A 72089-nucleotide genomic window follows, 5' to 3' on the forward strand; every position below is an offset into this window, starting at 1 on the left:
ATGGAAAGGTCATCCCTAAAGGTTTTCCATAAGGTTAATAAAGCAGACTTCAGCTTTTTACAACCTTCATCCAACCTCTTTTCTATTTCTTGGAAAGCAGATTTCCATGAACCTGAAACAGCCTCTGATTTTAGCGGCTCTGGCTTTGCCTATGCCTTTGAAAAGGAATTTAAAAGTTTATAAAATATGATATCCTTTAAAGAAACTCTGTGCACTTAAATACATTTGTAAAATACCCGAAAATATCTAAAATGATACACATTGAACTTTATAGTGGAAAGTCGGAGGTGAGTTAGAATTGCAAGGGAATGATCAAGAGGAATTACATTCATGTAATGTTTTATTTTAAAGGATGAGTTAGTCATGTAATCTTTGTAGAATTATTTTATAATGTATGCTTAAATAAATCAATATGTATGGATATGTGTGTAGACAGAGAAAGTTTGAATGACATTATTCCAGGATTAGGATTTGGAAGAGACACCTGGGATGTCCCTATACAGAGAAAATGTCACGTAAAGACACAGCGAGCAGGTGGTCACCTGCAAGCCAAAGAGAGAAGCTTCAGGAGAAACCAAACCTGCCAATACTGTGATCTTGGACTTCTATCTTCCAGAACCATGAGAAAATAAATTTGCATTTTTTTTTTTTGGCTTTAAACTTTTCTGGTCATATGTATTTAATGCATTTTTGCATTAAATTTATAAGTGTATTCCTTTTGGAATTCATAAATTTAATGCAATGTATTTAAGGCATTTTTCTTTCTATTACTTAGCAGAAACATTATTTATATCGAATCAGAACACACACTTATAAACAATGAAAATCATCAAAATTACACATATCTTGTGGCACAGTTTTTAAAGTATGCTGTCAAAACCACATCTTCAGATTTTTTTTCAGATGTTATAGTTTGGTTTACAAAGGTCCATATTTTCATTTGTTGTAAATAATTTTTTTAAACTTGGATGGTTTAAGCAATCTAGTCTGAAGTATTTTGTTATGGCAGTCTGGCAGAGTTATATATGGCAGTCTATACAAATTTCTATTTCCATGTTCAAATGTAAGGGGCCTGGAGGGGTCACAGAAACCATTGCAGGAGTTCTGTGGTGGGAGAATCATAGTGATACTAAAACATTATTCATTTTTTCTCTCCCTTCTATTGATCTTTGTCAAAATGGTAAAAAAGCAAGAATGTGTAAAGGTGCCTTAGCACTAATCAAGGTCGTGGTACCAATTACATTAGTAGTCATTCAACTCCACATTCTCGCAGGGAAAATAAAGAAAAAGAAAAAGAACGCATTATGAAGCCATAACAACAAATACTTTCATTAAATCTTGATGTTTGAGTAAATATCTTTGCAATTTGATGTGACAAAGTAGCAAATATGTATCAAGCTCTTCTGTTGCATAACCAAAGTGTGATGATTGTTCCCAGAAAAAACACTGGGAATTATTTGAATTGCAAGCTGAAGGAGGTTGCTTTTTTTCCATGAAATTCCATTTGTACTTGAATGAATGATTTATTGACAAATTATGTTTACTTACAACTGGATATTTGACAAGAATTCTTTTCAAAATTAAATGATGTGAGCCTGTCACTTCATGGAAAACAAATGACAGTGGTTTTTGCCAATGTTAAAATTTGAATGCTCAAAGTGAAAATTAGCCTTCTGGAAAACTTGAATACATTCCCATGAGCTCCTCAATATTTAAGAACATTTCTGCTGAGACTGGAAATAGTTATAAAATGTGATTTTTTGATATTATAAAATAAAATGTATAAACATTTGTAGTGTTTTAATAGATCAAAGAACCAATGCCTTTCACATGACCAATGCATGATGTCATAAAATCATTCAAGGGCAAAGCATACTTTCACAGTGTATGATGGCTCCATGGCATTTTAATGAATCAGAGCATGAAAAATCAACTTAGTTTCAGATTCTACTTTGCAACTGACTTTAAAGTAGCTATCATTTCACAAGTTTTGGTGAAGTATAAAAGAAGAATATCAATAATTTTCTAAAAGTCAGTCAAACACCTCTTTCCTTTTCAACTACTTACTTGTATGAGCCTGAATTTTCTGCACAGACTTCAGACAAAACAACATGTTGCAACTGATCAAGTGCAGATGCAAATATGAAAACTCAGCTGCTTTCGATTAAGTCAGATCTCAAAGAGATTTGCAGAATTGTAAAACAATGTTATTCTTTTTTGCTAATTTATTATTTACTTTAAAAATATGGTTATTTTTCATAAAATATATTATTTATGTTTTATGTAATAGGTTTATTATTGTTATTTTAGCATAATACATAAAATTTTTCAATGGTAAGTTCTAATACAGCAAGTCAATACTGATAGATATAATCTACATAAACTAAAGTCTTTTTTCAGTTTTTAGTAATTTTTATGAGTGTAAAGGAGTTTTGAGACCAAAAAGTTTGATATCTACAGAAGGTAATGTTTCCATGGGGAGATATTTTATGAAACCCTGATAACCTTTTATAGTTGGATATCTCAATACTTCTACTAGCTCTAAGTGTATTCCTTTTGGAATTCATTCTTATTGTAGACAGTTATATTCCCTAATTCATTTCTTCATTCAGTCAACAATTACTGACACCGGTCTAGATGAAGATATAGCAGAGGAAATAAAAAAAACCAAGCAAGAAATTACCTTTCATTTGGACTATGTACTAGTAGAAAAGACAGAAGTTTATAAATAAACAAATATACAAAATATAATGCTTCTATATTATAAATATACTTCTAAGTCAGTCATAAAGACCTAGAATTTAAAAGTAATTATTTCACACACCATATGAATTTTAAGCCACAAAGAAAGAGAGATTTCATGAACTCTTTTGGTTAGTTTCTAATTTGAATCAATCATCTTGGCCCATCTTTACATGAATATTTGGATGCAAATCAGAACATTCGTTGGCCACAATGGTGCAAAAAGAAAGTCATTTAGACTCTGTAAAATCTACTCCATATGGCCCACTTGGCTATTGAGTTAGCAGATTTTATTTCATAAGCATTCTAGACTTGGCCACGTTATCACATACCCTGCCTCTTCTAGGTTAAGGTATTGCATAATCTATTTGGACCACAATCTAACTGTGATACCTTTCAGGATGATGGAAGGAAGTAAACTTTGTTTAAGTTTATGAACTAAATAAGACCAGTTTTCCTCCATTTTATTTTCTCCTTCGTGCTTTCCCCACTAATCTCCTGAGCTGCAATTATCTCTTTTGTTTTGGCACCACTAGTCTATCTCTAATTTCCATATCAAAGATTCAAATCTGACATCGCAACATTCAGTCTTTGTGAAGTTGGGAATATTTTTATATCCTCCCACAAAAATCCCAGTGTATAGAATTGTCAAGTCAATTACTTCTGCAAATTTGAACACAGAATCAGTGTATCTTAAAATCCATTTATAGGGGATCAATTTTCACCAATCACAACATTTGGCTGAATCAGAAAAAATAAAATACTTATGGGTATGTTAAAGAGAAGGGCTTATAAAGGGATTTTGAAGCTTTAAAGGAATGGCAAACAAACACATACACATTGAAAAGCTTGGAGGCACAAAGATCAGGGCTACTGATTCTAATATTTAGGAAATCAAGAAATGCAAGAAATATCAAAAACCACTGTGGTTAATCTTGGTTGTCTGCAGCACCAAGTGAGCGATTATTCAGATAAGACAGGAGCTGCAGGACAACGTGTGTCTAAGATCTGCTGAAGATCATGAGAAGCTTATAGGCTGTTATAGGAACAATATTAACCTTTGCTACTCTTTTGCCTTATAAATCACATGTAAGTTCTTTTCATTACTGGAATTTAATTCATAATCCTGAGTGTAAGTGATTCTGGGAAATGTAGTTCACAGGCTTCCACACTGGGTGGAGAGCATGGAAGAATTTGAAAATCAGGTTGGTTATTGGAAAATCAAAAGTAATATCCATCATATCAAGACAGTAAATATGCCAAGGTAAATGTGCCACAGTGAAAATCTGAAAAAAAATTTTCTTATGAGGCATCCGGCAATCAAATGACTAGACACATTATTAAAATCTTTGTGTGGTAATTTAATAAGTCAAAAGTCTTAGAGAAAATATAAGATTTTAGTAAGGGAGACAGACTGTTAAGTCACAGAAGGGTAGCACCTGTTGACAGATTGAAATCATAGTTCAGGCATACAAAGTGGGGTTGGATGGCCATTGAGGATTTGGTCTTAGACATATCTCCGCAGTCCTGAGAACTTGAACTTTCTGTGAACTGTACCAAACTCAAGGACACCACCAGCCATTTAAAAAACAACATCTGCTAGCTGCAGACTTGTGGACTTAAGGTTGTTCCCCTTTGTAACTATGCAATCATTTTGGACCCCAACTAATCCTGGCTTAAGGAGAACCCTCACTTCTTGCCAGCTCCAATTATAGTTCTTGATAAAAACTCATGCAATGAACTGTGGCCTTGAGGTTTTGCCTTTATAAACTTCCTTCCTCCATTTTGTAGTTGAGTGGAACACAATTCAAGTGGTACTTGAATCTGTGTCTCCAGGGCTGCGATCCTCATAAACCCCAGTAAACACTTGTTTATTTCAATCAGGTCTCTGTTTCTGAAATTGTGATTAACTTAGCTGGTGTCGTAGGCAGGATCCAGGTCAGTGCCTCTCAACAGTCTGGAGCGCCTTTAGACTCGGTGTGTGATACCTACCTGGACCCACCGCAGGAAGCTGTGTCTTCAGTCGCTTGGAGGCTGTGAAGTTAGGACTTTTGTTCCAAACCTCCCATTTGGTGGAGGTTTGGGTCTTTATTAGGGTGTTTCTCAATGTCAACACTAATCTCCCTCTCTTTTGGGAGTGGGAGTGTCCATCTAGAGATCTGTGTTTCAAGGTTTGTAAAAAATTTTGGTGAGTACTCAAAATAATGTGAAGTTCTCACAGCAAAAATGTGAAGAAAATGAATCCCTGCCCCCTCCCCCAGGAATACCGCCAGCTTTATGTTTAACACCTGTGGACTCTCAGCCTGTAACTACCTATCTAAATGGACCCATTTAACCTGGGATAATTTTAAATTGCACTGGCCAAAATGAGAAGCTTTCCAAATGCCCAAATTAGTCTATCTTCGTGCATGACTAAAAAAAGTATCAGAACCAGACAAAATAAGTAGGAAGCATATTTTAATTGGTATGAAGAGGTCTCTAAAGGTAACACTGAGAAAATTGCTTCCTTCTAAGCTATAAATGAAAAGTTGACTCAGACTGTCAACTTGAAAAATCAGCTGAGTTTTCTTACCCTTCTGTCACGCCCTTCCCAAATTCTTCAACTTCTCCTCCATCCCTTTACTTGCCTTTTCCTGAGCTTCACTTTTATCTGACTGACTCCTTTCCTCTACCTCCTCCTCCCACACTAATTCACATCCTTGAGCCCAGAGCACTCACTGATACTCTGTTGTGGTAGCCCCCTTTTAAAACTAAGCCCATTGGATGAGGAGAAAAACTGCCCCACTTCCTCAGCAATCCCTCACTCCTTCTTACAAATAACCAGAAAATAAATCAGCTAGATGCCAATATTTAAGGGCTAATAGATACAACAGTCCTTGTCCTGTAAATCCCTACAAAATCAGAAGTACAACTCTAGAAACAAGTCAAGGGCCCCTATCTTTACCAGTCCCAAGGTCTTTCTTAGTCCTTTCAAAATGATTATAGGCATTATGAAAGACCAGGATAATAGAGCAAAATCGCTGTACTTAAGAAAACAAATTAATAATGATTACCCTAAGACTTATGATAATGGACAAATATACTTCAAAATTCCTAGCAGAAAAATTACGTTTTCTTTCTCTGTCCCTTAAAGTTATAAATCTTATCATGTCATTGAAGTGTAAACACAGCTCACATTACCTGAGACTGAGCCCAGAGTACCTCAGTCAGTGAAGCCTGAATCATGTTTAAAAAATAATAATAAGGCAAGAGGGCTTTTAGAAGCGCATTCTGCTAAAAGGACTCTCTCTTGCACAAACAGGCTGCTTAAAGTTGCTTGTCAAGGGCAAATACAGATCCTAAGAATCTTCTCCACAAATAATAAAACATTTTTAGCCACCTGAGTAATCTAACTTATTCAAATGTTATTTATAAGCTAGTGAGCTTTGTATTGTACCTGATTCATGACTAAAGTTTTAAAATGAAAACTCTAAGACCTCCGGCTGTGTCTGTTTTTATGTCTATGTGTCTATGTCATAGATACTGTGTTTTTCTACCTCCAGTGGTATGGCCAAAATTCATTTATGAAAGAGCTCTATTTAATTGCCTTAAACAAATAAGCACTTAAATAAAAATTGTCAAAAATATAATAGAAACTAACTCAATTGTTTTTCAAATTCACTTGATCTAGGACGATTTTTAGTAAATAAAAACTAATTTTAATCTTGTTGATTTAAGTGATACAGGTATGCCTTTAGGATTTACACTAAATATAATGGAGATAAACAATTTTTGTTCTACCTGGGTTTACTAGTCAAATGGACTAATGTATCTGTTGCAGAGTTTGTCAGCAAAGAAAAAAATTAAGATAATGACTAACTGCTTTAATGGTACATGAAATTTCCATGAATGATTCAAGTATAATTATTAAGAATAAATGAATTAAATAGATGTAGATGATAAGAGTTTTCAGGTGAACATTTTAACAATTGTTTCATGATATATCTACTTAAATCGTTTCCTAAACTTCTTTGGTGATTTACACCATGAGAGTTTTGCTAAGTTAAATGATAGTAATTCATTGTATATCTAGATCATTTCCAAATAAGATAAAATACTAAAATATTAATTGCTAAACAAATTTACCTATTTTGATCTCTTATTATAGAAAGATTAAGTATACTTGGGTCTATTCATAAATATATTTTCTGGTTCACTGAAAATTATACCATGTAATAGGATATGTTTCTAGAAATTATAAAATGATTTTATAAATTTGCCAAGCCACAAAATGTTAACACAGTTCACATTTGTTTGCTTCTTTATTTTCACTAAAAGATTAAAGTTTCAAAGGATTAAGAGTTCTCATAAATATATGGTGTTAAAGCTACCGGATATAATAATGGAAATGGAATGTGTTTTGTGGTAAGAAAAGGTACAAGGTGTGGAGATGTTTTTTAATAAAAATAAAGTGATTTTGTTCTAAAGCTGGTTATTTCTAAATGAGAAAGAAAACAAATGACAAACTAAAATGCACATGTAAATTTGTAAAATGTTTGTAAAAACAGGGATCTTTTTATATTTTTTTACAAAATTTTTACAATTTTTTTTATTGAGTAATAGTCAGTTTGCCATGTTTAGTCAATTACTGGTGTACAGCACAATTTTTCAGTCATACATGAATATATATGTATTCATTTTCCATTTTCATATTCTTTTTCACCATGAGAAAAGGGGGATCTTTAGAAAGGAATTTTATGTGTGGTCAGAACTGGAAAATATTGGAATAAATTTAGTTAAGTAAGTGAGTTTTAATATTAAAAATAGACTGGTGCAAAATTAAAATTTGGTTTTCTGTCTGTTAAAAGGAAAATTCTTTTTCTATTGATCTACTCTTGATAATAAGAGATTATGAAAGGTTCTTCTTTCCATTTATTCTGCCTAAAAACAAAACAAAGGTCTTATGTCTTGTCAAAATAATTACTCACGGTCTATATTTTTTTTTATTGTTTTTAACAGGTCTTTGATTACTTAAGTAAGTCTCATCCTCTCAATATTAAAAGAGCTAAGTTTTGCTCAAAACTTTATACCCTTCTAAATTTGCCTATGAAGCTTTTGTTATTTTGGTTAAATGGATAACTAAGCATTGTATCAGCGAAACCGCTCTGATATTTTTGACAAACTTCCCCCAAATTAAATTCTCAATGAAGTCTTTTTAATCTTAGAACTAACTTTGAGATGTTTTCTCTCTTTATAAAAGAAGAAATATTAAACTAATTAGTCATATTTGATATGCTAAGTTACATGGGAAGCATTATCAAATAAGAACGGGTGTTCAGCCTTCTTTATGTTGCATCTGCATGGATATGTGTTATAAGTGTTCTAGAAATTGTGTGAAACTCCTGACGTCTTATAACTCCTGACATAAAATGTTATCTGTCATCAAAACTGAAGCTCAGACTAAAACTACTGAACCCATGTATCAGGGAAGTGCCCTACTGACATTCATGCAAAGGCAGAAACAACACAAGAATCTATAATATAGCACATGTGGATGAAGTTCATTCTGCTTCAGCAGAAAAAAATATTGACTCTTCTTTGCTAGACATTTGCCGTTCTGATATCCTTATAACATGTAACAACTTGTTCCTAAATCAGGTAAATTAAGATGTGTAAACAATAGCTGTAAATTAAATAGTCAAGACTATGGGAAACCCAGGATGGCTGCTTGGTTCTTTCCAGCTCCCTGACGTAACCCATTTTCTATCTGATGGGGAGAAACTTTCCCTCGCTGCAAGGCTGATGCCCTCACATTGGCAAAGAAACTTAGAAAATGTGTTTTCCACTTGGGGTATACCTTCAGCAGTCTCCAGTGATCAAAGCACCCACTTCACTGGGCAAATCATACAAACCTTAACAAAGACCTTACAGGCTTCTTGAAATTATCACTGTCACTATCACCTCCAATCAGGCAAGGACAATAGAACAAATGGAAAACCTGGACTCAAGCAGACAAGAATTACACAGGATTGAATGAACTGATGCATATGATTATAATTTTTATGACTTTTGTTTAAAATATTATTAGTATTTAATATAATATTACTATTATTTAATATAATATTACTGTTATTTAATATAATACTAAAAAACTTTTTTCCCCAAATATAAGGAATTTTTTTCTAAGAATTAGAGAAATTTGGTGAATTATATTTTTATAAGCACAACTGAAATATTTTCTTTTTCTCCTTAACTGATTACTTCAGAATTCAGAAATTCTCAAACTAAAACTACCCTTTCCTTGAAGTGCTACAAACTGAAGTTAGACACGTTGATATAAACTTCAGAGAAATTGCCACAACAGCTCGTATATAAACAGTCCTCATACCTGTTGCTATATGAGCCACTCAAAAAGTCTACCCTATACCCGATGGCATCATCAGAGACATTTCAAACTACAAAATATGCTTCAACCCTGACACCTAGAAAGCTTCTTGATTGATTGCCTCTGGGCTAAAAAACTATATTTGCTCTAATTATTAACCTTCTCTTTTCTTTTGTTCCCATAGAAGTGCCTCTAATTAAATACCTGATTACTTGCACCATTGACCTAGCTTTGAGAGCCCACATGCATCACCACTCCCTGAAATGAGATACAACGTTTAACTGAACTGACCTGTTCTCAGAACTAAGAAAATATAAATTACTGGAAAAGATAGCAACCGATTCATTAGTTTGTTTAAGAAATAATTATTGTGCTGGCACTGCTCTAGGCTCTGAGAATGTAACAACCATAATCACAACATACTCCCTGCTGTCCAGAAACTTACTTCTTTGGAGAAGATGGGTAACAAAACAAGTAACAAATGAGCAGACAGATCAGTCTTACTTATGAGGAAATAATCAGTTAAATGATAGAGAGTGACAGGAAATGTGAGTTAGGCAGAGTGGTCAAGAACAGGAGCTCTTGAGTATGCGACATGTGAGCTGAGACTGGGGGTTGAGAAGAAACCGTTCATCTGATGGGAAGGGGGCAAAGATGGTTTCAGGCAGAGAGAATAATAAACCTCAGGCCCTGAGAGGTGAGAAGAGTCTTCATATGGCCAAGAAACAGAATGGAAGTCAGAGTGGCTGGAATATACTGAGCAAGGTGGAGAACAGAATGAAATTCCGCTGGAGAGGTACACCAGGATCAGATCACGAAAGGTCTTGGCATATGCAGTGGCGCTGAATAAAGGTCCCTGTAATTAGTGAAGCTGATGAGTGAGGAGAATGACGGGTTAACCATGGGCAAGGTGAGCTCCTAAAAGCACCTGAAGTTTTCACACAGAGCTGGATACCTTTTTAACACATATGAGAGACCTCTGAAGGATCTGAGGTTTTGGTGTAGAGACAGAAATTACTGGATTGAAGATCCACTTAAGGTTGGGAAGGGGTAATTTCTAAACTGAAAAGAAAACAAGAACTTTTAGATTTCATGGACAAAAATGTTAGAGAAAAAAAGCAAACCTTTATGAGAAGATAAAAACAAGAAAGAAATGGAAAGTTTACTATTTTTCAAGAATTTAACTAGCCTTTCAGTGAAATAAGCAGGCAAACTTTAAATTCTCACTTGCCTTGTACTTAATTTAAGGTGTCACTTTTGATGAATTATTTACCATTTATATTTCTCTTTTTTTTTTGGTTTTTGACATTATATTATGCTTTTTTTTTAATAATTGGCTGTATTCCTTTATGCAATCCGTTTTTTAATTCAATTTTAGCTATACTACATAATTTAATGGCTCTTTTTGTTGTCAACTTTGTATAATTACTATTGCCTTTGTATAATTACTATTGTTTAGGTGAATCTTTTTTGCCATGTAGCATCTAAAAGAAAATAATAATTTAAAAATGTCAGAAATAAAAACTGTAAAGTAGTCTGCACAAATCCTCTGAGAAAGGAACAAAGGGATCATATTGGCGATAGACAAAAGATTTAGGTCAAAATTTTAAAGAGAAAAACCCTAGCATATGCTTAAGGAACATATGGTGTGTCAGAACCATGAAATGGTTATTTTATAAGACTGTATTCCACAGTAAATTTCCTGTATTATTCAGTCTTGTTAGTAGCCATCATCATCACTTTTTGTTTGTTTGTTTGTTTGTTTGTTTTGTGGAGGAGGGAGGTGATTAGATTGATTTGTTTGTTAATGTATTTGCATGTATACTGGGGATTAGAACCCAGAACCTCCTGCATGCTAAGCACACACTCTACCACTGAGCTTTATCCTCCCTGCAATTATCACTTTAAAATAATTTATGACCTACTTTGTGTTGGTCAGTATACCGGGCGCTGGAAAGAAAAGTGGTATTTTGTCTGAAATCAGGCTTAGAAGACAGCCTTCCTCTGGTGCCGTAAACTCCATTTCCTTTGCAGGATTTTACTGTCAAGATTTTCAATCCAAAACATGAAAAGACCAATCTAAATTAAATCTGGATTGAGGATACATACAAACAGATGTTAGGGGAGGCTCAGAGTAGAGATACATTTTGAGAATATATTAAATGTTTAAAAATTTGTATTTGTTTATACCACAGATGGAGAGGTTGAGAAATTCTTATTTAAAAAGTAGTACTAGCTTGTGTTTACATAGCACTTCATAGTTTCAAAGTCTTTATACTTCCAATATTTCATATGAGTCTCAGAATAATTCTTGAGGTAAACAAAGCAGCCACTTTCCCAAGTGTGTGAATGAAGTAGGAGCCAAGTGGACGGGAGACCTGCATAGATCTTGCATAGGACAGGTGTGAGCTCAAACCCTCACTTTCTGTTCTGCTTTTCAAAGACCTTTCTACTGTGCAGGGCAGCTTTGTTATCTTCTGTCTAGAAAAAATAAGGCCAAAGTAAGTTGAACTATTTGGATTATAAAGAGAAATTAATTGTAAGCCTTACACTGAAATTTAAAATAAAATAAAACTCACCAGTGTTGTGTGGTGCTGTATGAGTTATCGAGAAAAGACACAGAATTTGTTTTGTGAAAATATTTAGAGAGCATCATACGACAGAAGCTATCGTTTATGAAGTGCTAACTATGAGCCAGATAGTTTCTCCAGGGATATTATTATGTCCATTTTAGAAATGAGAAGATATACTCAGTGTTCGTACTCTATCAATCAGGACTGTTAATTTTCATTCATAGAAGCCGCTCTGGCTCATTTAAGGATTTTATTTAAGGATGGTAGTAATTCTCCAGCTCTCCGTGAGGGCAGGGGAATCTGGCTTAGAGGCTGGGCAGCCAGGACCTGTGCCTGCCCTGGGGCACCCTTCAGAGATCCCGCAGTTTGTGACACAGACAGGGACCATGCAGATCACGTGGGAGGCCACCAAGGGGAGCCCTGCCATCTGTCCCTCTGCTGTGCTCTACCAGCCTTCATCCGAGAATGAATTATTCATAGTCTCTTCTCTGAGTGAATAAAACCTCACGGAGGTGCATCTGATTCATTAAGTCTTCGCCACATCACAGAATCACATCAGTCACATGAGTGAGTTGAAGGGAAGCTGGGAAAACAAGTTCTCAAGTTCTGGCTTTTTTTTTTTTTTTTCCCCATGAAAGTAGTACTGATAAAGCGGTAAATTCCCCGAACAAAGGACTTCTGATTAAAAATGATCGCCAAAATCAGGACACATGTCTACCCTGCCACTGTGGTAGATTTTAGAAGTGGCCATAAATTCATTCTTTACATAGACTCAGGCTTTTACTGTGTGAGGATTGAAGCTCCTTCTATCAAAAGGTAGAGCCTCTTCCCCCAAACCTTGAGTCTGGGCAGGACATGAGACCTGCCTGCACAGTGCAGTGAGGTACAAAGGGCACTGCGCCCCTTCCAAAGCCTGCACCTCCAGACGCTTTCTGCACATCCGCTGTCCCTCTAAGAACTCTGCTGTCCCGGGGGAGCACCGGCAAGCTCACGTCCTGAAGGACGGAGACTGCACGAAGTAGACGGTGACACCACAGCCTGGGCCCAGACATACGCGAGGGTCGCACAAGGGACCCCAGGCCACCCACAGTTGACTGCGGATGCCTGCATGAGCTCCACTGGACAGCCAACCTGGGCTACATCAGAAGACCCCCCTCAACCCACCTGCAGACCATGAGCCCCTTTATGCTTGACCTTATGAGCTACTAAAACTTAAGGTGGTTTGTATGCAGCAAAAGCCATGTGATAGACTTACAGAAACGTTATTTCCATTTCCATAAGGCACTCCTGTGCAGAATGCTCTTCACACACTGAAGTTCTTTCGGAAGGCAGGTGTGGGCAAGATGATGGTTTTAGATCCTACGACAGACACTTTGCATGGCTCTTCAAGCACACTCGTACTTGGCATTGTGCACAGGTTTCACTGTGCACTTGATTGCCTTAAGGGACAGCCAAACAGGGATTTCCTTCATATGTTCTGAAATGACTCTAATGCCAATGGAGCTTTTTATCACAGCCTTCTAATGTAAGTTGATATATTTATTTTCTCACTCTGTTTAACTGTATATTGCAATGTTCTTTTCTTATCCGAATAGCCCCTCAATAGCTGTTTACTGTAGTATTTGCAACTTGGTCTCCTCCCTGACAGCAGGGTAATACAGCTTAATGAAATATTTGTAAAGCCCAATGAACTGCACAGAAGAAATGTGCTTTTAAGTTCTAAATGATGTTTCTTACTAACACCATTAATAACATATTTTTTCTGCATCTCTGTAGCTTGCAGTTTCACTCAACCAACTCTGCACCTTGGAGTCACCCCAAATGAAATGTCAGGTGTATGAATGTCTCACAGAGAAAAACTGTCAAAGTCAAACGCACTGTAGAAGCTGTCCTAAACCAGTTTGGGTCTTCAACTGGTTTGGAAATTACCTGAGAAAATGGCAAATTGCTAAAATACTTTCCAGTAATGTTTCTTGTTTTCATGATGATCATGATGCTTTAAAACCTCTTTTCGCCTGGCATTATTTAGATAATATTATTTAATTGCATCACATTATTAATGGTATACGATAATGTATCTCTAAGTTCTCCTCTGTTAGGATCTGTCATATCTGAGATCATGCTGAGACCAATGGATCACATGTTGTTGAAGCTGAAAGAAACTTTTAAGTTAATACATATTAAGAGTTTAATATGATGCCTGGAAAGGAGTAATTAGGCAATAAACATTAGTTTCTAGTATTATTATTACTGTTATTATTAAACTTTCTCATTTTAAAGATGAGAAAATTGAAGCTTCTACATAAATATTGCCAGTAATGTATTACATAATATGGAAATAATTTTTCCACTGAGTAATACATTGCTAAAACCCATTCATATTCCTGGATGTAGCTACCGATCATTTATTTTGACTGCTATATAATATTCCATGAAGAATACACTGCACTTAATAACTCATACTTGCTCACTGTCTCTAAGTCTACTTTTAGTTCTCCAATCAAACTACATGTTTTGTTTGCATATACATCAACTCTTTCTTAAAATTAACTCACACTTTCCTTGACTGCAGCTTAATCTTCATTTCTCAGGGAATCATTCATTGCTTTCTCTGACAGCATTAATTCTCCTCATTGAAAATGTGTGTACTTCTCCACTGAAGTAATGTTTTATTTATGGGTTTTATTTCCTGATTATTCTATCAGTCTTTCTCCTCCACTGTATTATAATCATCAGGGGAAAGCCTGTACCTTTTATTATTATTATTATTATTTATTCCTTAGCACCTAACACAGCACTTGGTACTTAGTACATATTTTTTAACAGAATGGATGCAGTGAATGTTTCTCATTAATATTTTTGTTTGTGTAAGTTCTCCTAAGACAACTCAAAGAATTGTTGCACTCTATCTAGGCAGAAGTGGTTACAAACACAGATGCAACAGATGAAGGAGAGTAAAGATGTGAAAACAACTGGCATCTGGGTTATTTCCAAAACCAACTGCAACAAAACACTGGCAAGAACCATATAGAGATGAATAGGGACATAGACAGAACAGTAATGAATTGATATTTGGTTTGCCAAGTCTCATACCTTTGATCTGGGTCAAATTGTTGAGAATTGAAAAAGGTATGTAGTCTAGCTCTTTTGTTGTTGTTGTTGTTTTTAATTTGAAAACCGAGAGAGCTAGATTAAATAATTTTAATGTGTTTTCCAGAGCTTCCGTTTTAGGTATTTGTGTTTTGCATACATATTAATTAATTCATTTATAATAATGCTGTTTTCCATCTTAATAAGTTTTTTTTTGTAGGTAACAGAGTTCTATCAATGAACTTATACTCAGTATTACTGTGCATATGAAACCTTAATACCTGCTGTCTTGACTCTGTTTTGCCAGAAGAGAGATACTAACATAAGATCATCCTGTTCCTGCAGTGTTTCTTGAAGGACTTTATCATCATCTACTTCTCCAGGTGAATATTAAAGCTTTTAGTCTCAAAAAAAAAAAAAAATCTGCCGTATCTCTCTCTTATAACTATGTTCATTCTTAAATTAAAAAAAATTCTTCTAAAATTAATAGTATCCATGGCCATGTAAGTTATAGGACACCCTCTGGCATCCTGCTTGATTATGTTCACTAAAAATTCCTCTTAAAAACTACAGAACAATGTTGGCTTCGTTCCTATTAGCAAAAGTCACTGATTTTTGATAAACTTTTGCAATCCGGTTCTAAACTCCAGCTTTGCCATTGGTTTGTTCTGCTTCTTATGTTCCGTCTCCTCACAATCTGACCACAAATGGAGTGAGATTACTCTCCATCTCCTTCTAGAGAAAGACACCTCCTGTGGTTCAGACCAAGCAAACATAAAGCAGTTTTAAAGGTATTCTTATTTCAAAAGGCATTGGAAGATATAAATGATCAATATTTTAAAAATTAAAAACTGTCCTAAAACTTTTATTTTAAACCTCTCCCTTATAAGATATTATGTCTGCCTTTACAGTGTACTAAGATCTTACATCAGTTATTTTGTCACAAAGTGGAAACCGAATGCATCCCTTCACCTGCCACTTTCTATTCAGAGTTTACTTGCAATCACCTGGCCTTACCACTAGATGGTGGTAAAACTAGTAAGGCATTCAACATGCCTGGGGCAGGAAACCAGAGAATGAGCACAAAGAAGTGAAGTTTAGGGGTTTATTGGGCATAACATAATAAATAAATTAGTGAAATATGAGAACAGGAGGTTCCTGAACTCAGAATGATGAGGTGTTTTTTCATTCTCATTTCTGTTCCTTAATTCCCAACTGAGCTGAATACTTTTAAATATTTTCCTTTTCAAACTTAATTGTGAATTGAACTTTCAAAAAAATACTAAAATGTTACTTAAATTTTCTCTTCTCTTTGATTTGAATTGTATCATTATTTTTGAAAACGGTTTGTAGAAGATGGGTTTTGTGGGTTATGTTCTTTAACTGCTCACTCTGTGTATGTTAATAAGTATGTAATATTTCTATCTATCTAGCTATCTATCCATCTATCTATCTAGCTAGCTAGCTAATCTTATATCCCCAACTTAAAGATTCAGAAATTAAATTATTTACCCTTTTTTAAATTCCCCACAGCAACTACTACTGACATATAAACGTAGCCAGTTGTATCAGTCAGGATTCTCCAAAGAAACAGACCAATAAGTCATATACAGATATAACAGAAACACATTTATTATGAGGGGCTGGCTTACATGAGTGTGGAGGCTGAGGAGTCCCATGTCCGGCTGTCTGCAAGCTGGAGGCCTAGGAAAGCCAGGGGTGTAATTCCGGTCCAAACCCAAAGGCTGGAGAATCAGGAGTGCTGATGTCCGTGGGCAAGAGAAGAAGGATATTCCAGTTCAAGTAAAAAAAAGAGCAAATTCATTTTTTTGGTTCTATCAGGCCCTCAACAAATTGTAATTTGCTCACTAACATTGGTAAGGCAGTCTTTTTTACTCGGTCTTCTTACTCAAATGCTGATCTTTTCCAGAAAACCTTCCTTCACAGACACATCCATAAATGATGTTTTACTAGCTACCTAGGCACCCCTTAGCCCAGCCATGCTGACACACAGAATTAACCATCTCAACAGTGCTCCACAGATTCTTGTTGAAAGATATGCTGCTCTGACTCCTGTTCAGATCTTCAGCCAATTATGTACTCTATTCTGGACAGGTCATCTGACCCCAGCATTTTTGGACCATTGACCCTATGAAATCCACAGGCAATGGTCTCTAAGGAAATTAGCAAGGCCAAGTCTTGGAAGAGATGACCTCAGTATCTCCCCAGTTTAGACACTTGAGGTAGGACATGCTGTAATCTCTCCAGTCTTCCCCTGGAGTGTGTCCGCTGCTCTCCCTTCTTACTGTTGTCCCACTTCGAGGCCTCATTGTTGCTTGTTCTATTTTGCAGCTTTGTTGCTTTTCAGTAGGGGGTTTTGCCTTTCTGTGGTGGGTGTCCTCAGCTGAGGGTAATTACGGACTCTCCCACATGGCCTTCCATCACGTCTTCCAAAGTATCTCCACCATAAGTTGTTAAAGAAAGCAGGAGGAGAGTGGGTGAGTTCTTAATGAATATCACCTGCAGTTCCATCCGTTCCAGAATAATATGCAAAGAAAAGGACAGATTTTCTTTTGAGCAGCCAAATATTTAAGAAAATAGCAACCTTCACTATGATAAGCCATTCTTCATCCAGGAAGCATGAGAAAAATATCTTGGTTGGCATTTTCTCCCTTTGGTCAACTCTTCCTCTTTTACTGTTCCATAACACAGCAGTTCAAAGAATGAAATACAACATATACTTTCTTCATGAGACTCTAAAATCCTAAAGGCAGGAACTTGAAAATTTGTATCCCTGTCGTTTGAACCAGGAGTCTAAACTAAAGCCCCTTGGGCCTAATTTGTCCTGCCACCTGTTTTTGTAAATAAAGTTTTATTGGCATAAGCCACAGCCATTCATTTATGTTTGCCTGTGATTGCTTCTTGCACTACAAGGCAGAAGGAAGTAGCCGTGACAGAGGACTTGTAGCCTGTAAGGGCTTAACATACTTACTTTTTTGCCCTTTACAGAAAAAGTCTGCCAACACAGATTTTGTAATTAAAAAAAAAAATTTGTTAAATAAATGAATTGATGGAGATTATTATCATATTGATGCAAATCTTGACTATACATAAAAATGCTATTGGTTAAAATTGTATTTTTGCTTAAAATATGAGTCAAGAGATAATTAGTAAGTTATCTACAGAGAGTACAAGGCCAAATACGTCACTTGATTTAATCAGCTTACCAAAATGGCCATAGTAGCCTTTGTTTTTTTGTGGGTTGTTTTGGAACCTGAAATTTCTGAGTGCTTTAATTATCTTTCCAAATTGTGATTCATTTTTGTATCATATGGACTAAGTGTTACTGAAATGTGTTATTAAGGTTATTAGTTCCATGAAGAAGCAGTAATAATTTCTTGGCATATAAATCATATAATCAAGTGAGATCAGTTTTTTTTTAATAGATTTTATTTTTTACAGCAGCTTTAGGTTCAGAGTGAAATTGAGCAGAAGATACAGAGATTTCTCATGTACCTCCTACCCGTACACAGTACCACCTCCTCCACTCAATATCTTCCCCCTCCCCCAGAGTGGGACATTTGTTACAGCTGATGAACCTACATTGACATATTACCCAAAGTCCATAAATAACATTAGGGTTCACTCTTGGTGTTGTATATTCTGTAGGTTTAAACAAATGTATAATGACATGTGTCCACAATTATAGTACCATACAGAGTAGTTTCCCTGCCCTAAAAAGTCCTCTGTGCTCTATCTGTTTATCCCTTCCTCCCTCCTAACTCCTGGTAACCACTAATTTAATTACTGTCTTCATAGTTTGTCTTTTATAGAATGTCATACAGTTGGAATCATACAGTATGTAGGCTTTTCAGATCGGCTTCTTCCACTTAGTGATATGTGTTTGAGTTTCCTCTATATCTTTTTATACCTTGATAGCTCATTTCTTTTTAGCCCTCTGAATAATATTTTATTGTCTGGATGTACCATGGTATATTTATCCATTCATCTACTAGAGGATATCTTGGTTGCTTCCAAGCTTTGGCAATAATGAATAAAGCTGCTATAAACATGTATGCGCAGGTTTTTGTGTGGACATAAGTTTCAACTCATTTGGGTAAATACCAAGGAGTGCAATTGCTGGATTGTATGGTAAGACTATGTTTAGTTTTGTAAGAAACTGCCAAACGGTCTTCTAAAATGGCTCTACCACTTTGCATTTCCACCGGTAATGAATGAGAGTCTAGCATTCGGTGCTGTCAATGTTTTAGAGTTTCACCATTCTAATAGGTGTGGTTTTGTTTTCAAAGATAAGATTTTGCAATGCTTTCAAAAATTTAAAAATAGACTCTGAGTATCTGGGGATGTGGTAGAATATACATTTCTCAAAATACATTGATCATTGGAATGCATTACTCTAGGATTGTTTATAGAATGAATGTTCCCAGACAGCTGCTGAGAGCCTTATTGTGTCTCTGTGCCTAGCATCATGCCTGGCTCATAGCAACTGTCTGTGGATATTTGTTGAATCAATCAATTCTTGAGGTTGGAACTCAGAGAGAAATCTGGGTTCGCTGAAGTTTGAATGAATCCAGATATAGCGAAATAACCTTGAGCCTGCTTACTAAAAAGAAAGTCAGCACTCAAATGCAGAAAATCCCAAGGCTTAAGCTGAACCTATTATATAAATGTTCTATTTTAATAAAATAGGTTAGTTAAATGGTTAATTTTAGCATTAAAAAATAAATAGACATCTGAGACCAATTAATAGCTTTTTTTTGAGAGCCCGTACATTTGGCCAATACTTCATAACAATGCAGTTTTCTTTGGCAGCCTGTAGTTTGCTGATGGCCATTTTCTTTGTCAGAACTGTTATCAAACTGTGCTATTAAAAGAGATTTATTTGGTAAGATCTGGGTGGATCTGTAACAAATAAGCAGACGGTCCAAGCTGTTGTCTAAAATACAAGAGTTTGGAGAGACTTTTCTTTATCCTCTTGGCGTAAGCCACATTTTATCATATTTTGAATACAATCTGAGCAAGGCTTCCCAAATGCATCTCATACAATTATACATTTAAGTTAGCATTTTATTTTGAAAAGAATGTTTTTGTAACTTTGTATTTGGCTTCATATATTCATCTAATACATGATTTTTGTGGGCTTAAACACTTTTCCCCAGCACTTATTCTAAATAGCAAATTAAGGTTGTTCCATTGTACAAATGGGGAAGCTAAATTCTGGAGCAGGTTTCAACGCTATTTTAACACTGAGAGTATAAAACAGAGTGGTGTTTATGAATTTAAATATTGATCTACCTTTCAAGCTAAACTTTTTTGTGAAAATTCAATTGTATGGCTTTGATCTGTATATGTTTTTTATTCTTTATAGTAATAAACATATAATGATTAGTGTCCCTATCACTCTTCAAAAATTCTGAAATGATTTAGCTTTTTTTTTTTCCCCTTGGTCAAGCTGTTAAGAGGATTGTGGAAGTATTTACAGTTGTCCCTCGGTATCTGTAGAGAATTGGTTCCAGGACACCCACGAGTATTGAAATTCTTGGCTGCTCAAGTCCATTATATAAAATGGTGTACTATTTGCATATAACCTACGCACATCCTCTGTATACTTTAAATCACCTCTAGATTACTTATAATACCTAAGGCAATGTAAATTCTGTGTAAATAGTTGTAAATACAATGCAAATGCTATGTAAATAGTTGCTGGTGTGTGGCAAATTCAAGTTTTACTTCTTGGAACTTTCTGGAATTTTTTTTTTTCCTATCCTTTGTCAGCTGAATCCTCAGTAGTAGAATCCTAGATATGGAGAGCTGACTATGTTTCTATTTCTACTTTGAAAAACTTTATAGATACACCAAACATGATAAAGAGAATTTTTTTTTTTTAATTTCACGACTGCTGCTCATATACAAATTTCCATAGGATGCAATTTTAATTCTCATAATTCTTGCCATATTAACACATAATATTAAGAAATTTTCAAAATAGGTTTTTTTTTTCAAAATAGGTTTTTTGATCAAGGAAAATTCTGATTATGTACATGGAGGCTGTAAAATGTCTTAGAATTATTTAAACATACAATATGCAATGGACATACAGTTTGAAAAATACTCCTACAAATAACGTTTAGTAAAAGTGATTTGTAAATCACTTTTTTAGAACACTTGATCTATTTTCTCAAGGGGCCAATACTATGAATAATTGTTTTGGATTGAACCAGTCTCACAGGCTTATGCAATCCATAATAAATAACAAATTGCCAGGAGGAAATGACCCGGGGATAAAGCCAAAGAGATAGAGGTAAGACTGTTGGTGGGAGGCTTTGAGTGTCATGATAACATTTGAGAAATGGACTGTAGAAAATGGGAATCATTAAAAGTTGTCTGGAGAACTGAACTAGTTTGACTTGAGTTTTGAAAAATACGTCTGTAAGGAGAGTGCTGCCTGTAGGTAAGGCTGAAGTTAGGGATGACAATTTAGGACTCTATTACAGGGTTCCAGAAATTTCATGAGAACCTTAACTCTATCATAATTCAAGGCACAGACAATGCTGAGGGGGTTTCTAGATATTTAGTGAGAAAGAAAACAATTGAGGAGGAAGAGTAGTTTCAAATGAAGAAACCAGTAGAGGAATGTGAGAAGGGTACATAGTCAAAGAAGCTGGACTGTGGGTAGCCAAGACTGGAGGATGAATGTGGGAAGGAAAACTGAGGCAGCGCACCTCTTAAAGGGACACTAAAGAAGAAGGTTATGGGGAAGAGATACTGAATCACGCAGCTCTCCCTTTAAAGGACCACATCGGATTGATTCTTACACAAATGGACAGTTATCTGCAAATTCTGATATACAGTTGCTCTCTCTATGATTGAAAGCCAGATATTTGGGTTTCAAGGAGTGGCTGTCAGATGCTATACCGCTGAGGAGAATTTAAAGTGATTCAGACATCAGTTGATTTAATACCCATCACCTCACATAAGCATAATTACAGAAAAAAAAAATTTACTTCTCCATAGTTCTTTTAGTTCTTGATATATGACCTTGCAAAAAGATTTAATTGCGTGGTTTTCATTTATGAAAACCTTATCTGTGAAAGTAGTGAATTCAGCAAAATGACTTTAGAGTCTCTCAGAAATACGGATCCATGCCTAATTTAGGACCTACTGCTGAAACATGGCTCCATTAATAAGATACCACATGGTGGGTTTTGGATTGTCTTACATTTAGTTAAATTTACGTATAAATATATACATATATATGTATCCATATATATATTTGATCATCACTGGGCTGAAGATAATTATACATTATTTTCTTATTAAATAAGAATGAAAGGAAGATTTGAGTTTCTGTCTTTTGATATTCTCATTTTTGGATCTTGTCCAGTTAACTTTTATTTATCTGGGCTAATTTGTTGGAGAAATTTGGGAAAATAATCAAAGATGACTTATACAATGATTCACATACCAAGTTGCTTATCTGACCTAGCCACGAGTCCATTTGAAACATCTGATACAAGAACTTAGTTGAACAACAAAAGAGACAAAACCCATGATAATAGTCAGAGATGAATTAATTGTGTGCTTTTATTGGCAACTGTTCACACACTGGCTCAGCTAATGTTAGTTTTACCTGCTCAAATATCAGGCTAACTGGGGCTCTAAGTCTACTGCATCTACAGCACATCTAAGTATAGTTTATGTAGAGCATGATATGGTTTTGATGCCTAGCAACAGGATAAAACCAAACAGTAATGATTACAGGAGTAACATGGACAATATACATCTCATGGAGTACCATGAAATCTTTTTTATCCTATTTCAAATTTTTCTTCTGGGCTTTCCTAAATTAGTCTCATATTTAAGTATTGTTTCCTCACTTTGTTTTGCAGTTTTAATGATCTTTATAACACTGTATACATATTATTTTGGATAGGAAAGTAGGATTTATTGGTGGTTGCGAGTAAGGAGGGGACGGTACCAAGGCTCTTATGAATGGAGGGCCCACCACTTGTCCCGGGGCCATTATTAGGGATGTATTTGACCCCACAGCCATCCGGGAAGAGCCTTAGCACTGTATTATTGATTACTCTGAAAGGCAGATATTTACTAATATGTAAGAAATTTTGACAAATGAAGTCAAAGTAGATTCGAGTTCCTACTTAAAAAAATGTTTTGCAGATGTTAAGTACATATCTTAGGGTAGAACTAAGAACTGAAAATCATCAGGGTGAAAGAAGGCCATTTTATTCTGGCATATGGGTATATGTGGATATATATTTTTTAAATGAAGATATTAATTATAAACATTATGTGATAGATGCAAAATTAAATATATTTGAATTAAAGATAAGCCTTTAAGAGAAGATATTTCTATTCACACTGATGGATTAAGTAGGGAAGAAATAAATACAGATAGAAATTATTTGAGTATATACTTAATGGAAGAATGTGTGTGTCTTTGTGTATGCTGCAAGGGCATTGGTAGGGTATGGGTGTTTAGCCCCACATTCTTCCATTTTCTAGATAAGATCAATTTTTTCCTTGCATCCAAGTTTCCTTAGCAAAAAAGATGGCTCTGGGAGGCAGGTGGTAGTTCCAGAACCCCACGAGCTCTGAGAGTGAAAAGGGCAACTCTGAGATTCCTCTGGTCTATGTGAATCCAGTCCTCCATCGTCCTCCAAGCCTCCTACACAGAAGTCAGGAAGTGGGGGGTGGCGAAGTTCTGTGGCGTGTGAATTAGAAGCATCATCAACAGGAGAGGAGCAGGGGATTGTGGGATTTTCATATTTCTGCCCAGACTAAGAGACCAACTCCCTCAGACTCACAGCCTCTCACTATAATCTGATTTTGAATCCACCAGGATTAACCCAATCATACCATTTATCCCAATGTATTTCAGTAACACCACAAGCCCAAGATCTGAGATTATCTCTCATGACCTGGACAGTAACTTTCTTAATCCCACAACACTCCCTGATTTACAAAATTTCCCACATGTCTTCATGTTTTTATTGTCTGTCACCTGCAAAATCCCCTATAGCTTCAAACTCCTCTCTAAACATTTCTTTTATTATGTTCTGACCCTGCTCTTAATGAACAGATGAAAGAACGACTAAGCAGCATTGGAATTCAGACAAGTTATTGTTGGACAAAGTTTTCTTCTTTATTTTTTTCCCTGTAAATTCTTTGTTTAAATAAGATGAGACTTTTATGGCATAGCCTTATATATATGCACAGGTGTAAAGTATTGGTTGAAGCAGTGCAGAAAATCTTATTTGAACACCTTAGGTGCATTTAACATGTTTTGAAATCCAATAATTTAAACAAATTGGCCTTATTAAAAAAAAAAAAAGCTTGAGGAAGTTTCTAGCCTACAAATGTTAACCTTCAGGGAATGACTTAACAATGATATTCAACTCTTTGAAGCAGTATTTGCTTTGAGAGTGCTAAATTATGTCTCCTTGTTTTCACTACGGAGACAGGGACCAGGTTTAAATTAGAGAACAATAAATTTAGGCTCGTTATTGAGGAATCCAAAAGCAGCATAGATAGCAAATGGACCCTGCTGAATATTAAAAATACAATTTGATCAATTAAATATATGAAACCAAAACAAAACCATTCTACATAACTGATAAAGTGTAAACCGTTAAATCCTACCATTGGAGTACGTGGAGCCCAGTGTTTAGAGAACTGATTTGTAAGCATGTTAAGGAATTTGTAAGACTTCTTTTTCAGGGAAAAAGAAAACAAAATCCTTCCTGGAGCATTCTCCAAGCAGGCAATAATTCAGAAATCTGAAATAATATCTACCTGAGAGCAGAAAGTCAGGATGTGTAATTGGGCCAGCCACTGGAATCAAGAGAATCATTAAGCAAAGCATTCCCTGAAGCAACGTGGACTGTACAGTTCATAATATGATGGACTGAACACAGCAAGAGTCCACTTTTGTTCTGTCAAAGAGCCTGCCAAGGTGCTCAACACAAACAAAAGGGCTATTTTACCAGTGACATTATCTTACAAAAATCATCAGTGTGCTCTCTCACCAGCTGGAAGCCCCTGTATGCCTTCCCGGGGAACGCAGAGTTGAGCCAGTTAAGAGGCTGACAGTCACTCCAGCAGCATGGCGTCGATGGTGGGTGGATGAGTCAGACCAGTGCCTTCAGCAAAATCCAGCTAACTATTCAGCTATAATTAGTATTTTGGAACCACCGTCCGTGTTTGACTCTGACAAGGAGACGTGTCAATGTTTTTTCCTTTAAAAAAAGTCTCTCTCTCTTTTTCTTGGCCATGGAAGCAAAATGTGTGTGCAAAAATCCTGTCACTCATGAAATCTCCAGATCTGACTGTCAGAGGAACTTCAGGTATTTTCAGGCTGTTAATGAATAGGCACCCATATCCCTGTCTTGCACCAGAAGTCAGATGTCACAGTTAATGTGCACCAAGGATTACAGTCTGTTCCAACAGAGGATACAAGACACTCCAATAGCAGCACCCCTGGTCCCTTCAGAACCAATAAGTATTAAGGACCCAAGGTGGTTTCCTAAGTGATTCCAACTTAACTGACTGAGAAGAATAAAAAGAGGGATGTGGTGTTGAGCAGTGTCACCCAGCTGTTGTCATTTGTAATCAATATTCTGTCATTTATGCATCTGTAATATATACGTGTGTGTATATATATGTGTGTGTATATATGCACACACACACACACACACACACACACACACACACTTTTCTCAGGCTTAATGTTCTAATGCCAGAATTCAAACAAAATAAAATTTGTTTCTGTTTTTGAGCTAAGGATCTGTTACATATAAAGGCAGTCTGACAAATTTATCTTCATGGTCAGTAACAGCTGTTATGGAAAGGGGACCCTTACCCAGGACACTACTTTGTTTGTAGACAAAATGTCCCTGTGATGGTCCATTTTATATGTTAACTTGGCTGGGCCACGGTGCCCAGATATTTGGTTAAACATCATTCTGGATGTTTCTATGAAGGTGTTTTTGAACGAGATGAACTTCAAAATAAGTAGACTATGAGTAAAGCAGATTACTGTCCATAATGTGGGTAGGTCTTATTGAAGGCCTTAATGAGAATAAACACACACACACACACAAACACACACACACACACACACACCCTTCTTGGTTCTGTTTCTCTGGAGAACATCAATTAGAATATATGGTTCTTGAGCATTTGAAAATATGGCTGTGTTTATGAATTTTTATAAAATACAACCAGTGCTCACCCAGCTATAGACTTAAGCTAACGATAAACTTGCATCTATAGACAATGGATCTAGAGTTTGGAATGAGTGGGTGGAGCAGAAGCAGAAATTGAAATAATTATAAGATAATAAGATAGAAAGTTATAAGGAACACAGGTGAAGAGCAAGTGACCTGAGTGTTCAGTGGAAGGGAGAAAAAAAAGAGTAAGAGAAACGGGAAATAAAAAGATGATTTGAACTTATCTTAGTTGTTGAGGACAAGTTTAGAACCATGTCTCAGAATCCGTGTAAGTTTTCTCAAGGCACAGTTCTATCTGAATTGGAGTCTCAAGAAAAAGTACATGTTTTTCCTGGTATTTTTAACTGAACCCAGAAGCAATTTTTAATAAAACAGAATAACATGATTCTCACATAGCTCACCAGGGAATACTCTGGTCTGGAAATAGAAAACACTGGGAAATCCAGTGGTGGTCATATTCCACGTTAGCAGTGTGGACCTTATATAAGCTTTCTGTATTGATAAATGAGTGCTTACATATTGATCAGCATTTGAATAAACTACGAAAAATAAGTTTCTCCCCTCTTATTGATATGGGTACATATATCAGCACTAAAAAGGAAATTCTCCTTAAGCAAAAACTTGCAAAAGAAGCACTAAAATTTGCAGAAATCAGCAAGGGCCAAATGAGCCACTTGTCCATAATAATTGCCTTTTTTGAAAACAGCAGCAGTTATTCAAATCTGTAAATAATTAAATCAACTTGTACTTTTTAAAAGAGAAATTCAGCTCTGTTGAGGTATAATTAACATAAAATTATAAGATATTTACATCATGATGATTTGACATGCCGTATACATTGTAAAAGGATTGTACTCTCCTACCTCTGCTGAATTGACACTTTCATCACTTCACCTATTTATCTTTTTTTGTAAGAACATTTAAGTTCTATTAACAAATTTCAGTTATATAATACAGTGTTATGAATGATAGTTACCATCTTATACATTAGATCCTCAGACCTTATTCATTTTATAGCTGAAATTTTGTACCCTTTTTATCAACCTACTCCCCAGCCTCTAGCAACCTCTTTTGTACTATTTCTATGAGTTTGACTTTTTTTTAAGATTCCATGTAGAAGATATACCATATAGTATTTGTCTTTCTCTATCTGGCTTATTTCACTTAGTATAATGCCCTCAAATTCCATCCGTGATGTCATAAAAGGCAGGATTTCCTTGTCATCATTGAATAATATTCTATTATACACACACACCATATCTTCTTTATCCATTCATTGACTGAGAGACTTGTTACATGACATTTACTAGTTTATTATGTTTCCATAATGTAATCAGTTTTAAAACTGGAATGTGATTGGTTTATGTAATTCATTCCTGTTCTGATGATGCCCCAAAGTGTATCCATAACTTATGGTACTGTTTATGTACTTATTGTTATGGATAATGATTGCTGATGTATATCCAACTTTTCCTAAAATATGAAAAACACCTCTATTTTTGGCCTGACATTTTTAAGAAAAATAAAACCAAAATCAAAGGGAAACAAAGGAAAAGAAAAAAATACCTATGCAATATAAGAGATGAATGAACAAGTAAATGGGATGAATGTGAGAAGACTTTTGTGCTGGCTGGTGTTTTTGTAAGATACAACACACACATAGATTAAAGAAGGATACAAATAAACAGTTAGAAAGCTATTAAGAGATGAAATATTACATGGGCATTTGTACTATTGCCAAATATAGTCCCTTCAATGTCTCTAAATTTTGTGACTTGCCAAGTTATCTCTTCTATATACGTACTTAATGCAACCATAAAAATAAAACTTTGCCTATGGCTTGTGGAAAATGAGAACATTGGCCTAAAGAAAAATGGGACAAAGATTCTAAAAGGAATGTGTTGTAACTCTCCATTGAGTACCTAGTATAGGGCCTTGTATGTAGTCACTCAAAATAAGTCTATTCAATTGAATTAAACTGAACTGTATTGAAGAAAACCACTTCTATTTCACTACTTTTCAGTTGGATTCTATTGAAGTAACTCATGCTGGGCCTAACATCTTCTTTTAACTGTTTCCCATTTCCCATTTCATTTTCTCTTTCTATGTTTTAGCTTAAAAAGTTTTTTTTGAATTAACAGATTGTTAGCAAATTTCATCTATCCATTTATTTCTTCTCTTATATCATGACTTTTTTTTTTTTAAAAAAAAGCACAATGATTCCTTGAAGAGCTTTTGTTTGTGAAAGGTTCTTAGCTGTTAATAGCATGTAGTTTTGGGAGGCTTTATCTTAAAACATTTTTTTTTGACTATTGTGATTTGTGTCTGTAATGATTAATTGTACAGTCCTAAACTACTCTTGCTAAGGCTGAATAATCAGGCTTAAGACATAATTTTATAGATCAGGTCTAGTTCCCCCCAAAGAACTCAGAATCACTTTTGTTTTTATCACTAATTTTAGTTGAAGTATAGACACATGAATAAAATTACACAAAATATGAGTTCCAACTCTATGAATTATCACTTAAAAACCCCATATTTCATTTTGTAACATAGATATTGATTTCACTGTGCACCATATCTTGAAAAGACAGACTATGCTCTGCAGTTTATACGTGGACTATTTTCATCTCTTTTCTGCTTAATTTGGTCTGTTTGTCTATCCTTGCGCCAATGTCACTGCCTGACTTTTTAACAAGTTCCTTTTACTCTTTTTCAAGTGCCTTGATATTCTTGGCCATTTGTAATTCCATGTAGTATACCAGCTTATCAGTTTCTAAATATCGTTGTATAATGACTTTGCTTGGGGCTGACTGAACCTAAAGTTTGAGGGAAAACTGACATCTTTTCAATATCCACTCTTCCAATCCTTGAACAACTGTCTTTTCTTCTTTTATGTGGGTCTTTAATCTCTCTTGGTAAAATTTTATTGTAAATTTTTACAGTTTTATATATTTTTGTTACCTGTATTTCTAAATATTAGTCTTATGCTTTTAGAAATATTATATTTTTACTTATTTTTTAACAATTGTTGGCTGGTATATGGAAACATTTTAATATTTCATATTGATATTGTAACTAACCAAAGCTTGCTAAACTCAGTTTTTAATTCTATAGTATCAGTAGTTCCATTTGAATTTTCTACATAAACAAATATTTCACCTGCTAATAATGAGATTATTATTTCCTCCTTTCCCAATCTTATAATGTTTGTTTCTTTTCCTTGTCTGATTGTACTGACTAGAGTCTCCTATAGAAGTTTTGCTGGAACTCTCAGAAAGAGAATTTTCAACATCTAACCATCAAGATACTGGCAATAGTATTTTTTCTTTTGTTTGTAGCCACCCATTATCAGAATGAGGATATTACCCTTTCTCCTACATTGTTACTAAATCAATCAGACATTATTACTAATATTATTGTTAACAGGTAAAGAATTTTCATCCAAATAACTGGCTTTCTGCAAAACTACATGGAAACCAGCTGTGGCCCAGTGCTTAATGCAACCAATCCAGGTCATTCTCAAGGTGAAGATCCTCACTTTCTGATTACAGGCAGGTACTTCTCAATCATGGATGCTGTTTTGAAGAATCGTGAGACTATTCTGCAGCTGCAACTCAAGGCTCTGACTTACCATGCCAAAGGAGGGTTTGGTGCTTCCGTCAACCACGCACACCCTGTGAGAGGATAGGGCAGGGGTTAGGTTCTCCCATGTCTTAATTCTACAGTCTCTATGTGGTTGTATCAGGTGAGCTACACCAGGCGCTGTCACTCCTCTCACCACGAATCTCCCCTCACTAGTGCTGCTCCAGTGGGCCGGGGTGTGTGCCGCTAGCCCGGCGTGCTCTTGTTTAAAAGACATCCTTTTAAAGATTTTTGGGTTCAGTGTGCTATCATTTCTTTAGTATAATTATATTCACGGGTGAGATGTGCATAATTTATCGTTCTAATTTTTGTCTGGTTTTTTTGTATCAAGATTATACTAGCTTAAACCAAAACAAAATTTTCTAGATGCATAGGAGTTAATTCATCACACATAACAGATGTCCGATGGATTGGGACTCCGTGTTCTCGTGGTCTCTGGTTTGGAAGGGCTGCCTCAAATTTTAATTTGCTTGATATTAGTATATATATACCAGATTTTGTTTCATTTCAGTGTGATACATTTTTTCTTATACTTTTACTTTTAGTCTTTCTTTGTCTTTCTGTTTAAGTGTCTCTGGAGACAAAATTTCTTTTTTATTTCTTTTAAAATGCATTTATTCTATATTCATTTTTGAAGGATATTTTATGTACAGAATTCTATGCTGCCAATTATTTTTTTCGGAAAGTGAAAACCCTTAGTTTTCACTGTTTCTATTGAAGAGTCCATTGCTCCTTTAATTTTTGTTCCTTTGAAAATAATGTCTTTTTATCTGGCTATTTTAAATATTTTTTCCTTTGGGTTTTTAAAAAAAACAGTTTTAAATTATATGTTTAGTTGTGTTTTTCTGTTGTTGTTTTCTTATGTATTTGTTTTATTCTGATTGATATTGTTTCCTCAGTAAGCAGCTTGATATCTTTGTCAATTTTGGAATATTCACTCTCTCTTTAAATGTTTCTTTTGCCTGATACTTCCTCTCCTTTCATTCTAAAATTTCAATTATATGCTAGAACTTCTCATTCTGTTCTTTAGATTTCTTATTCTCTTTTTTGTTTCTCTGTACATTTTTTTCATCCCATGCTACATTGTAGGTATTCTCTTCTGACCTTTGTTTCAATTTGATAATTCTCTCTTCAGATGTGTGTAATCTGTTTTGAAATCTAATCACTAAGTAACTAGTTCTACAATTTCCATTCTTTTAATATTCCATTTTCTGTTGAAAAGTTCAAACATGCATTTTATGTTCTTAAAAATATTAAGCATGTTTAAAGATCAGTGTCTGATAACTCCAATTTCTGACACTTTTATGAATCTGTTAAGGTTGTCTTTCATGTCTGGGTTTTCAGTAATAGATCTTGTCTTATTGCATGCCTGGTTCTTTTTTTTTATTGGAGGCTGGATATCATATCTGAAGAAAAATGTAAGGATAGTGTGATAGCTCAGATAATTTTATATTCTTCAGAGAGGATTTACAATTTGATCTTCTAGGTGGGTAGATGCCCCTGGAAAATTCAATTGATTTTCAACCACTGGAAGGATCTGAAGATGGGCTGCTTCTTCTAGGAGAGTTGGGCTATTGCTTGTTTACCCTTATTGCTGTGGTAATACCTTTATAAACCTTTTCCAAACTGTGGGCGGTTTATCAGCCCTTCCTCTCCTTGGCAGATGTTAGGTTTAAAGTCTTATTCTCCTAAACCTGCAAGAATTGCAACAACTCTGCTTACCTTCTCTTCTTCTACTTCTAGATTGGCAGAGGCCCTTAGGGAGGAAAATTAAGTTGCTTCAAATGTGAAGCTCAAAATTTTGATATTTCTTCTCATCTTGGCTCCACAATTCTTTACTGAGTTCTCTTATACCTCAAAACTCTCAGTCTCCCTGCCCTCCCCCCAAACCCTGCTCTTAATTTTTGTTTTCCTGGTTTTAAAATTGTGGTCAGTTTTAGGATTAATTTGAATTTCCTTTTCTGCAATTACTGACACTGATAATCCAATATTTACATAAAAATGATGTTCACCTTTTGGGCATAGATTTATATAACATCTTAGTATTTTCAGGTTTATATTAATAAACAAAATTGCTTAAACTTAACAATTAAATAAAATTTCTAGGTAACTAAGTGGATTCACAAGTAATGATGATAATAATACCTAATAGTTCTTTCTCACTTACTTATGCCAAGCCCTGTATTAAGATCTTCAGAAATAATTTTTTTTAATATTCTTACCTAACTTGTTAGTTATATTTTGTTATTATGCTCATTTTACTGATGAAACTGTAGCCCAGAGAAGTAGATCTAGCATTTGAACCCAGCATTTTAATTCCCAAGCTGTCGTATATTGGGGTATACTTACAATTTCTGAAAATTATTGATATAAACATGGATGCACAGATGCATACATCACACACACACACAGCACACAAACTGCTGTAGTTAAACTCTACTAGGGAGGCAGACTCTCTAGCTAATCACACAAGTCTCCTTCACTAAGACCAAAGTCAGCTCCTCTAAATTCTTCACTGATGGGAATGGTTAGCTGAACTAATAATAGTCACTAACAGCTAGCTCTCTCCCCTTAAGTGACACCTCACTGAAGTTCATTTACATGCAGTACTTCTATCACCATGCTCTCTTGGCCCCTGGGTATATGACTCTCCCTTAAAAATATCAGAATATGAGTCTGCTTATTAAAAAAAACTGTTATTTTCCTTTTCCCCCCATAACACATCAGAGGCAAACTTACATTTTTCAAAAGGAATTTTACTAAATACACAGGAAGAACAAAAAGGAATAAACAACGTACAAGATGCATTCAAAACTACACAGGCTTAGGAAAAACCAGGTTTCTGTTCCTGTAAGATCGAAGTCGATTTCCAGGCTGAAAGCCCCTGGTCTATTCCCGGGGAATGTTACTCTCCAGCCTCAAATGGCTGGAGCCACTTTGCAGGCAATTTGCTTGGCTACAGGCTCTCCTGCCTCCCTGGTTTTCCCCATAGGGTGAAAGCTGTCTTTTCTGCAGGGAGCTGGTCAATCACCCAACTTATTCTCTACATAAGAACTGCAAAAATAAAGCATTCCAAACATGCTGCTGACCTGGAATGCTCCCACTCAAGTCTGCCTTCCTTGTGATTGGCAAGCCTACAGCCTTCATGGAGGGGACAACACATAGACAGCAGTAAGAGGCTTATCCTCTCACCGGTTTCCAAGGGGGTGGTGGGGGATGGGGGGGTAAGAGCTAGATTGTTGACTCTGAATCTGAATCTCTGCTCTCAGCTACAGGAGAGCAAAAACCAATTCACTAGCAATCACTAGGTCCTGAGGAACTGATGTAAGCAAATTCATTTTACGACAGACTAATTTATAAGCCTTAATGGCGATTGTATAATTTTCACTGAGAAACACATGTGATCAAAGTCACCATGCTGTCACGCTAGTCTCATCAATGAAACACTCAAAAATCATCATAAAATAAATGACCCCTCTTCATCATGTCCTCGGATTTTCAGAATATACACAGTTTGAAATTTCTGACCTCTACGGACGAACAAAATCAATGGAGTCTTACGCAGTCCAGGACACACATTATATCATTATGTACAATTAACAGTTATAATGCCTGATCATATTTAAACTATTTCTGTTTCCTTTCTGGGTAATCAAAAACATTCTGAGGTCTCTATTTTTTTTAGGAACCTGTATATACCTTTTTTTTTTCAGTTATCACTATCGTAGAAAGGAATAGCTATGATTCAACTATTACAAATCTACTCTAGATGGCTGGCTGGTATAAAAGAATGGAGACATTTGTCAATTATCCAACTAATTATCTCAGTGTACGACAGCCAAACCAAATAATCCCAGTCCCTGAGTGAACATTCTGAACTGAATTGGCCAGATAACTATTCAATTGCATAGATAACTGTATTCAATAAAAATCTGAGGATATAAACATTTCTGTATTTGTTTCATTAATTCATTGACACATAAACCTCCAATGTGTTCATCCTGGGCTTCCAAAATAATGATCATAATAAAAAATTATAGGAGCTAGCATTTACTGACTGCTTAAGAAGAACCAGGCACTGTGAGTGCTTTCTCTGCATTCTCATTTAATTTTACAACAATCCTGTGAGGTAGGTGCTAGCTTACCTGGCATAAAATGGAGCCTGCATTCCCAAATAACTCTGTGTAAACAGCTTCACACATGTATCACACAAATAAAATTTCCTGTGTGTAATACGTAGGTGGGTTCTTTTGGAATCAGTGTTTTTCCTTTTTTCTCAAAGGCAAATGAGTTTTCCTTTAGTCATCTTTCTGGTATTTTTGATTCTCGCATCCTTTCCCTCCCTCTGATTGCTATCTTGAGTACAATGCCTGTCCCTGATGAGTGATGCTGAGAATCATGAATTTATATGTGATACTCAGAATGTTATATAAAATTGTATTCCTCTCTATTTCGTGGAAATTGCCATTTCTGCTAACATTTAAGAAAGGAAACACCAAGTTATGTATAAGAATGTCTGGATGGGATGGGTTCTGCACACCTGGATACAGATATGGGACATATGGAACGTGTGGCATGCAATGGTCACTTGTTTAATTGGTATCGGCTGATGGCTAGGAATGAACCACTGAAGAGTACAGTTTCCCTACACATTAAAAGACACCTAGGTGCAGAGAATCCCAATTTATTAACATTAATGAGTAACAGATGGTTGTTAAATGCCCAAACACTGTTAACTGGACACTTTAAAAAATGATGCAGTGGAAGTCTCATGCCTTCTTCAGCCTCCTGAAAACTTGTTAGATTTCAGGTGCTTCTTAGCTTAATGGAATGTGATTGACTATTAAAAAAAATAACCAGAGTTTGAAGCAAGACAGCCCTGAATTCAAATCCTGCTTTTAATGATTATTGGTTTGGGGAAAAGTATTTAATCTTTTTAATTGTCAAAGTGAGATGATAATGCAGCTATCCTCTGCTTAACGTCTTTAATCTGTTTCAGAGAAACAGGGTTTGCTGCTAGTATCTTCATGGGGAGCATTTTTTTAGTTCTTCCTTAAGTGCTGTATTGCTTGACCTCTCTATCAAAGTTTATCCAAAAAGTAAATTGTTTTTGCAGAAGCAAGGAATAAAGCAAATTGTAGAATAGAAGTAAGATGTGTCAGATTTTCACCTTGGTTGGGGAAGGAAGGGAAGAGTGGGCTGGAGGAAGTCCAATAGTAGTGCTGTTCACTACCAGGGTGTCAGTTCTAGGTACTCTTAAATTGTTTCTGTTTGGTGTTACCATTATTCAGGTGAACAGGCACATACCTTGGTCTAAATGCTGGTTCTATGAATTCCTAGCTAAATCTGCAAGTAGGAGAACAAATCAAGGGATGAAGGACTTAAGAATCGGGAAACTTCAAGTTGTCAAAGCTATCAAGAAAAGGTACTGCCAAGAGAATTGTTATGGAACACCAAACAAGTGAGTTAGGTAACTAGAACCCTGAAAACATGCTCAAATGCACAAACTCACTTCCTATTCAGCGAAAGCTCAGTCAGTGTAAGTCCAATTTATCAGCTAGACCATTTTTAATGCCCTCAGCATCACTTGATTACCAGAGACTGTTGATCTTACTACCATATCGTATCTCAGTATTTACAGCTTATTCTCATGTTAAATGGGCTAGACAGTATCTCTAAGTTTTTGGCTTGAGGTGAGAAGGAATGGAGGGGATTAAGGCATTTTTTAATCTCAGGAAATGTAGTTCAACATGGGGGTAAAAAGTATGGTAAGTATGAGGTAATGCAAATGTGACAGGTGGCTTTTGACTCCTTGTGAATAGGGATGGCTCACAGATACATAAGCGGGGGACGATGCTGTGATTTACAGTTAATGATTTAAATCTTTAAATTGTGGCCATTTAAACATGTTAGTAGAAATGCCCTTATATAATATATCTCCATATTTCTGTGGTTTTTGGAACTTATTTCTTTCACGTGTAGAAGAGCCCCAGGGTACCATGAAAGCTTATCGTTCTCTGCATTGTTGGCAAAGCCGTGGAATCCAAATCTTGCTTAATTGACAATGGAAAGAGGCCATTTAATAGGTACAAAAACAAGATTTTGGGGTAAAACATGGAACCAAGTGAAATAACTAAAAATTTTTAATAGGAAGGTATTTCCCAGTATCACAGTATTTTCCTTTTTATCTTCTGTCTTCCTTTTTTTTCAATATTTGGATCTAAGTTTATCTCACTCGGACTAATACCATGGGTTGAGTGCAAGGATTTTTTTTTTCACAATATATCAAAGTCTAATAAATAATTAAAAATAAATGCAGATCTGTGTTAGCCTCTTTCTGGAAATAATTCAATTGATATTTAGCTGGAAACAATTATACTTAGATTATAAAACCTAAAAGCTTTTGAGATACTAGGTCTCTACACCCCAAATTTTGGGGGGATGGAAAGACAAAAAAGGGAAAAATAATAACCATATTTTTGCTTTCTGCTATTCATCCGTTATAAAAAAAAAATTTACTGAGGATAAAATATACCAGATTCTGTGTAAGGTGAGAAGTAGCAATTGTAACAATGAACCAATTACTGTCATGATGTAAATTTTTGTCTGATTGAAGTCTCAAGATTTAGGTATAATGAGAATAAATTATAAAATATTAGGAAAGTGGGGAAGCAAGCACACTATTTCTTTTAGCAATGAAAAAAAAGCAATTAAAATTCTGGGTAAAACAGGAATAAAAGAATTTTTAAAGTGTGAACATAGAGCAAACTGTAATATGGTTTGATTTTAAAACATTAGGGAATTGAGACAGAATTTGTCACATCATAGGTGCTCAATAAATATTTGATGGATGAAATAATTAATTAATTAATATAATACAATGTACTTGAGTAGCACAGCAATTGTAAAATTATAACCACAGAATAAGAACTTCACCTACTAGAGTGTACATGTGATCTGTCTTGTAAATATTCTACTTTGTAGACAGTCTCATATAGTTTCTCTCCCAAGTACTTGTTACATATATACAAATGCATAAGTGACAGATGTTTAGAATTGAAAGTAGATATTATAAAGAACTTTAAGAAATGAAGCAGCATTGGAATATTTAGCTTACAAAGCTTTTACTGATTGCTGCTCAACATTCATAGACATAAGAAATAGACCAAATAATAGATTATTAAAATTTATAAAATTAACCTATAGAACTAACCTAATTATGGAGGGTTTTTTTTTTTCAAATTCACTCTGTATTTGATGAATATTTACCAAGGAGATGTACTGATTTTAAAATAAATATTTAAACAAATGTAATAAAATAAAGGCACATTGCAGAAATTTCAGAAAATATAGAAGAATGTGTAGAAAAAGATTTTAAAAATCACTTTGTAATCTCATAAGTCAAAGATTACTATTGCTAACTTTCAAGCTTGTTTTCTAATATATTGTGGTTTCCCAAACTTGTAATGATTCTTGAATTATATTTTTTTTCAGAGTCAACATTACATCAAATATTACCTCAAAGTATTTTCCTCCTTTTTGATGCTTTGTATTTTACTGGTAAAATAGTCTTATTTTACAGTATGGATAAAGTTATTCAACTATTACTCTTTTGAACATTGAGGCTTTGGAGCAACAATCACTTTATCATTCATTTTACAAAACTCAGCTTACTAGTGTCCATGGTTATTTTCTTTAGTTAAAATTATACAATGTTATCTCTTACACATACTATAGTTTATGGCAGGGAAAACCCTCCCAATGTAATGGGAATAGCATGGCTTGAATTCTTGCCAAAATTTTCCCTATCCATGAGGAAGACTCCCTTTTCTTTAAATATATATCATTAATACACAAATACATACACATCTGAGAAACTACCTAGCAATGAAGTCTTCCACAATGACTTTGGCCCAAATAAATTAGTTTAAATAGTTATTGAATAGCTACACTGTTCTTTCAATGTACTAGATGATTACATGTGGGAAAGCTAAATACTGTAGTGTCACAGGAAGGTTGAACATGGCATTGACAGGCAATACGCTCCCCACGTGAGAGGGCTGCATTCCGACACCCAACCATCATTGTCCTCTTTGAAAACTGCAACACATAAATTCCACTCATGTTCCATTATACTATTACAATTCATCATCAGATACTGTTTTGTTTTGGTACATATGTCATAGCCCTTTCACACAATGTTATGGCTTATATAACTTACATTTCTCATGGATCCCTCCAGCAAAGTCTGTCTTAGTCTGTTTGGGATGCAAAGGAAATCATTCAAAAGCACTGGTGGCTTTACCATGAGAGTTTTGCAATGAACAGGGAGGGAGCAGTAATTTCACAGCTGAGATAAGTATGCTCAGCTCTTTTACCCATTCCATTATTTTCTAAAGCATTTAAGTGCTTTAAGTGTTTGGTTTAAAAAACTGTAAAGATGGAGCAAAACTCTGCGATATTAGAAGTGCCCTGTTTTACAGTTAATCAAAAGGTCAGGGGGCCTCTTATACTAACCAAGTCTCATCAGGGTAGTTCATTAACACAATTAGAAAAAAATGCATTCTCAGTTTCTGCTTTCTATTCATTTTAAGGCACTTTCTGCCTTGCTTAATCAAATTTAACATAGGAGACTTTTCCTGGCTACATAATCAACACGTAAATTAAAATGCACAGGGATCTCCAAAGAATAAAAAAAGTTAATCATTTAATCGTTTTTTTCCCCTGTATGTATTGGGTGGAGAATGTTTAATTACAAAGAAAAATAAAGGAAAGTATATATATCTTTAACATACATTTATTTCTTTGATACAAAAATGTGACTATAATTAATAGTAAAATGACAACACGAATATTGAATTTTCTGCCCATTTTTAATAACAGGGATTTTGACCAATCAAAAGTTGTCATTTTAATTGAAAACTTAATTGATGGTGATGTGTTTTCATAAAATACAGAAGTTTTCTGTGGTATTTTCTTTTTGTATAAAAGTGGCCATGCATTTATGAAATAAATGAATTGTTTGCCCTTATGAAAACTGAAAATATTGCTGAGGACCAAAGAGAGAAACTGAGAACTCATTTGACATTTTATTAAGAAGGTTCAAGAATAGTTCACCCGGACTGTAATTTGCCATCCATTGAAGTTTATGAAGGAGTTAATACAAAGTGTGGCTATTGAAATTTCTATCTATGCAATTTCTACCTGCACAAGATTATTGTGAATAAGTTCACTTTCTAGCCTGATTTTTCTGACTTCTCAATATTTTTTGCATATCGTCAAAATGTTAAAATGTTGAGTGCAGCCAATGCTAGTAACATCTGGCTTCCCTTTTTAGTTTGCATCATCCTGCGTAGTATAAACTTCTCTTTTACACGAGGAGTTCTTAGGCCATTTATTTCCCTCTTAAGTGTGACTGCTGTGATTTAAATCAGTAAAAATTCACTTAATATTGCTTTCAGTCATTCACTTAAGGATGCAATAGTTGTCCTTTATTTTTAGAGATAACGTGATTAACTTCAGAGATGTCAACCAGTAAGAAAGACCCGCTAACATATTTTATTATCCAACTTTTTAAAAACAAGTCTTATACTAATGATTCAGAAATGTTTTCAAAGATCCCTAGGGCTTTGTGCTCTACCAATGCCCTTCACACTACTTCTCAGAAAAATAAGATATGTATATTGTATTTATATGTGGGAAGTTTACTTTTCTACATGCCGTACATATTTTGACAATGGAACATTCTAAGTATTCTTCAGTACTAGCAAATCAGGGTCTCAAGTAAGAGTCATCCAATGACCATTAAAAAATTTTGTGTGACTTGGCTGTTATGGGCAAAAATGTATAAACATAAATAAAACTTGATCTTGACCTTGAATAACTTACAATTAAGAGAGAGAAACAAAATCAGGTTACCACAAGGGGATGCCTTTTGGGATGGTAGAGACTGAAAAAGCCTCTGACCTTTATGAAATTCAGTAATATTGGTTACCAAGGAAAAGTGTTAACATAATGGCATGCAAATTTTAGGCCTTGATATTCCTAAAAGATAAAATAACCCAACTACATTGTTAAAATGCATATGTGTTTGGCTTCTCTCTCTCTCTCTATATATATATACATGGATGTATATATATATATGCTTATGTTTGTATTTAATTCATATAATGAGAACAAAATCTAGCTGTAGATATTCTTAAAAGATAACATAGAACAATTATGTAACTATATATATATAGAAAACATATTTACGTAACTATGTTATTTTCCCCCATAATAGCCCTATGATTTACATATGATTTTCATTTCCACTATACAGATAATAAAGCAGAAGTACAAAGAGTGTAAGTTAAGTTACTTGCACAAGGTCATATACCTAATAAATGGGAGAAATGGGATTTGAACCCCAGTAGTCTGGAAATAAGTAGAAGAATCTTGTGTGGCAGACTAGGGAAATAAAATCCTAACTTACAGGACAGGAAAGTCATTAACTGCTTCCAAGCAAAGGTGTGATAAGCACCAGTGGGCGTTCAGAACATAAGGGCAACTGTGTTACAGAAGGATGGCTTTCTTCAGTCCTGCAAATATGCAATATTACCACAAGGTTTTATTTAAATAGTTTAATTATTTTTATTTAGACAGTAGTCTTTCGAGTAGAAAATCAATTTTTTTTTTGATTAAGAAGCATCAAAAAGGCAAAGACTAATCAGTAAACAGCCTTAAAATGACATTTGGTTTTGGTAGAGTGAAGGGAACCATTGTGAATGTTTCTGAAAGAATGAAAGGAAACAAGCAAATGCCCTAGAAAGTCTTGTAAAGTTTCAGGTTCCTGTTGAAGGGGTGTAGCTTTTTGTTGTTCATCGTTGGTACTTATAAATATGAATGAATTTCTCCGATTGCACATAGAACTACCAGGCTCCAAGGAAGAATGCTTCGTACTTGGTGACTGACCAGGCTGTGAAGAGCTACAACAGAGAGGCTGGGCGTTCCCCATTGGGCTATTTATGTGGTCCACGCTATCAAATGTATCTATATAAAATTTTGACCAACAGGAATTTTCCTTTTGTTCTTTTCCTTCTGAACAATTAGTTTTGGAGAAGGGAGGGTGCTGTCAGATGGTCAGCTGGACCTTTAAATTTTCAGATCCACTGGTTGAGGAGTTAATTACTGAAACTTTCCAATTGCACAGGAATCATAGAAAAAGCCACGGCCTTGTATTATTTACCCAAATAAACAACATTCTTTGGAAGAAAACAGGCAGTTTCACTAATAAAAAATGTAAATTCCAGCTTCATGTGTTATTCATGAATGTTCTGATACCACAATTGTTATTTTCAAGTGTTTAGCTACTGTGAAAAGCATCTTCGGCAATGATGTTGGAGGTTGACTGCTGAATGTCAGAAATAATGATCTCGCGGCACTGTAATCTTTGCTGAATGAGGTCTATTATGTGTCATATTTGGAAGAATATTTGTGTTGCTGAATGATTTTAAACTAATTATCGAATGCTGCTTGTATTTCATAAAATATAATGATACTCATACAAAGAACTTTACTATTAACACTGCTAAGTCCAATTGTGTACATCATATTTGGGAAGCAAACTAAAATTGACTTATTTATCAGAATACAAATACATTGTTATTGGAATGTGGACACAACGTATAAATGTTTTCCTTGCTTTCAGAAGAACTCAATTCGGATTGACTAGTAATAGCATTTGTTTTCTACTGTTACAATGATTATGTTATTTTCATATGAAAAACTTAAAAGTAAACACTATGAAGTAGCAAATGTCTTTGGAACATCTTGGCTCCTCAATCACCTCTCTCTGCCAGGCCAGTTTATTTACATTGTGGTCCATTCACAGACACGGGTTCAGCAAATAAGCTGTCAGTTTGATCTAAACCTTCATAAAAACGTATTATATTTGCTTAACATTGTTTAACATGGCAGGCATATGTATTAAAATAAAAGTTCTGCATTTCTAGTAAAAACAAACCCATTATATTGCTCTCATACTTCTCTGAGATTTCAATTCATATTTACTGTTATCTTGGTTGCTTGGCTTTTAAAAATTGAAAACAATGGGGAAAGAACTTCAGTGTTGGAACGTGCTTACCTTGAAAAAAAAGGCACATATTTGGGTGTGATAATTTTCTTTCTTTTACCTTCCTACAAGGCTAGCATGTGGTATCAGCTGAGGAAAACATAGCCTCAGCTAAGGGGGGAAATGACGTTAACATTGTCATATAAGGGTTGGAGAAAGATGGAAATGTTTTGGCTGGGATTTATCGAACATGAAATTGGAAACAGATGATGATAAAAATAAGAATGCTCAGTGCAAGGAGCACTTCCTCCATTTCAGGAAGTATTCTTTGATGCAACAGAAGTGTCGCCCAGTGGCCTTCTCTCACTAGTTTCTGCTGCCTCTTTGGAAATGCCTTTCAATTACTCCTGAGAATCCAAAAGTTATACTCCAAGGAATCACAAATCAGTCCATCGCAGTGTCACCCCATTCTTTCTTTCCACTTAAAGAACCAAGCAGTAAAGTCTACTCTCCATGTTAACGCTTGAAGGAACCTCAGTATTGACCCTGGCAAATGAGAGAAAGGCATTACTCATGACAAGGTCTCTGGACACATGCAGATACTCCCAGTGACACTTGAGTGAGAGGGATGCACAGTGAGATGCATCATATCTCATTGCAGAATGGGGCCGAGGGACACTCACTTGGCACTAGGCATTATCATGTGAACTGTGGTGGCACTTCTATTTGAGCTAAGAGATTCACAAATTCTCTTTTTGTTGGCACCATCAGTTTTAGTCTTCTATATTATGTTCAGAGAAAATAGATACCAGTGTATGTGTGTGTCCGTGTGTGTTAGAGACAGACAGATACACAGAGGCTTAGAGAGACACAGAGAAACAGAGACAGAGAGAGAGAGAAGACTGAAATACAAAGAAAGAGATGGAGAGAAACAGAGAAAGACATACAGACAGATGGACAGACAGGCAGAGATAGGCAATGATTGAAAGGATGTGTGTTCATGTTTGTGACAGGTGGTGAAAGAGAAGGTGGAATCCAAAAAAAACAAAAAAAAAAAGGGAAGGAAATGTGTTATTTACTTCAGTAATACCTTAACACAGTTATTGGAATAATCAAAGTTCCCACGTTCCAATAGATCATTTTGGTATCTGGGAGAAGGTATCGCAAGAAGACTATTAATAAAAGTCAAGAGAAGCAGAAGGTGGTACATATTTAAGGTTTAGGCAATACTGAAACTATTCCCAGTGCCAGATGTACACACATTCCACAAACTAATGCAACAGGGCAGTTCTCGGGCCAAGTCATCCACTTTGCATCATTCACTGGATAATGACTACACACACTGTATTTTTTGACTTTAGAAAGAACACATATCATCACCCCAGGAAACCACAGATTCCCTCAACACACACACACACACACACACACACACACACACACACACACACACATTGAGCTTGTTTATCTGCTACAATCAATACTACTCAATAATTCCCCTTAGTCCTTCTCTGACACAACTTTTGATTTCTAACCCTCATTTACTATGAAAAAAATAGTCTATTTAAAATTCAAGCTAGGTATATCTATATATTACATAAAGGCAAGACATATATTTTTTGATCCATACATAAACCCCCAACACAAGCATCATAAATAAACCCTAGATATTCACAGTTAGTAACAACCGTCACTCAATAATAGAAAAGAGATTTAGCGAAATCGAAATGCCAATTCTAGGGACCTCCTTCTAACACAGGGTCTACGTAGGGACATGCAAATTCAGTAATCTTACAGATATTTCTTTAAAAATCATGCCTATAAACGATCCTCATTTAACCCTAAGACATCAGCTTTCTAGCCACAAAGTAACAAGCTCATTGCTCCAAACAGTGAAGTCATATATTTACCTGTATTTACATGTGGCCTTGATAAGAGGAAGAGTCTTTTTTTTTTTTTTCAAAAGAAAAATCAAGGGCTCAGAAGATCCCATGTAAAATTAACAGTTAAAAAACACTGCCTATCTGGAAAATGCATGAGAATAATAAAAGAAGGAAAACTTTAAGACAATGACTATCCAAGATTATGTAGGGAAGAATGCATGTAAGTTTGTCGCAATTTCTTTTAAAAACCCAAAATTCTAAAGTGCTTTTCATCTAGTTCTAGAAAACATAGGATGGCTGCATCAAAGAGTAAGTATACTGGTCCACACTTAACAGAAAATAAATTTGGCTGTATTTGATAGCACACTGTTAAAAAAGGCACATGTTTACATGTGCGTACATGTGCTCGCACCCACACCCACACCATAGCATTCAACTTAAGAGCTGGTAACTCATCAATACAGTTCTGGCAATTCAAACACATATTGGGCATGCACTGTACATCAGAAATTCTTTTATGTTCCAGAAATAGATAGGACTAAGTAATTTTCCCTACCCTGAAGTGACTTCCACTGGAGTCAGAAAAAAGGTGTCAAAAAACCACTACTAGACAATGTAATGAGTTTTTGAGTAGAGGTAAGTACAAACCACTATGGGAACAAAGGGCCATGAGCAATTAATTCTGCCTTGTTCTTGTTATCACCCTGTAAGTGTATCACCTCTGAGTTTACATCTCACAGACTACATACAATATCACCACAACATCAGAATTTTTCACTGTCTTACTCAATAACTTTTGAAACACTTGATCTGTGAATTCTTTGGCACTCCTACCCCTTGACTCCTCTACGTTTTTTTTCTTTTAATGACTCTATTCCATCTTCACATTGTTCTCTAAAAAGTCATTTTCTCAGTCACTCCTCTCTCATTATTGATTCTTTGCATTATTTTTACAGGAATCACACAGGGGAAAACTTACTCTGGCTTAATCCAGCTTATTTGTTGCCTGGAGACAATGGAGTACTACCAAAGAAACAGACTCATGCAGCATAAACCCGTGATCCTTAAACATCGTCCTCAAAATAACCCTCAACATTTCATCCATTCCAGTAACTTCAATGCCTTTATACAGGTTTATAATTCTAAAAGATGTATTTCCAAAAGAGATTGAATTGATCAATCAGTTGATGGATTTTGCCCTTTGGTTACCTACTGGACACCTCTACTTTGATATTCAGTAGCCCCCTCATAGTAATATATTTAAAACAGAGATCATCCTTTATTTAATTAACTTATCAATTGCTGGTAGTCAGGTCAGTAAAGCCAGTAGTGCCAGCATGGTTATTGAATACCTAGACTTTTATTTACAGTAAAGCCTCTACAGGTCAGCATATTGGAATATGCTAATTCTAGACACTCAAGTTCCAAGCCTACTATTCCTAGACTGGAGGGGAAAAAAAAAACCCACAGAAAACAAATGTAATTTGATTTACAATCCAGAGAATATTTTTCTTTAAAATTTTCAAGACCCTCTTATATGAGCCCCAAGAAATTCAAATTCAAATTTTAGGTTAGGGCTATCCCATCAATCAAATGTTTACCCTTCAGTTGGCAGGTGAGACAGGAAAAGTTTCAGTTGACTAGACAGAGATCTCTTAGACTTTAAGTGATAATGATTTTGAAAATTATTGCTAGTAGTTAATTTTTTGATTTGACATTATTTAAAATAAAATTCTGAATTAATCTAAGCCATATGTAGGAGTCTTGAGTTGTGTGAATGTACAGTAATTAATGAGAATCACAAGCATCTGTTCCAACTGGTGAGCTGACACAAGTTTGAAAAGCAACTGGAAACAAAATGTTGATGGAGTGTGGTCATTATCCTCATGCTGATTAATCTTATTCATCAGTCTGTCAGAATATTAAGTCATGCAAAAACATGTTCTATTAATAGTGACAAAAACATGATTGTATATATTTTCAAAACCTCTGTTTTCTTAATTTCTTTAAAACTGCATTGGGAATTTATAGGCTTAATTCACTGCATTGGTTGGGTGAAGTCACTTTGTATAATTTGCTAGGTAGTAGTCTGTGGATGTAACCAAAGAAAGAGAATCCTTATTTTAGGAAAATCCTAAAAATCACATTGCTGTCACCACTGGAAAAAATTCATGTCAATATTTATATCTTATTGAGTTGTCCGGACTTAATAATAATGTGTAAAGGTGATAGAAGAGGCATTCTGTTAACTTTGCCTTTGAAAAATATTTTCTGTCATTATTTACAGAAAAGATCTATTGTATGAAGTTAAATTTGTAGTGCAGTTTTTGTCTTGGCCCTACTCAAATTAAGTAGCGGCTTTGCCTCTGGTAGTAGAGCTTATGCATAGTTTATTATGTGTATTACCATGTGAGAAAAGGGATATGTTTAGAAAAATCTTACTATGCGTGTTTTAGGTCAAGGATTCTTTAAGACAAAGGCACAATTCTTCAACATTTACCACGTGGCCAGGACAAAAGTGGTTTAACCACAGCAGGGTCAGCGGTCATGTGAACACATTGGAGTGACCCATCATTGGGGGAGTATCAATTGCTTTCTGTAAACAATGGGAAAACTTTTTAATTTGGCCAAAACCAACGCCACAAGTGAGTTATAAAGATCTTTGCTGTCAAATGAAATCAATTACAATGTAGCTACAAACACTTGTTATGTATTCACTTTATTCCAGAGAGACGGCAAAGAAGGTTTTATTTTCCTTTATAATGGCTAGTGGAAAATTGTTTATTTGTTCTGGTGTTGTTGCTTATCGGCTATTGTAATCATTCAATTAATCTGAAAATTGCTATTCAAAGCTTTCTTTACATTACTCTCTATAGCCTTTACATAAATATTAAATTTGAAAACAGCATAAAATTCTATATGTTGCTATTTTGCCCATCCTTGAGTTTGCTTACAGAATTAAAGGGTCAGTGGTTTTTAGGGAGTAGGTGAAATATTTCAATCCTTTTTCCAGTAAACTATCCATGTGCCTTCTAAGATATTTGACTCAAAATGTGAGAATCAAACAAACAGACAAATAAAAAATAAAATATAAAAGAAACTCTGAAAATTAATGCTCCCAAATAAAATATTTACCTCTTTTATGTCCAGAATGGCATGAAGGTAAACTGTTTAAAGACAGGGATTTTTGCGTGTTTTATTCGCTACCATATCTTGAGGGCCTGGAAGAGTGTCAGGTACATCTTAGATAACAATATTTTTTTTTAAAAGACCGAGTAAGTGCCCAAATCATGTGAATAAACTACTTTTTAAATTAAGTGAGACTGAATTATTTCAATTTTCTGTAAGATGCATTTGATATGAACAATTAACTGCTTGAAATCACTCCTCAAAAAGGATAAAAATCTGAGCGGAAAAAAACAAATGACACTGATAGTGTGAAAAATAGTTTGAAATTCTCCTGCTTACTAAAATAAGGAGGAAGGGGATTGGAATTAACGTGCTCTCCTGGGGATTACAGAGTCCTCAAGGACTCACTAGAGTTTAAAGAAAATTCTTCAGACTCTCATATGAATAAAAAATATTGGAATCATTTTTCATATTCTTGATTACCCCAGGTATTTAATACAGGAAAGAAAATCCAAGTTATAAATGTGACTACAGGGAAGCAATCATCAAAAAGTGGTGAGAAATTCTGAACTGTATTTGTATGAATCATAACAGTCTTAGAATTGGAATTAAGCATACGTTAGAGGTCTTTTACCTGAGGAAATTATTCTCTCTTCAATTATAATACACACTATTACAATACATTTTCATTTGTCTGGGTTCTGAGTTACTCAAAAGCTCAACTCACTTATTTTCCCACTTGACTTTTATGAGAAAGAAAGAAATTATAAATAATAGGAAAGATAATTAATACATTTAAAGATGACTCTGGGGTACTTCACGATCCTGAAGTGTCTTTTCAGTCATCAGGAAAAGATACAATTATCATCAGTATCACTTTAGTGCCAGCTCTTTAACTTTATACCCAGGCATGGAAGCCCTACCTTATAAGGATGCTCTGCACTGCAGGATATACCATGGAACATGTGAGTGTTATATAAACAGGGCAAGACACAAGACTCAAATGATGCTGAAGGAAGAAAAGCGAGACACCATGGAGAAGACAGTAAGCAGAAACAGGGTAAATTGTGAGGAATCCGGGACAGAAACAAAGAGGGAAAGAAAAATTAAAATTTGAAGCAGCAGATATGGCAGGAAATAAAAGAAGGGACTGGAAAATTCCTGATTCTGGGGGTAAAATAGAACACACTACTCTTACCTCACATTCTCTTCCAGTTCTCTGAAAGAATTTTATGCAATTACTAAGACACTATTTTCCTATTGTTTCTTTACAAAATGCCCCAATCACCAAGGTAACCTTAAAAGGATCTCTGTTGCTTACAATCCAACTCACCTAACAAAAGTATGCAGGCTAGGATGGAATTCTTAGAGAACACCTCTTGGTCTGATAGTTACAACATTCCTAACAGTGAAATGACAGCTTTTCCTCTAATCACTTCCAGCCATGGGAGTGCCTCCATGACCCCGAAATCCTTTTAAAAATACTCATAACGTTTTTATTCTCTTCAAAATATTAAGAGGTGTAGAATCTTCCCATCATTTCCCTTCTTTTTACCTGTGCCCGCCTCATCCGCTGCCCACCTCTTCCTTCATATCCTCCTGTTCCTACTTTTTCTCCTCACCCTTCTCCTTGCCAACTCTCTGCCCTCCTGCCCCTCTCCTGCTTTCTGAATGTATAAATGGTTTAAATACGGTGCTAAAGTATGTACTAGAATAAACTGTGCCAGTGTGTTAAATGTTAGTTGCCGAGGCTCCCTGGGTGTCACAATAATTATTCAGTACATGTAGTTAATGCATTCTTAAACAGTAATCATTACTACTTGCTAAGAACAGGTAAAGCTATTAAGAGGGTCTCAAAACAGAATAACCTTTAACACATCTGAGCAATAAAAGAGTTTGTAGTACAATTTATGAGGTTTCAAATCCCAAATCCTCACTTTGAGAAAAGAGCCTGGTGGGTGGTATTTTCTACCCTCAAAGGATCAACAATTGCTTCTTCTCTATTTCACTATTATTTGAATCGCTGCTATAAAAGAATTGGAGTAGCATAGACGGTCTGTTCTCTAAAGTTTTCTTGACTTAAATCATGCTGATGAGCCAAAACATTTCCTATAAGTCATTTCTAAATGTTACGTAGTGAAAATTCATGTGGGCTTTAATTGCAGCTCAAACTCTTATTTGACACCCAGTGTTGTCAATTACTACCTTGTGACCTTGACTTTATCTCCTTGACTCTAATTTCCTCATTTGTAAAACTGGAACAATAAAATTGACTTTGCAGGGCTATAGGTAGGAGAAATTGAGGTATTTTTAAAATGTCTCCCAAATAATTGAACATATTGCATATATATGGATATATGTTACATACACATATTATATAACCTACTTTGTAGTATATAATAATATATATATATAGTATATATATATAATATAGTGATCATGGATATAAACATACACACAACCAGGTGTCACTGTTAATGTCTTATTAAAACATACCTTTTTCTTCTTATTGCCTAAAATCTGATTTATTTGTATTCTCAATTTCGTTTACAAATTTCTGAGTTTTAAAATATTGAAGGACTCTGAAGAAATATTGAAATTATTTTATAGGTAATATAAACTATACAAAATACATTTTAATTTATAGTTTATCCATGTGCAGCTCTCCAAGATTCTCCTTCCTCAGAGCCCACCAATTTGATCGAGTCAATAGGAAGACTTTTCCTTGACATCACAAATAACCCTTTATTTGCCTCTTCAAACACTGGTCCAATTTGACATTGAATACCAAATACATTGACATTATATTTGTATTTATATGTTATATTTTTGCAAGACACATATGTTGGGACTAAGGAGGCATAGACATAAACACATAAAAAGTATTGGATAGCAAGATTTCTTTATTTGTTAAAGTTTTTTTCAGTCATTCACTAAAACAACATATTGGCTATTTATGATAAAAATATACTGGGTGATACAGAGAAGAGATAATTTCTGCTCCCAAAGAGCTGAAATTAAATTCTCCAATCCTGTTTCACAATGGACTAAATTTAACAAGTGTTCGTTGAAGGACTAGTGTGTACACAGAAATACATTGAGTGTTGTAGGAGATACAAAAATTAAGACAATAGAATGCTTCTTAGAGTTTTGTATGGTTGACAAATATGTTAAAGATATGTAATCAGTACATCTAAGATTGTAACTTCCAACAACACTAATAGTGATTTCTAACACTATAGAACACTTAGATTGTGACAAACATGCCTCTAGGTATCTATGCATATTGACTCAGTTTGATCATCTTAAAAATCCTCTGTGTTAGACAGTATAATTCTGATTTTACAGATGAGAGAATCGAAGTGCAGAAGTTAAACAATTTGTTCAAGATGGAAGGTGGAGTTGATAGGCAGATGCAAAGATTTTAGTCTGAAGAGAAAATATAAACAGAGGTGTCACAGTAAAACGCTGCAAGTGGCAGTCTATAAACAGTGACAGATTCCTTCTGCTGAAGAAAAGCCATACAGTTGACCCTTGAACAACACAGGTTTGAACTGCCTGGGTCCACTTACACACAGATTTTTTTTTTCAATAAATATAGTTCCTCCATTTTTGTTTTACAGATCTTTAAATTAACTAAGTGTAGGGGAAAGTTTATGTTCAATTAGACATCAAAATATTTGGAATCAAAAGAGCTAGGATTTAAGTCTTGATTCTGTCTAAACTGTTTTCTTGTCCTTGAGTGAATCATTTATCAGTTCTTTTGTTTTTGAGGCAGAGACAGTGGTACATGGATTTTTGACAGCAGGGGGTGGACACCCCAACCCCTGAGTAGTTCGAGGGTCAACTGTATAGAGGGGAGAAGGGGACATGAAAACTGGGAGATGTGAATGAAGAAATTCTACAGCAATGAGAGCACTTTAAATCCTTTAAAAGGATAAAGCTCTGAAAGCATAGACCACCTGACAAGGTGTGACAGCCTCATCTTTGTGAGGCATTTGAAGGGGTCTCCATAGCTGTCTGAACCCGAGGAACTGTGACTCTCCAGTCTCTGAAACAATCCTGATGAGTTTCAAGGCAGCCCAGGAAGGTTCTGCCTGAAAGACAGCATGAAATCATTCCTAACATACGAGGCTTTAAAATAATGCGGCATGTTGTCAGGTGTACTGGTTATAACTGTCTCCAGGAGCAAAGGGAAGAGCATTATCTACACACGTATCACGGCTTCTTTCTAGTTCTGTCATCATCAAGATCCACCCGGAAGCTACTGAGCAAAATGACTGACTCGGGCACCTTCATCCTTGAGAAGGTGACACAAACGATGAAAGCCGTTTCTCCAGGTGTGACAGAGAAACGAGAGGTCGATTTTGAGTTTTCATTTGGACAAGACAGCCTTATGCCCTCCTGAGAGTGCAGCAATCCAATGTTGTTATAAAACTGACACACCTTTGGTAGTCAAAAAGGAAGATGATACTTTTTAAAAAAGGAAAATAATCTCAAAATTTGGGCAGAAGTATGTCCTTGGCCTTCAGGAAAACATGGAAGCCAAGGCAGAAGTCCTACGTGTTCCTCTGTTCTTTTCTTCCCCCGTGTTCTGCGTTACTACTTGCTAAATCAATTGCAGCTGCCTACCTTGGTCCAGTGCATTTAAACCCTTTTTTGGGGCCTCTGTAGCCCCCTTTGAGAATTTCACCCATAACTCCTTACCAATTCCCTAAGCTGTCTTGACTTCTCTACCAGAAAATTGTTCTTATATTTATAACATCTTTCTGAGAATATTTCACCAAGCTGCTAACAAAACTCTGTTTTATACAACCAATGAATTATGCCTTCAATGTCTTTTTCTCCCTGCATGATGTCCTAGATTAATGCACTATATAATGTTTGTTAATACAACCATGTTTCTTCTTTAAAAGTCATTAAGAGCATTTTAATAAGCATTGAAATGATCAATGTGTTAATTGGCTCCAGATAATGTTTATCAAATATTCAGGAAGAGAAAACAAAGTACTGTATGGCAAATAATCCAATTCAAGGAAGTCGTTTTATTGGGAGAGATCTGCTTAAATAGGGCTAGAATTTCAACACTAAGAGCTTTTTTAAATACAAATGGTGAAAAGAGGTAAGAATTAGCTTAAGTAAAAGTTAATGCAACATTAGGTTTGCAAATTCAATTGAACGAAGTTAGAAAAATTGAAGTTTACGTTACAAGGATAAGTTGAAATTATGTTCTCTGGTTTTGTGTGATAGACCACATGGTTTTCACCTTGCGCAGTATTATTTGCTAATATAATGTTCTCCATGGCAGAACTGATGACATAAATAATAATTTCTCCTCATTCTGAATTTGAGGGCCTGTCTGGTCCTAGGGAAAAGAAGTTATTCCATACAGGTCAAATTTAATACTTATCCTAGTTTATTTCTGCTTTTCCATCTTTAAATGAAGGACTACAGATACGGATGTGGACAGAGAGAGAGATTATCTAAATACCCATCTATCTATCAATTATCTATCTCTGTGCATATATGTAATTTTTGTCATTTCACACTATCTAGCAGAAGTATTTCAAACTGTTATTAAAAAGTTAAATTTTGCACAAAAATAAAAATGAATGAATGGATAAAATAAAGGCATATTTCATTTTTCCCTCAAAGCTCAGCTGAAAAAAAAGGGCAGGTCTGGCTGAAGAATGACAGGAGTATAGCTGTCGTCTGTGTTAAAACTCTACAGAGAAAGCAAAGAAAATGTTCAAGGGCCTGGGGTTAATAAAAGGTCCAGGGTCATCTTTTACCTAAAAGTGCAGTAGCATTTCTAATGTTGCATAAAAACGCTTGTGCTCCCAAGAGAGCAGCGAGCCCTTTCAGAGCCTCCACGTTCCTCATGGCAAACAGCTATGTCAGTGTACTAGGAAAATTTGACTTGATGCCTCTTGAACATTCATTTCCAACTTTGTGTTAATTTTTTTTTTCTTATAGCCAAATGGAGACAAAGAATATTAGAATTTTCTGATCTGGGACCTAAAGTTGGTCCATTGCATTTACATTTTATTTTCACAGGGCAATTAAGCTGACATTAAAGCCAACACTGATGTTCCACACCACTTAGAATGGGGAATTTTTTTCCCAGCAAGTTTATTGTCACTGAAGAATTTAGGATTAGAGGGGCCATAGAAAGCAAGATTTGCAAGTGAACAAAATATGGTTTACATGAAGAAAGTCATTAATATTTCTCTAAATGTGAACTTAGCAGAGGAAGAGTATAAAAGGGGAATTTTACATTTTAAGATCTGAAGATTTATGGAATTTTAAGGAAATAAATGTTCTGAGTGATTAGGTGAGAGAAAAATGAGAAAAACCCAATGAGTCCAATATAGATATGACAGAAATCCTATATTTTATCATGTAAATTCTTACTGAATTTTCTGTGGTATTTCCCTACAGTGCAAGAAATAGCTTGTCAGACATATCTGTTAGAAAGAAGATATAATATACTTGGAAATATACATAATGTTTTGGTCACATAAATTTCTGATTATTCTTTAAGTAAAGAAATTATTATTCAAGATTACACTTATTTTCAACATCACTGTACATTTTAAAAATAAAAATAATTTTATGATGCAAATTAAAGCTGTTGGCATAAATTATTCTGTAAGCCATGGACAGTCCAATGCCAAAAAAAACTGAGTTATTGTTTCTGTTTACTGCTTATATTGTGCTAAAAATACTACTACAAAATATTCTGATTTTCTAATCTATTACAATTATTTCTGCTGCAGAATAGCTTCCACAAGATGAGTAAAGAATTTAAGAACACCTTGCCTTTGTTAGAGAGCTACATATTTGCACAGTTATGTTAGGTTTAATACAGTGCTGAACATATGATGGCATCAGGCAGTGTTTGCATCATAAAATGAGGTGTGGTGTGATTTATTACTTCCTCCCTCAATGAAGGAAATGAGCAAGACTTCTGTGCCTCCTACTTCTCAGTCAGGAGCGTGCAGGAAGTTAGCTGTCAAAAGTTCTTTGAACTGTATCACCAACACTGGCTCCTGGAAGCCAGGGCCATATTAGACAATTAAGAAGGCAACAAACAAAGTAAATATGTAGTTGACAGCTGCAGCTAAAGAGAGGTGTGATGTTTTCCAAAACTCAAAACAGTAACTTTAGTTGAAGAGGCGATTTGTGCAAGTTATTTATACATTCTGAGCCTCAGTTCCCTCATTTTAAAAGCGGGGTTAACAGTACTTATTTGTAAAAATTACATGGAAGGAAGTTATTTCAATGTCTGACACATAGCAAATACTCAAGAATGCTATATTTTACTTGATATTAAAATATTTCACTTAAATGGAAATAGTAAGCTTTTCTCTCCTGAGAGTGTGTGTATACATACGTGTGTATATATGTGTATACATTTATTTATTTGTAGTGTGTATACAATATACTTAAGATACATATAGTGTATTTTATTTAAGAGAGCACCAAACTTGCTGTAGGGTTTAGCTTTATTGTTTGTCTTTGTATGGGCCAATAGGAGAGTAAAATTTGCCCAATATGTCCCTGCCTGTAAAAGAGTTTGTTAAAATTAGGCTTAACTGCAACCAGGGGTTCTTTCTTTTTACGTAGCCTGCTAACCAAGCTTAGAATCACAATGATGATCACAAGTCAACTTTAAATTCCACAAGGAGATGAACCTCCATACTTGGTACAGAAATTAATAGTGTTCTAAAAATTGCTAGTTACACAGTACATCATTTAATCCTTAGAACAACTAATGGATAATTGGTCAAAGTCAAACAGAATTGACCCAGTGAAGACTAGAACCCAAGTTTTTAAGTGTCTGTTTTACTCCTAATTAATCCTCACTGCCCCAGATTGCTGAGTTTCACTACCACAAATATCTTGTGTAATGCCAGTGAAGGTGATGTGACAGTCTCTGTGATATACCAAATTGTACACAGGAATAATTGACTCCCCTATTATAGGAGCAAACATCCCTGGTAACTTTGATTTTGTGTCCTAGAGATTTGCATTGACTTAGAATTGTCTTTGTTGTTATTAGTGCACAAATTCTACTGATTTCCAGAATTAAATGTTATTTCTCAGTGTTTGCAACCCTAAAAGTAAAGGTAAAACTCTGTTCATCATATATGGAGTCAGTTTTCCTGCAGCGTCCACTAAGGAAAATAACATAATGTGTTATTGTTGAAAGCAGCCCTTTTGTCCCTTTCCTCCTCACCCATTTCTGTCCCCCTCTAACTTTAAAAGAAACTAATTATCAGAATGAGATCACTAAGCAACTGAAACGAAGCCCTGACGTAGGCTCTCCTGGATGCACACCATGCCTTGTTTACCCCGCTGACATTTTCTTAGATAAAAAGAACTAAGAATGAAGAGTGAAGTAGTTGAAGAGTGATTAGCTCCCGACCCCCAGCAGCCCCTTAGCCATCCTGCGGGCAGGTCACAAGTCAAGATAGCATCTGAAGGGCCAGCCAGCCTGCACGCACAATGGACAGTGACGAACAACCCAACTTCTTGCCTCAGTGATTCACTCAGTTTCTTCCCCCTCACTTTTCCCTTTAAAAACTGTCGTGGCTGAGCAGAATCTTCGGAGATGATCTCTGGACATGAGTTCACCATTTCCCCAGAGTACTGACTTTTCTGACTAAAGCACCTTTCCTTTCCACTGACACTTGCCTCTCAAATTAAGCCATTGGCTTTTGAGCACTGAGCAACTGACCTTGAGTTCAGAAACTTTGTTACTGAAAGTTTTGAAAAGAAGTTGCTAATAAAAAAAAAAAATTGGAAAACTTTTAATATTAGCTATATTTTGTAAACATAACCACATTCAAATTTATAAGCCTTTGGAATGTTTTCAATAGTTACATAGCACACTTTGAATACAATTAATTATGCATATGTGTATGAGTGGGTTAATATGTATAATATCTATAAATTTTATAAAAATCAGTAATGGAGCTACTTGGGAAATTAATATCTTCATCTAATTTTTATTTAAAATGGAAAGAAAATACAAACAATAAGAACAAATTCCATTTACTATCAAGCACTGAAATAATGCTTGTATTAAGAAATATATATACACCCATAAAACATTAAAACAAATATATTATTTGTTATATTTTATTTTCTCCAAATCACATAGAAAATATTTTAGCAAACAGTCAGGGAGAGTAAATTTTTCTAAACATACTCATGTGTTTCCCAGACATAAAATGCTGCTGCAAAAGCTGAAAGTTCAGGATGCTTCACTGGCTGCCAACATACTCTTTCAGTCTTCAGCTAATTTCCCAGCTAGAGTGCAAAATCATCTTTTGAGAGTCCAATGATAAAGAAGGACAAATCATTCTTTATTAAATATCCCTCATCAAAAAAAAGAATTATCTAAATTTTGGAAATGATGGTTGCTATCATGGACATCAATGTGCTCAGGGAGTGAAATCCTTGAGAACTTTGGTTTTATTTTTAATTCTCTGTTTCAACAAAGAAGGATGCAAGATGCATTTTTTTTTTGATTTTTGCATCTTTCTTTTGGTTATTTCAAAACAATGAGCTTGATTTAGATAATTCTTTGGAAACAACTGAAATATTTTGTGAATAGTAAGTGCATTTCCCTGAGAAATGATTAAAACTTTTACACAAAGACATTTCCTTTGTTTCTTCTATTCTTAAGAATTTTATTTTGCCTCTGACTTTTCACCAGGCTGTCCTACATACTCCTCTTAGGCTCTGTTAACAGGCAATCTGAAATACAGTAGAAAAATGTCTAGTTTAATTTGTTGAACTGAATTAATCTGGATTTTCAGAACTAATTCTTTAATGTTTTCTTTTTAGATACACTTTATTTTTTAGAGTAGTTTTAGATTCATAGTAAAATTGAGCAGAGGGTACAGTTCCCGTATCCCCTCTTCTCCTATGCATAAACAGTCTCCCCAGTTATCAACATCTTGCATTAGCCTGGTATGTTTGTTACAACTTGTGACCCTACATTGACACCTAGTTATCATGCAAAGTTCAGAGTATACATTAGGGTTCACTCACAGACATTAAGGTTAATTATTGATTGAATTTCTTTAAAAGATATAGGCCTATTCAGATTATCTATTTTTCTTGTGTGAGTTTTAGCAGATTATGTCTTTCAAGAAATTAACCCATTTCACCTGGGTTATCAAACTTTTGAGCATAAAGTTGTTAATACTATTCTTTTATTCGCCTTTTGATCTCCGTGGGATCTATAGTGATGCCCCCTCTTTCATTTCTGAAATTAATCATTTGTGTCATCTTCCCTCCTTGCCTTCTCTCTGTCTCTTTTTCCTTAGTTAGCTTGGGTGGAAACTAATTGATTTTAGAGATCTTTTCAAAAAACTAAGTTTTGGTTTCATTGATTTAAAAAAAATTTAATTTCCTAATTTTAATTTCATTAATATCTGCTCAAATTTTTATGACTTCTTTTCTTCTGCTTAGTTAGGATTTAATTTGCTCTCCTTTTTCAAGTTTCCTAAGGTGAATGCTTAGATTATTGCTTTTAGATTTCTCCTTTTTTCTAATATATGCATTGAAAGCTATATATTTCCCTCCAAGGACTGGTTTCACTGCATCCCACTAACTTTGGTAAGTTGTCTTTCATTTTCACTTAGTTCAAAGAATTTAAAAACATTTCCTTTGAGATTTTTTCTTCCACCCATGTATTACTTGGAATCGTCTTGTATAATTTCTAAGGACTGAGGATTTTTACTAAATCTGTTTTAAATCATACTTTAGGATTTGTTTCTTCCTGAAATCTATGAATAAAATTATTATTAAGAATAATTTGTTTCCATATATATTTGATTTTATTGTCCAAAATATATAACTTGATTTCCCTTTCCTAATAAAAATAGAGCCAGTATGTGAGTATATATTACATAGCCTTGGCCAGAACAGGGTTTCTGAGGTATATTGAGGAAGGAAATGGAATTACATATTAAAATGTTTATGGATCTCACAAAGAAATTTAATATTTAGTTCTACAAATTCTTAATTTTCTCCCTTGGTAGTTGGGGAAGTGCTCTAAATAGTAGATATTACTTATTCCATAATGCTACTCAGAGAAGTAATGTTTTCAATGTAGTACAATTTTAAGGGGAAAAGCCAAGATTTAAACCCTGATTTAAAAAATTTTATTTTGCTCACTGTTTAACAAAACATATAACCAGATAAATATACACATCTATGAACAAATACTGTCAATGCTTGATAAGTTAAAATCACCTGTTAAATAGTGAGAAAAAGTTTGAGCCTTTTTGTTCCTGTTATTAATCTTTGAGCATTGCTTTGACCAAGATGTTTTGCAATGATTTTTTTATTTGTTCTAGATTAACTATATCCAATATAAATAAAATATGAGACATGTATATAAATTTAAATTTTATGAATGCTTCATATAAAAGTAAAAAGAAGCAAGGAAATTAATTTTAATAACATGTTAACATAATCTTATATATCCAAAACTTTGTTTCAGTATAAATCAATATAAAATACTGAGTCATTTTACATTCTTTTTTTGGCACAGTCTTTGAAATTCAATATGTGTTTTTTACTTACAACAAATCTCAATTTAGATGCTAAATATTCATCAGAAATATTTTACTTCTATTTAAATTTCATGATGTTTTCAGCTAAATATATAAAATTGGACATCAAAATTCTTCCAAATATGTATTTCTCAAATAAAGAATTGATTAAAAATAATTTTCCTCTAATATTTGCATTTTTTTGATAAAGTTGATTCAGTCTTTCAAAAAGAGTTGATTTGAGAAAAAACAGTAATTTAAATATTACATTTAAGTATTTTTGTGTCAATTTGTTTTATTAACATTGAATTCAAAGCAATACTGTATAGATTGAAAAGCAACTCTGAATATATCAACAGAATATTTCTGTAATTTTTCTTGTAGTTTTGCAGGCAATTTATAGAATGCTGTTGATTACAATAGAAATTCCTTGCCATTGATTCATGTCAGAAAATTATGTAAAATATTATTACTGCATGAAAAGTTGAGATTTCATCATAAATTGTCATACTTGTCTCTCTAGGTAACACGAAGATCTCCATCTACATGAAGCTTCATATTCAGCATATTCATATTAATTTGATATTGATGAGAAAATGCAAATCACAGGGCATTTAAATTGCCTTTCACTGTTGAATGTTTAGCAAGCATTCTTTTTGTTTCAAGAAAATCTTGAATTGGAGTTAACAATATGGTAAATCTTTGTAAAAACCCTTCCACTAGTCAGAGAGTCTTGCCAAAGAACACACTATCATTATTTTCTATCTATTTCAAAAGCTTCATAAACTGGTGATGTTCAAAACACTTGTGCAAATACATGGAGTAATTTTAACCAGTAAACCTGTGACGGTTTTCATAGAGTCAGCTGCTGTTCAGTGAGCACACGTGTTTTCCATATGCATTAAAGAGAGGAGTGGAGCAATGTAGAAAACACCAATCTCTCAGATATTTGGGGTTTCTCATATCATGATAGAAAATTTTTCCATATCTTACTGAAATTTTTCTCTGGCCAATGTAAGAGTATTAGGTATACAAGTAAAAGATATAAAATATCTATTCCATGAGTTTCCTTAATAGGCCCTATTGATATTTCTTCATAAAAGTGAAAGTCCTTTGGTATTAAAAATGGCTCATCTAAAGCTAAGAAAAAATAATTACAATTTATCAAATTTTGGATCAATCGATATTTGATATTGTTTAAGCAAAAGGTCTTGTGTTGAACTGGTAATTGTTTGATGACTTAATAGAATTTTTAAAAGTTTTTGTAAACTATTTTCTTTAACTTTTTCACAATTTTCTTTAAAAATCACCAACATTGAAATATTTCTTTTTTTACCATCACTCCAAAAAACAATTTTCTTTTTATGTAAGAATCATCTGCATTATAGTTTGTGAAAAGTACAAGATCAGATCATGTTAACATTTTTTATATTTAATTTTGAATTCAGGTCATCAATTTTATCAAGTTTTTTGACTATTGAGAGGAGATTTCTTAAGAAATTTACTTTTCTGGCTGAAAAGGTCTGTTCCTGTTGTATACCTTATTATTTTTAATACTATTTTACCCAACAAACAGAAAGCTTTTCCATTTTATTCTGTCATAACCAAGTGCAGTTGCACTAATCATGAAATCTGCAGCCAGTCTTCCGGTCTTTTTGATTTTTATCACTGGCATGGCAGTGGTAGTTTAAGTTCATGTGTTTTGCATCAATACTATTATGCCTTTGTTTTAAATTTTAAATTTTATTCATACACTTTTTTCAATTTGAAAAGAAATTATAATTTAAAAAAATCAATCTTTCCATTTCATTATTATTATTTACATATGTATCTATGGAACATGCTGTTTCACAACATTTTAAAACATATTACAAAGTTACATTTATGCATCAAAGAACAATTGAACTGTAGTAATTTGTTGACACCAACTAGACTGCCGATAAGTTTATTTATAACGTTAGAAGCAATGCATGCATTGAACATGGCCACTACAATTCACAGCAATGCTATCTAACAAAATTCAAGTGAAATGTAATCCAACAAAAATAGCAACATTGTGTGTGATGCAAAAATATTATACAATGATGCAATGTTTAACTTTAATTACAATTAATTAAATTACATTAAATTTTTAGTTCCTTAGCTCCACTAGTCACATTTAAGGTGCTTAGTGGCCACATGTGGCTAGTGGCTACTGTATTGGTCAGGTCAGTTCTGGATGGTCCTACTATATTCTACAAACTTGGTGATGTCAGTGCAATACAAAACCTGCTAAAATGTCAGAGGTACCCAAATGTATTTGTTGAACATTTAGGTTCAATTCAACTCTTGTTGCTACTCTCAGATTAGAAGAAACAATAAAGTTCATGGTTTGCTGCAAATCTTCTGAAAGACAAATGAAATGTAACATTTTATGACATGAAATATTTTAATTATTTTTTCCCACACCTTGTTTCTTCTGCCTTTGCTTGCCATTCTGTTACTTTCACATCGTTCGTGTTAATTTTATACATTCTGAAATCCATCTTACTCTTCACTGTTTTCTTTTTGCTTTCTCCTCTCAAATTTTAATTGAATTTCTTTTTTTCACTTCTTATGTGTCATCTCCCTTCCTTGTTTTCCTTCTTCCTTAGTTTGTTTGGAAACTGCAAATATGGGGGGATTAGAATGACATCCGTTTAAGTGGAGCATATTGCATAGAATGTCTCACCCATAGTGATCAAAAAGTATTATGACATTCATCTGCAGGAAGCTCTTAACATCCATCAACAGACTTTTCTGGCCTCCTTTGTTGTTGAAATGTGAATTCTGAATAAGGACATCACAGAAGACTATAAGGTCAAAAGTGAAATGTATTACTTTCCAGATGAAACACTGTAATGTGTGTGCTGATTATAATTAGCATTCTAAATAAGGGTGTTTCAGAGTGCCACAAAAATATGTTCTTTTATGCTCTTTCAAAATCTTTCATCAGATTTGTGGGGTGGAAATGCTAAAAGCAATTAAGGCCTTTGCCTTCTTTTCTATAGATATAATGTAGATGATTCTCTGTTTGTTAAAATATCTCAAAGTAAAGTGGTCTTTTAATTGCACATTACTGTAGACATTTTTGCTATATTCAATTTAAGACATGTCAAATAATTCTCTATGGAAAATAACAAATAAAAATCACATCATAACTACCAATTCTTTATCAACTTCTTCTTTCTTCATCTGTTATGTTAAATATGATAGGAGAAGAGATACTCAGTTATTTCTGTTAAAAATCATAAACTGTTTTTATCTGTAAAAGAGAAATGGGCAGGGAGGCAGAGGAAAGAACAAAAACCTAGAATCAAATGTATCAGCTGGAATGTACAGTAGTGATTGCATTTCCATATGATAGTCCAATCAGGTTTCTCATTTACAGGTATTTCATAAGAGAAGTGAGATATCCTAAAACCTGGTGATTGAGTCTTCTGTCCTTTTAGGTTCATTATCTTACCGTAAGAGCTCATTTATCACATCTCATCCCTGGCACCCACACTGCATGGGGAGTGGGCATCTTTATTTCAGGAATACTCAGCTGGGGCAGGCAAACAACAGCTTTATGGCCAAATTGGGCACTTAATCTTTGTATGCTCCACCCCAGCTAAGAAAAAAATTTAAAATATTTAGAGTTGTCTAAAAAAAATTATTTGGGGCAGAGACCACAAGTGGACTGCAAAGCCTAAATTATTTACAATCTCTCTACAGGAAAAAAAATAAAAAAGCCAATCCCTGATTTATGAGGAAAAAATATCCTTCTAAATTGACAATATTATTCGATGTCTCATGCAGTACTTGATCATGACTTTCTAAATAAATTTAATAAAAAATCTGTTACATTTTTTCCCCATTTATTTTCTGAAACTCACCAACTTGTGTGTACATACATAGTGTGGTCACTTTGTTATTACTCAGTTTTTCAGGGAGTTCATACTCTTTACTCCATGGAAATCGATTCCAGCCAATATTCCAGTGAATTTCATGTTTACTAAACCTAACTAAAATAATACACATTTGCTCACACAGCATCTCAGTTTGTATAAAGTTCCTTAAAATATAATTGCACAGATAGCTATTAAAGAATCTCTATTTGGCCACTTTGCTATTAGTATTTAAAATATTGCTTTCATTTGTGAATTATCACCTTAGATAACTCTAGTCATCTAGGAGGTGACTATTTTTAACTCCTTAATCAAAATGTGGATAATCTCTGATTCTTTAAAGAAACCAAATTGGTTCTTGAAGTGTTAATTTACTGTCTGAATGTAACATGATCCATTATTTTCTTATCACTGAACTGCATTACCATCTGATCTTTAAGAAAGTCACATTATATGAAATGACAGACTTGACCTCAAAACCTCTTTTCTGTTGTGCATGTCACAGTGTTCTTAAACTAGAAGGACATTTCATGTTTAATATATATCATTTTCAACATTAAGACTAAGAATTTGCAATGATTGAATTTGTTTTCTGTGCATCAAATATTGAAGTTCTACCTATACAGAGGTCCTGTTTTAATAATAATATAAAATGCAGCCTTATTATTTCTTTCACATAGTTAAGAGTGTTACAGACCAACTTTCTTTCTTTCAAATACCTGTAACCTATTTCAATCCTGTTTTCACTGTATCTAAGCATCGTAAAGATTCCAAATCACCACATGTTTATTTTCTTTCATTTTAGTCGGGTTATTTGAGGATTAAACAACCTGAAGACGCAGCACTAATTACCTCAAATGATCATGCCTAGAATGCGGTCTATTAGAAATAAGGAGATCATTTCTATAATCCTTCAAGTGCAAACAAAAACACTGTTAAAATTTAAATTTCAAAATTTCAAATACCACAGTTCTGTAGGGGTCCTAGGATACCTTTTCCATAAGATGATTATTCTTTCCTATTAAAAAGTGAAAGCTACTGAAATCCCTGGGAGCAAATTAGGACTTCAGCACCCCCCAAAGATTTCTGTAAAGCTAGCTCAGTGGAGGTAATTCTATAAGATCTTGTCAACAATGTCAATCTTTCTTCTTCTCTACTCAGATTGACGTTTCCCTAGTCCTAGAGAGGAATATAAAAACTCCATTTCAATTCCTTTACGTTTTCAAAATGAATTCCCTGAAGGTCTCTGATTTTTCATTCATTATTTTTAATGTGACCACTTAATGGATGTTTGCTATTTGTCAGAATCCTCCTCCACACAATAACCCTATATGAGATGATTATTGATATTTTTATTTTAGAAAGTAGAAAACTAAGGCTTGAAATGATAACCTAAAATTATACAACTAGCATGCTATAGAATTGATGTTTTATTCCAAATGCTGCCAACTTAAGCAGCCATGAAATTGTTCACTACTTTACATTAAAATTCATTCATAGGCATGATACTTGGGAAAAGAGATCACATATTTAATATTCTTGTGTCAGTTTGGGTCTTTTAAGGAGCCAACACCAGATGGATTAAATATGGAAAAGATTAATTGGGTGAAGTGCCTGTGAAGAATAAGGGGGAAGAAGCCAGGTGAGTTTTCTGGTATGATGCAAGTCTGACATCTTTGAAGAAGGAAGGGAAAGAAGGCAGACTGGGTATTAAGTTTTGGACTACAGTATAGTACCAAGAGAGGTTCACAGAAGCAGGCAAATAAGTGTGTGCTTGAGCCAAAGCTGCCTCATTTGGGGAGAGTGGGCCCACCACACTTAGTCCCCGGCTGAGAGCACCTTGACGGAACAGTCTGAGCTTGAAAATAGTCAGGATGTCAATTACATTGACTGCAGCAAGAGACCTACCTGGTGCATTTTGATGGTTGCCAAAATCTTCAAAGAATGAAAGATGGTATTTTTCAAATAAAACTTCAGGACAATGTGATATCTGTAAACAGGTGTGTGAATCATGCTCTATCCATTTCCTTACCTGGTGCACACAGATGCGTGGGTGGCAGGGTAGGAGGCAAAGAATGGAGTGCAGGAGGGGAATGCTGATGCAGGGGTCTCAGAAGACAGGCTTCAAAAGCCCATGTCTCGTTCAGCTCTGCAGGCACTAGTTCTGGTCAAATTCAAGGAAGAAGGAGTAACTGAAAGGGAGATCTTAGTTCAGGGAGTCCAAAATGTTTTCTTAAACCACAAGAGGGCCAAGTCAGAAACAAGTTGCAAAACACAGAGATTGAAATGAGATGATTCTCAGACCCAAGAGCAATGGGTCCATGGGGCAACTGGGACAACACTGGTGAGCTTGGGATGGTTGGGCATAAAGAACTCCAGTTTTTGCAAGTCAATTGCATGTTAAGGGGCAAGGACATAATGAAAAGAGAAAATGGAAGACTCTATTTAAATTCAGATTTGTTCTGGAAGAATCTGATGCATGGTATATATAACACCTTCAATGTTTGTGACTCACACTAACTCTTGATAAATGTTGAACATTTGAGGTTACTTCCAACATGTTTAATAATATCGAAATATGAGTTCATGGTGTAAATATACACATACATACAGACTTACATATATATATATATATATATATATATATATATATATATATATATATATATATATAGAAGGACTAACTTCTCCCCTGAAATTCTATCCCTTCCATCTCAGCTTTGTGTCTTCCTAAGGTCACTCATCTTTGCAAGACTTTCCACCCCCCAATCTAATGCTTTACCAATTATTCGTTGACAGGGATTTACTATCACCTGTGGTCAGAGGAGATGCACAGTACTTCTTGTTGCTATTCCTCCCAGGGAACCAACCACATTCTGTTAGGCTATTTCTGGAGTCTCAAAACATTCTTTTAAGATCCAAAGGGAAGACTCTCAAATGAGCAAATGATCTGTGTTTCGCATCCAGCGTGAATCATGTGAGATTAAGTTGTGACCCTAGAAACCGCTGCTGATTTGTGCTATGATCTTGCCTTCAATCTTTTAAGGAAAAAAATAAGTTAACTTGCAAATGCAGTTTTAAACCACTTATGGTTAAACAAAAGTAAACACACAAAAATTCCATATTAAAACTTCAACAATTCAGATAAGGAAATGCTGCTGGTACAGATACAAGCTTTATCTGATTGTTGACCTGGTTTCTCAGCTTCAAAGTCACTCAGTCTGCTTATTTGTCTCTGAAGCGTTTTTGATGTACGCCACTTTACAACTGCAGACAGCATTTGCATTCCCCCAAGTCCCGAGTACAGTTGGGCTGATCTTTTTACCTTCACAGTTGTTTTCTTCCCTTAAACAATCGTCTAAATGTCAGGCATCATAGAAGCGTTTTCAAAAAAGGAAAATCACAAGTCCTCAGTCCTAGAGCAAAGATATTAAAAGGCTTCAGGATGTGATTTATCTTAATTACCTCCTAGGTTCCTTTCCATTTCTAACGGCTGCCTATAGTTTAAAAGCGTCAGGAGGTATTTTAAGCCTTTTTCTCTTTTTATAGACTTCCTCCTTCCCAACCCTAACTATTCGGCAAGTTAGCGGACCAGGGCTTCCCTCTTACCCCAAAATCTCCTCTTCTAAATTTCCATGTGGAAAAAAAGTAAAAAAAAAAAAAAAAAAAAAATCAGGCTTAAAAATACTTATTTCTTAAATGCGACTTTTCTATAGCAACAACGGCGTCTGCCGTTTCTTTCACACCGTAAATCAAATTTAACTGTGTGCAAGGAGACCAAATGACATTGAAAATTAGAGTTTTTGCAGCATTTGAGTAACCTCCAAAAGTTCCCTGCCACTAAACATAAAGTCAGGGATGTTTCATTGACTGATCTCAATTCCACTTCTGCATCGGAGTATCGTATAAACAATCAGTTCTCTAAGACATATTGCTTGTATAGACATGATCCTAAGATTTAATTTTAGTCTGAAATCTGCATTATTGTGAGTGCTTCATTGGTTCAATCCCCATGTACCCTTTTTCCTCTATTAGCTGTTCATTTTCCCCAGTTGCATAATGTTTAAAATATATACGTTTTTATTAATCAACTTAGTCCATAAGGCATTCTACCTTAATTTTTTTCTCTCTCAAGGATCAGCAGGTGTAAGTTAAACTTCAATATCCTAGTATCAAGGTGTATTATTCCAAAGAATGTATTGTGTTGTTATAAAGGAACATACCCTTCAAAATTTTAATGCTGACTTCCACAGGACAGACAGGACACAGCTGCATTAACCAGTCAATTGAGAATAAATATGTCACCCTGTTTTGCACATAGTATGTGGTTTTCAGTCAGTCCCACACTCATCTGCCAAAACTTATGACTCTGAATTATGTTAACGGTTTTGGTTTAGGTCAGTGCACACAATTTAAACACCTACACAATAGCTCGGACTTCCATTCCTCAGTTGAAAGTCCTTCTTCAGCAGGATAGACACATTCAGAAAGCTGAAGAAGAGTGGCCAGTCTTTCTTAGTTATTTTCATTTGAGCTCACATACTGTCTGACCCATTTTACCCATGTTGCTGAAACATGAGACAGCCTTTTAAAGCTTGAAAGAGCACTTACAGAATACACAGTGTACACATACACACACACACACATACACACACACATATACACACATACACACACACACATACACACACACATACACACACACATACATACACACACATACACACACATACACACACATACACACACACATACACACACACATACACACACATACACACACACATACACACACATACACACACACATACACACACACATACACACACATACACACACATACACACACACATACACACACATACACACACACACATACACACATACACACACATAAAATGGACAAATGACTAAAGGGCCAGGTATCTTTTTTTTCTTTCTTTCTTTTTTTTTTTTTTTGGTGCTAATTTCTGAAGTAGAGTCACACACGCGTAAAAACTATTGGCGATCCTAAAAATACCAAGGACTCCTTAGCTATAAAAGATAATATATGGTGTGTGGAATGCACTGAGTCGATTCATTGTTTTCCAGGGGAACATTCCTATTTTGACCCCTGCATAAATCAGCTAATGTCCTAAAAGCTAAAATTGCATTGTCCTTTCATTCACCTAAGTATAAATGCAATTACTGGAGAAATGATCAGATTCAATATTCCTTCAGTGTAGGGACTTCTATCGGTTGAGGCTAAGTGAATAAATGTATTTACATACTTTTCAAATAAACTTAATTATTAAGTTTTTAAGCAAGGATTCAAAAATTTGCTACTTTTCTGGGGAAATCCCCACCTTACCTTTTTATGTTCATAGAAGGTATTTTTATTTATAGTCCTACATGTTATTATTTTAACCGATTCAGGGAAAAAAATTCTTGTATTTTTGCCCCCACAAATCATGTAGAGTGAGTGACTCACAATAGGTTCGATAAGATTTTACATTTAAAAAGGAATCATTATGTCATTTTAAGCTCCAACGTGTAAAGAACTGGGAAGTTGTCATTCTTATCCTTACAATGGCAATGAAAGCCCTGGACAGATAATCAATGCTTTTCCTCGTACCAATTAGAGAACTGAGGTTGCAGGGCAAACTGCCACCTTGAAATCTGGAGACACAGACCCATCCACCGAGGGACAGATGGAATCTGCAAACCTAGATTAAAAGTCACCGGAGACCTAACCCGACAGAAACACTTAAAGGGAACTACTGCCTAATGGCTGGAGGCTGAGCGGGGACTGGCTTGAGAATGAGAACCAGCTGGGAGCTGCAGTCTTACTGTGTTTTACTTCTGGGAACCACTTCAGATTCTTATAACGAATATCTGAGAAAGATTAGCTCACGACTCTGGCAGAGGGAAGGGGAAGTGTGGTCATTGTGAAATACACCCACACTTTCTCAACAATACACAGATCTTCTTCAAGGGAGAGGACTTTGCCTGAGCCTTATCCTAACTGCTGGAAGGGACCTCCGCTCACTTAGTCACCTCCAGCCATCCTGTCTCACCTGAAAAGGAAAAGATAAAATAAAATAAAATGATAAACCCGAGTCAGCAGGGGTCAGGGCTTCAAGGAATTAGATTGGGAATACTTAGCAGTTCTGCACCCAGGCAAGAGAACAGGGGACAGGAGGAAAAAGCTACACTACAGGAGAAACACTTGTAGAGGGCACAGCCCAAGGACACTGGCCGCTTAAAAGGCTGCGATTTTATCAGATGACTGAATGCAGCCCCTCCCCCATACCTTTCTGCCACATCAACAGGGCTTCACGGTAATAACAGTGGGTTATACCTGAAAGGGCAGCAAAATACAGACTCCCTCTGAGGAAGAGTGCTTAGGGAAACCAAAAAAGTCAGCTGAATCAACAGAAACGAGAACATTAAAGGATAATGAATCCTTTTGGCACCTACAGCTACAGCAAACATCAAACACACCCCAACTCCTAGCCAGATTAACAGGAACTCTCATAATAAAGACCTAAATACCTTTGTTCCCATTACCTAATAAATTATTTTGCTCAGCTTTGAGCAAAATAATTATGAGGCATGACAAAGGCAATGAAAAACAAAGTTTGAAAAGAAAAGGAATCATCATAACCAAACCCAGATATGACACATGGTGGAATTATAGCACAGCAAGTTTAAAAGAACAATGATTAATATGTTAAGGGCACTACTGGAAAAAGGAAACAGCATGCATGAATAGATAAGTATTATACGCAGGGCTATGGTAAGTCGAAGAAAGAATTAAAAGAAAATGTGAAAAATCAAAAACTGTAAGAAAAATGAAGAATATCTTTGACAGACCCATCGGTAGACATGGCATGACTAGGAAAGAAACAGTAAGCTTGACGACAGGTTAATGGAAAGGGAACGAAAAAAGAATTAAGTGACTAGAGCTGTGAGAAAGTGTCAAGATGAAAAAAGTGCACAAAATTGGAAAAGCAAAAGCAGAAGGGAGAACACATTGAAGTAATAGTGGCAGAGAATTTTCCAAAGTGAATGATAGACACCAAACCACAGATTCAGGAACCTAGAAGTGTGGCAAGCTGGAAAAACACTGAAACGGCAAAAACAGATCTAGGCATATCTTATTCTAACTGCAGAAAACTGAAAATAGAGAAAACCTTGAAAGGAACCAGAGGAGAAAACAGTTTACCTAGAGAAGAGCAAGGCTAAGGATTAGAGCTGATTTCTTGTCAGATACCATGCAAGCCAGAGAATATAGTGATGTCTTTCAATTTTGGTGGGGGAGGGGGGGAACCCAACTCCACCAAACATGAATTCTATAGCCAGTAAAATTCTATTTCAGAAGTAGAGAAATAAAACCTCTATGATATATGCCCAGGAGTGGGATTCCTGGGTCATATGGTAAGTCTATTCCTAGTCTTTTGAGGAATCTCCATACTGTTTTCCACAGTGGCTGCACCAAACTGCATTCCCACCAACAACATAACGCCATTTGCAGCAACATGGATGCTCCTGGAGAATGTCATTCTAAGTGAAGTAAGCCAGAAAGAGAAAGAAAAATGCCATATGAGATCACTCATACGTGGAATCTAAAAAAATAAATAAATAAACAAAGCATAAATACAAAACAGAAATAGACTCATCGACATAGAATACAAACTTGTGGTTGCCAAGTGGGTGGAGGGTGGGAAGGGACAGACTGGGATTTCAAAATTGTAGAATAGATAAACAAGATTATACTGTATAGCACAGGGAAATATATACAAGATCTTATGGTAGCTCACAGATAAAAAAATGTGACAATATATGTATATTCACGTATAACTGAAAAATTGTGCTCTACACTGGAATTTGACACAACATTGTAAAATGATTATAAATCAATAAAAAAAAGTTAAAAACAAACAAACAAAACCTCTACAAAAAAGACAAAAACGAAATAAAGGCTTAGGGAATTCACTGCCAGCAGACCTGCCTCCAAGAAGGTTAAAAGAAGGTCTTCAAGCAGAGTGAGCAAAAAGTGGTCAGAAATTTGGATCTACATAAAGGATGAGCATCAAAGAAGGAGTAAATGAAGCTAAAATAAAGTGTAATTTCCTCTCTTAACTGACGTAAAAATAACTGTTTATTTAAAGCAATAATAGTAATAGTAGCAATGTACTAGTTGATTACAACATATGAAGTGAAACGAAAGACGCCAATGTTACAAGGGATAAGAGGGAGGAAGTAGGGAAACTGTTATGAAGTACCTGCCTTACTTGTGAGTGGTTGAGTGCTACTTGAAGGTGAATTTAGATTCATCAAAAAAGTATACTGTAAATTCTAGAGAAAGTACTAAAAGTTTTTTTAAAGTATGAGAAAGGATAAAATGAGAGGTTCTAAAATCAACCATTCCAAAGTAGCAATGAGCCAACCTCACCTGGCTCTTAGTTTCTAATAACATTCTTCAGGTGAAGGAGCTGGGAAGCCTTGAAGAAAAGACTGATTGCAGGGCTGGGGCAGGGAATACACAAGACGAGCCTGGAGTGCCCTGCAACTCAGGAAAGTAAGAAAGTGCTCAAACACACACACATGAACTTGTGGGAATTATGGCTGTGGAGTGGTGTGGGAGGGCATCAGCGGGCTCCTGGAGCAGACTGACTGGAGGAGCCTCCAGTGGTCAAAACTGGAAAACTTTGCACCACAAAATGAAGTAGTATTGGATTATGACCCAAAGTATAAAATAAATATCCATGATATGAATAAACGGTTGAGTAAATAAATAAATCAGAGAGAACAGACAAATCTCTTGTGGCAGAATTCCAGATAACTTAAGCAGATCCTTCACCCTCAAGAAAATGGAATCTGATTCCCCACTCCTCAGGTGCAGATTGCTCCCACTGACTTCCTTTCACATCATACGGTAAGTAAAGCGGGGAGGGGAGAAGTAGGAAGACATTAAAGTCTCCCTTCACATACTCAACAAATTCAAGCAGAGTTTATCCCAAAGTCTTCTCATTTGAACTGATTATAAAATATATTTAAATAGGTCATTTTGCCCTTCAGATTAATTTTCAATGTTTCTTGCATTGTTAGCAGGCTTGAAAAATGTCTGTTAAAACGGCCAGATTAAGGTTAATTCCTGATAGCTGAAAAAGAATCTGTTGCATCCTTAAAAAATCTCTAGTTTCAAAAATGCCATACTGACAGATCTCTTCAGATGCCGGGGGTAAGGATGAAGAATCATATCCAGTTTTTAAAAAATGTATTTATTGCTAGGATCACATATGAGAGATTCTGGGGTTTTGTTCATTTTATTTGGTTTGTTTTAATATGAATTATTCTTGACAGAAGAGTTGGGAGTGCTTAACACATAATCAGATATTTAATCCTTTGTTTATTATATGTCTGCTACTAATTTGTCTTTCACCCTTATTTATTTTTAACTAAAATTTTTTATTAATAAAATAATAATAGAAAGTAAACATAAAAAGTTAAAAATTAAGTTGTTTTTCTAACTCATTTCTAATGAGACTGTAGACACATGGTCTAATCATGTAAATACACTTCCAGTTTTGCAACATGTTACCCAATTCTTGTGGGAATTAAACAAAGTAATGTTTAGAAAAATAGTTTATAAACACTAGAAATCTATTTTTTAAAAAAACTAGAAGTTACTATTAATTTTATTATGATGACAATATTTTATCAAGTGCTGTCAATGCCCCCACAGTGTAAAAATTTTCTTAAAGTGCTCACGAATATAAAGTCCAAAAGTGGTGGCCCTCATGGTACATCAGGCTTATATATGTATTTTTATAGACACTTAATATGTGTGTTTGTTTTAGTTGCTGACATTGAGA

At 35.0% G+C, this 72089-nt stretch overlaps 1 long non-coding RNA gene across 1 annotated transcript; it reads right to left on the minus strand.

Annotated features, from left to right (window-relative positions):
• Positions 1–18165: 18165 nt before the first annotated feature.
• On the minus strand, positions 18166–42213 carry LOC116668301. Its single transcript, XR_004325423.1, has 3 exons — positions 42201–42213; positions 29202–29204; positions 18166–18522 (listed from the first exon to the last, which is right to left on the minus strand). It is a non-coding gene; the product is annotated as an uncharacterized LOC116668301 (long non-coding RNA).
• Between the last annotated feature and the right edge of the window lie 29876 nt (positions 42214–72089).

This window comes from Camelus ferus, chromosome 2, assembly GCF_009834535.1.
Source record: "Camelus ferus isolate YT-003-E chromosome 2, BCGSAC_Cfer_1.0, whole genome shotgun sequence".
NCBI lineage: Eukaryota > Metazoa > Chordata > Mammalia > Artiodactyla > Camelidae > Camelus > Camelus ferus.